The 72,089-nt window shown below is 38.7% G+C and overlaps 1 protein-coding gene and 1 non-coding gene across 2 annotated transcripts; both read left to right on the forward strand.

Annotated features, from left to right (window-relative positions):
• The first annotated feature begins 21,630 nt into the window (after positions 1-21,630).
• Positions 21,631-28,014, forward strand: LOC143585910 (chaperonin CPN60-like 2, mitochondrial). Its single transcript, XM_077067584.1, has 15 exons — positions 21,631-21,891; positions 21,972-22,131; positions 22,231-22,406; positions 23,510-23,605; positions 23,684-23,788; positions 24,650-24,736; positions 24,825-24,937; positions 25,029-25,098; positions 25,872-25,940; positions 26,116-26,289; positions 26,371-26,470; positions 26,563-26,666; positions 26,759-26,864; positions 27,172-27,250; positions 27,686-28,014. The coding sequence occupies exons 1-15, from the start codon at positions 21,631-21,633 to the stop codon at positions 27,795-27,797; spliced, it is 1,812 nt and encodes a 603-aa protein (XP_076923699.1). The 3' UTR covers positions 27,798-28,014.
• A 34,546-nt stretch (positions 28,015-62,560) lies between these two features.
• LOC143585913 (U6 spliceosomal RNA) lies at positions 62,561-62,665 on the forward strand. Its single transcript, XR_013144614.1, has one exon. It is a non-coding gene; the product is annotated as a U6 spliceosomal RNA (small nuclear RNA).
• Positions 62,666-72,089: the final 9,424 nt, after the last annotated feature.

Raw genomic sequence — 72,089 nt, forward strand, 5'->3', positions numbered from 1 at the left:
CACATAGTCCCCTGTAATTTTTCCATAACCAAAATCTTCTTTTACATGCCATTTTCACTAAAACCGAGCTAGAAAACCCTAGAACTCGTTTAACCGAAAAGCCTACTTAGACTTCTCCAACTGACCTAAAATTTTGTGTGTCACTTATACATGTTATAAAAAGCTTATCTGGAATTTTCCAGAATTTTTCATGATATTTAACTATTTTTCACCATTTTTGGCCAAAACCGAGCATTAAATTCACCAAATATTCATCCTTTGTCCAAAAATTACCAAAAATTTACAGAACTCATATTTTCATATATCTAACACCTCTGTAAAATTTCATGACCTAACTCTACAGTATCACAATCTGTCCCAAAACACAACAACATACGAAAACCGAACTACCTTGAGTTTCTAGCTTCAAATCGCAAGGATCTCGCTTTCTAGCCTTTGCTAACAACTAGATACAACACCTACAAGCACAATAACACCACACCAAGCAAGTTACACCCACAATCAAGCCATTTCTTTCATGGTTTCGGTTATGATCTAAAAACAAAGATTTAACCGTAAAAATTCGTTTTTGGTTCGTTTAACTCCTTTCTTGAACCAAGATCCCTTGTATAACCCGTATACATCACTTGATCATGCAAGAATCGGTTTTCATCTTTGAAACCTCATTTTCTTGCAAACAAACTCAAGAAACGAAGATGAAAACGAATATAACTCGATCATTACCTTGTTTTTCTTGCTAAAACTCTCGGTTTTTAGGTCATGAATTTGAGAGAAAGTGAAGTTTGTTCAATGTTTTGATGTAAAAAAAAATGATAAGTAAGGGGGTTGGAACCCCTTATCCGATCGGAAATAAATGGGGGGTGGGGTGGGACCCACCTCTCCATTTATAGCCACTAGTTTGGATATCAGAGATCTGGATAATGTTTTGGATAATCTGGTTCAGTTCGTTTTTCGGTTAAATGTTTAATTCGGCTTAAAACGAGGTTAAAACGGTAGTTTTTCGGCTAAAAAATGAAATTTATATAAAACCAATTTAAAAACTTCAAAAACTTAAACCTTGACATTTATTATCTTAGAACATCATATTATTAATAATTACGCATCTTTTTCGGCTTGATCGATCGTCTCTTGCTCGGTTTGGTATTAAAGGTTTCGTTTAACGTATCGACGTACCATTAAATCGAAATTCTTTTTCTGTGCTTTAATTTACTTATCCCGAAGCTTTAATACTTCGTAAACATCACTAAATATCATATATCTCGTCTATAATGTAATCCTCGATTCGTTCGGGCTTCAATAACCGTTAATCGGTTAATCGTACTTCCAATACGATTAATTGTATAATCGAGTATAATCCGTACTATGAATCATACATACTCGTATAAACACATTATAATTCATATATTCATTATTAAATAACACATAAATAGTATATACCGGTTAGGGTATACCTGATTCTGTCGGAATCGTTACAGTGTTACAATGGTGGAAGCTTTGATCATTGATTACAATAGTTTCTAAGTGCGTGTATAATGCTAGGATTGCAGTGAAAGAAGTGTAAGTCGTGTGTGACCTAGTTGATCAAGCTTCAATATATACAAAAGTTAAATTACAAGAAGTCCTATAATCTCACCACTACTCCACTAGAGCCGTTGCATGCATTTGACCATGTGCTAACTCTATTAGATTGGGAAATAGTGGGATGGACCAAGTCATCAGCCGTTACACCTGCCAATATATTGATATAAAAAGAGAGCAATCGTTAATTAATAACAAATACTGAGTATCCTTGATCCTGACATAATCTGGAACATGTGTACGATAAACTATGTCAAGATAACGTACCCACAGCATAAATATATGTGCCCTAACAGACCGTTGATGCTACCACTCTGAGTTCCTTCATCCCGGGTCTCCCCAGGATGATGTTGTACTTCGATGGGGCCCTGACCACGAATAATTGCAGATGAACCGTTCTGATCTGGTCCCCGTCCTTGAGGGTCAAAGGGAAGGTAAGAGAGCCGAGCGGTTCCACTACTTCTCCTAAGAATCCCATGAGGGGACATACATCTTTTTCCAACTTACTTCGTATTTCCTTTTGAATTCGGGCAAAAAAATTCTCATGCATCACTTCCACACCACTTCATCCATCGACATGGACTCAAGCGATGCGATGTCCAGCCACACTGGCTGAGATATTTAAAAGTATCTCTCGGGCATCCTCATCATCTAGACCAGGGAACGAAAAGGGTACCTTCATCCATTGCTGACTTGTGAGGCTTCGAGCTATTCTCCCCATATTTACCAACCTTCCATGGTTTTCATCTTCACTTTCCTTTTTCCGAATTATGTCAACATAGTCCTTGTCTTCATCTTCGTCTTTGACCTTAAAGCCTGGATCCTTGGAGGGTAAATGCAATTGACCAGATTTTAAGGCAACTTCCCACAGCTTCTACATGGACACAGTTTTCGGTGGTATATCCGGAGCTTTTGTGATAGTTGTAGTACCATTGGGGTTGGATTTGTAGGCTTGTTTAAAAGGGCTGGATGGCCTGGGAGTGTACTTTGTTTTGTCTGCCACCAGTACGTCTCCAGCTCCGGCGGATGGTCTCTCACTGTATTGGGGTCGATAACGTATCCCCTCAGGTCGCGGACCTAGAGATAACCTCGGCGGGAAGTATTGGATTAGAGAGAGGGTGAATAAGATGGAATGTGTGACGGGGCCGGTAGGGCATGAAGCGCCCTTTCTCGAACGAGGATTTTCCTTTCCTCAACATGGGTCCCCCAACGTTCTTACCTCCATTCCCCTGCCAAGGAACTATTTTCTTACTCTCCCATTCCCTTAGCTTGGACCCTGTGTATTTTCCTCTGACGAACGCTCTTACTCGGTCCATGAGTTGATTGAATGTAGTGGGAAAATCTGCTCCCAGCTTCTCAGTGAGTTGAGAAAACCTCACCACGTTTATAAACCCACCTATATTCATAACCTCCGGTACTCCTTTGATGTTCATGATTTTCGTTATATAGATGTCTATGAACTGGTCCACCTTTTCTTCATCCCGTCGTCGGATGTGTAAGATTTCGTTGGGGTTCTTTGATGTGTGCTAATTCACGAATCTATATCTATAAAACTCACAACTAAACTTTAAATTTAAAATGGATTATCCTAATAATACCACACACAACCGGCAAGTTACCAATCGTAAGTAGTATAGAACTAAGAAGTCTGGGTATCGAATGCAAGGACACGTGAAAACGCTTTTGAGTACTAAACCCTAGACAAGACCTTCATAAGAATAATATTTTAATTGAGTTTATTATTAAAATCTACTTGGCCTAATTTACTTTATACTAATCTTAATTAATTAAACTTAACTAACTGGAATAACTAACAAAACTTACCAAACTTAGAAAACTTAACAACCCTTAACTGATACGATGGAGAAAACGTCTACCTAGGTAAGAATCAAATTGACGTCTCAACAAGCAAATGGATTGAATGATCTCATGACACCGGTATCTAAAGATGACACAACTAAGGCTCGCTAAAGATAGCTAGATCACTTCTCAGACTCACTAACAAACCTTAACTACACTTAATTGATTAGAAAAGCAAACCGGAAAACGATTACTAAGGTGTTCTAATGTCGACTATCCTCTCGGACTCCAACACTCAACCCTAATGGATATGAATACTACACAAACAAGGAACAATTCAATTTAACAAAAACTAGATCAACTGGTCGGTCAAAACCCAAACCCCACAATAACCGAACTCGCTCTCACGTAATTCTAATCCTAGAATGCAAAGGCTATGAGACAACCCTAACTTCTTATCACTTATGGTCTCCAAGAAGGAGTATACCCGCTGAATTTTAACAATTAATTCACTTAACAAAGTCCTACGGTTGTACCGACCGCAAGCAACCCCTAAACACAAAGTCTAGAATCAAACATGCAAAAATCAATCAATAAAAAATCAACCAATCAAAGCATAAAGTTTATGAAGAATAATTAATAAAATCCCAGCAACTAAACACAACCTAATTCATATATAAATCAAACTTTACAATAGAAATTCAAATCTTTTGATCAAACAATCCATAATACTCATGAATTAAACTTGAACTATTATCATCAAACCTAGGTAGAACTAAAAAGATTAGCCAAGAATATTAAATGGACAACATCATATACTCATAAAAACATTCATATTACTTATCAAAATCATAAGTAAACTCAATCCACAATCAAGAATAATCAAACACAACTCAATCCTTAATTCAATTGCAAAAGAATTCAACTTTATTGTTAGGGCATAGAATTTATGCTAAGGAACCTCTATTCTTGAATAACTTATGGATCAATTATCCTTGTGATATGTTCCAAGTTTTAAAGGATCAGGGATCCTTGGTATTATCTGTTTACTAATAATTGTATTTGAGTGGTGTTGTGTTTGATATATACAACGACTGGACGACTTGGTCATCCTATTTTAGCGCTACTGGACGACTCCCGCACGTGGTCAAAGGGGAAGGAACGGCTAGTGGGAAGAGTGGTGTGAATGTAGGGAATATTGTTAGTTAGTTTTATTTATAATGAGGTTATGATCAACTAGGTTTTATCACTTGTTAGCTCACGTTCATAAACATCACTAAGAATTCTTTGAAAATAGTACACACACACTTAGCTTCACTATATTCGTTGATCATAAACTCCACCCTTGTAACCCGATTTTTACATTAATAAAGTGGTGATAGACGATTTGTCATCACCCGGGGTTTTTGTGCCGGCGATCCGAACCAGATCAAGGGCTTTTCCTCGTAACAAATCCTCGTGGTTGTGTTTGAAATAGTTTCATTATTGTTATCATCAAGTTAGCACTAGACCTCACAATTACGGATTTGGTTACATTATCCTTTGTTGATTTTTGACCAAAAACATTTGGCGCCCACCGTGGTGCAATTGGTGCTATAATCCATATTATACCTTATCAATATTCAACCTTTCATACCCATATCACCATCAATGGCCTCTCAACAATCTTCTGCTTCATCAACCATGCCTCATCAGATTCACTCCCACCGAGATCCTCACTACCGATGCCTCCTCCAATTGCGGGAGCACCAAGGGCTACTACTGCTGGAAACAAGACGCAACTACCAGTCTTCCAGAGCTCGAAAGCCACTGCTGCCACTTTGGTGGTTAATACTAACAATGATATTTCTGCTATGTTTTCATAGGTTAAAGCATACATGGAGCAGCAAAACAAGACTAACCAGAGGATCCTTCGGGAGATAGAAGACCTCAAGAGGACTAAGAGGCCAACGGAGGATCAGACTCCATTAATGCCTAGGATGCTGGATTTTACCACTCTGGGATCCTTGGCTCAACTTACTCAAGGATCATCTATCCTTCAACCGGGACCCATGGGTCAGCAGACTCAAGGATCCTCGATCTTCCAGCCAGGATCATTCATCCTTAATCCTGGGTCAATGGGCCAGCAGGTTCAAGGATCCTCAATCTTTCAGCAAGGATCATCTATCATAAATTTGGGGTCCATGGGTTAGCAGGTTCAAGGATCCTCGACCTTTCAGCAAGGATCATCCATCCTTAATCCAGGGTCGATGGGTTAGCAAGTACAAGATCCTCGATCCAGTGGGGATCATCAATCCTTCAACCAGGATCCTCTGGGTTGTATCACCAATGATCCTACAGCTCTTAGCCTCAAGGATCCTTCTTCCAGAATCAAGGATCCTTAGAAGTTCAGCATCAACAGTCCTCCGAGGTCCATGAAGGAGATATTATCCTCATGCAGACCATTGCTTCTGGTGGACCAACTCCCGTAGCAGACGCTTCCTACCTCAGCTATTCTTCTGGGATGCCAACATTCACGCAACAAATAGGTAACACCTATAACTCTATATCCTTATATGCTAATCTTGGTCCTATGCAGGGTGCAGGAATCAACCAAGGCTATGGCCAAGGAACTGCAAAAGCTTAAGGATATGATATCCAGCGTACCAGGGGTGGTCCAACCGATCCCTGAAATACCAGAAGGGAGCCACAAGTTGTCCAGATTTGCTCCACCTATTTGTGATGCTAAAATCCCAAAGAGGTTTCAAACCCCCAACGTGAAAGTGTATGATGGAACAACTGATCCTGAAGAGCATGTGGCTCAATACAGGGAGATGATGGAGATTAATCCAATTCCTGAAAAACTCAAGGAAGCTTGTCTATGCAGGGGTTTCAGATCCACACTAGCAGATCTGCACTTAAATGGCTGATAAGTCTTCCTTCTTACAATGTTACTTCATTTTCTCATTTAGTTAACTTGTTCAACAGTCAGTTTTCTTGTAGTAGGAAATTTGAAAAGTTAACTAGTGATTTATACCGAGTTGTTCAGCCCTATGATGAATCCCTTAGGGATTTCGTTACAAGGTTTGGCAGGGAAGCTGCCCTAGAAATCCTTAATCTTGATATGGCTACTTTTGTGGAAGCATTCAAGATGGGACTTCAAAGGGTCTCCCCCTTTTATGATGATCTTGTGATGACTCTGTGCAGGACCCTAGATGAAGTCAGAAATAGGCCGCTCAGATTCATACGGTTAGAGGATGACAAGAGGATCCAGGATAGGTTAGGGGTTCAAACAAAGCAAGAATCTCCCGACAAGAAACAAGGACCTCGTTCAAGAACAACAACTTGAAGCCCTACTCCAAATTCAACAATCAGAATGCCCGTGCTGTAGAAGAAAGAGATGATGACAATGAAGATTACCCGAGCATCTCAGAATACTTAGTGGATACTCATGGTTTAATTTGTGCCATGAAGGATCTAGGTGAGAAGGCAAGGTGGCCTCAGAGAAACGAGAAAACAACATCCTTGAAAGAAAAGTCCAAATGGTGCGTGTTCCATGAGGACTTCGGACAATAGACTGACGATTGTATTGGTTTAAGGAGAGAAATTGGGTACCTCTTAAGAAAGGGCCATTTCAAAGAGCACTTGGGAAGAAAGAAGTCCAACATCCAGGATCCTGAAGAGGTCCCACAAAAAGCAACTCCGCCCCCACCAGACGCACAAGTAATCAACTTCATCTCCGGTGGCTCAGATATATGCGGTACTTCATACTCTGCAGCAAAAAGACTCGCCAAAGAAACCAAATTGGAGAACGGGGAACGACCAGTCATATCCACTACGTTAACGAATGACAAAAGGATCTTCTTTGATGAAGAAAATAACACAAGCATCCAGGATCCTCACCATGACGGTTTGATTGTAACCTTGTTTATTGCTAACCAGTATGTACGTTGGGTCCTAGTCGACGGTGCAAGCTCAGTCAACATCATCCAGCATGACGTACTGCAGAAAATGAACATCCCAGACTCGGAAATCATCCCGAGAACGTCGGTGCTAGTGGGTTTCAGTGGTGAAACCAAGAAAACATTGGGGGACATCAAACTCCTAATATACATCGAAGGGTTAAACTCTTACCAAAAATTTTGTGTTATTGACAATCTTTCTTGTTGCAATGTTATTCTTGGCAGGCCGTGGATACATGGGATGAAGGCTGTAGCCTCTACGTACCATCAGTGTATCAAACTACTGACTCCATGGGGAATAGTAAGGATAGATGGTGATCAGGTGGAAGCCAAGAATTAGTACTCTTCATCCTTGAAGCCAACAGCTAAACAAACGATAGCATAGCAACCACAGCAATATCCTAGGGACGTGCTGGAAGCTCGGGAGCGAGACATAAAAGAAGTGTCTTTAGATCCTGAAGATCCAGACGTTAAAGTGTTCCTAGGATCCAATATCCCTAATGGGATCGAGGAGGATATAATATCCTTCCTAAAACGAAGAAAGTTTACGTTTGCCTTCAGACATTCGGACATGACAGGTATATCTAAAGAGGTAATTAATCATAAGTTGGGCCTTGATTTATCTGTTAAACCCGTCCATCAGAAGCGAAAGAAATTCACTCCCGAGAGGAACACGATCATACAAAAAGAAGTTGAAAAACTTCTTAGGGCCGTATGATCAGAGAGGTTAAGTATCCTCGATGGTTGGCTAATGTGGCTGTTGTTTCTAAAAAGAATGGAAAGTGGAGGGTGTGTGTCGATTTTACTGATTTAAACAAGGCATGCCCCAATGATCCTTTCCCATTACCACATATAGACTCCATGGTGGATGCAACGATAGGACATGAGATGCTTACCTTTATGGATGCTTCCTCTGGATTTTAACAAATTCAGATGGAACCATCTGATCAGGAGGATACAACATTCATGACCCTTACCGGCATATACTGTTATATTGCCATGCCATTTGGACTAAGAAATGCAGGTGCAATGTATCAACGCTTAGTCAACATGATGTTTAAAGACCAGCTAGGGAAAACCATGGAAGTCTATATAGACGACATGGTTATCAAGTCCAAGAAAGTTGAAGACCACCTTAAAGACTTGGAAGAAGCATTCAATATCCTTGACCAGTATAACATTAAACTGAACCCGTCAAAATGCCATTTGGTGTTAAGGCTGGAAAGTTTCTGGGTTATATGGTGACCAAAAGAGGGATAGAAGCGAGCCCCTAGCAGATAGAAGCCATCATCAACTTAAAGTCTCCTGCGAATGATAAAGATGTCCAGAGGCTGACAGGAAGAATAGTTGCTCTCAACAGATTCATTTCTAGATCCTCCGAGAAGTGCAAAGATTTCTACGACATCCTTAGGAAGAATAAAAAAGTTCGAGTGGACGGAGAGGCATGAGGCTGCACTTAAAGCCTTAAAGGATTACTTATCCTCAGCACCAGCTTTGATGAAGCCTGTGGATGGAGAATCCTTGTACTTGTACCTGGCTGTCTCAGGAAATGCAGTAAGTGTTGTCCTTGTGAAGGATCATGAAGGTGAACAACATCCTGTTTATTATGTAAGTAAAAGTCTTCTAGATGCCGAAGCCAGGTATTCTCATTTAGAAAAATTAATTCTTGCACTTATTATGGCTTCTACCAAATTAAGACATTACTTTGAGACACATACTATTATTTTGAAAACTAATTATCCTGTTAAGAATGTGCTCAGAAAACCAGAATTGTCAGGAAGGATGGCCAAATGGGTTGTGAAATTAAGTGCGTATGACATTCAATATGAGCCCAGAACAACCATCAAGTCACAAGCGATCGCAGAATTTGTGGCTGATTTCAGTAGTGACATGCAAAAGGAAGCTGACTTTGAGATTCAACAACTAGAAGAAACCAAGGATCCTTGGATCCTCTTCACTGATGGAGCTTCCAAAGTGAGAGGGACAGGATTAGGTATCCTACTGAAATCACCGCAGGGGGACATAATACCCCAGTCCATAGCCTGTGAGTTTCAAGCCATGAATAATGAAGCAGAGTACGAAGCTCTAATCGCAGGTTTGCAATTATCTAAACACATGAGGATCAGGTATCTTCAAGTGTATATAGATTTATTATTGATAACTAACCACTTTAATGGCTGATATGATGTTAAAGGAGAAAAACTAATCAAATATCTAGATGTTGTGAAGGAACTATCAAAGTTCTTCGATTCTTTAAGTATTGTGCAGGTACGAAGGGAAGAAAATGTTGGGGCAGATGCCTTGGCAAATTTAGCTTCATCCTTGAAAGTTCCAGAAGCTACGAAGATCCCTATCATCCATGTACTCTCACCAGCAATAGGAGAGCAAGAAGTTGGGGAGATAACAACTGACAAAGAAATTGTACTTTGGGATCCATTATCCTCAAATAATCAAGGATCCTGGATCCTCCCAATCAAGAAGTACATTCAAGAGGGAGAAATTCCAGCCACAGAGAATCCTAAGTCCTTCAAACTTAAGGTATCACAATACATTATATTACACGATATTTTGTATAAGAAATCTCTTGTAGGTCCATACTTGATGTGTATCGAAGACCCTGAAACCCAAGAAGTACTTAAAGACTTCCATGAAGGTGATTGTGGTAACCACACTGGAGGTAGAGCCCTATTTTCTAGAATTCTGATAACAGGTTACTACTGGACAACTATGAAGAGAGGCAATGGAATACTCAAAGAAGTGTGATGCTTTCCAAAGGCATGGAAACATCCAACATCAACCAACAGAACCTATGTATCCTATATCCTCATCATGGCCTTTCATGAAGTGGGGCATGGATATCGTGGGCAAGTTACCTAATGTGCCAGGAGGAAAAGTATTCATGCTTGCAATGGCTGATTAATTTTCAAAGTGGATAGTAGCATAAGCTTTTGTTCAAGTACGCGAAAAATAGGTGATATTTTTCATTAAAAGAAATATCATTACTGGATTTGGTATCCCTTCGGATATTATTTGTGACAATGGTTCCCAGTTTATCGGGAAAAGAACCACTAACTTTTGTGACAGCTGGGGCATCAAGATGATTACCTCTACTCCAGTGCACCCTCAAGCTAATGGCCAGGCAAAATCAAGTAACAAGATTGTCATCAACAACTTGAAGAAGAAATTAGGATCCAAGAAAGGCAAGTGGGCAGAGGAACTTTCTTATGTTCTTTGGGCTGATAAAACAACACCAAAGAATGCAACGCACCAGACTCCCTTCTCATTGGTGTTTGGATCAGAGGCTGTTATCCCTACAGAGATGGTGTTCCTACAGCCAGGACAAGCATTCGTGATCCTGAAGCTAATAATGGAATCCTTCTCAAAGACTTGGATACTATTGAAGAACTCAGAGACCTAGCCAAGATTAGAATGGCAGCATATCAACAAAGGGTAGCTGGGGCATATAACAAGAGTATAAGGATCAGAAGATTTCAAGAATGAGATTTGGTCTTGAAGAAAGCCTTCCAAAATACCACCAATCCGGCAGATGGAAAACTAGCACCTAAATGGGAAGGTCCCTATCTGATCGAGTCGGAGGTAGGAAATGGGGCATATCATTTGCTCACTATGGAAGGCAACAGGTTACCAAGAGCATGGAATGCTATCCATCTCAAGAAGTACTTTTTCTGATCAGGATCAAGTATCCTCAGAGGATCGAGTATCCTTAAAGGATCAAGGATCCTGAAACCGGTAATATCTATCTAGTCAATTATTCATTTCAGATTCTTGTTATTTAAGGATAATGTATTCTTAACGTTTATATTTTGCAAGTTTTTAAGTTACAATGCAGATTTCAATAAGAGGTTCAATGATCAAGAGGTTGGCCACCTCTCCATCACACTTAAGGTACACTACTGTTTCCTTTGGCTCAGCCCACGATTAAGGTGTGACCCCTGATGGTCATATCTTCCAAGGTTCAAAGGTTTTCACCTTTCTTATAAATTAGAGTTTTTACACTCTCGCCTGGAGCGCACGATATCCAACGTATAGTTCGGGGCAGCGGGACCAGTACACTTTTCGTGGCTGACAATTTCGTTGTCTTCGGCTATATGGAGGATCCTACGATTTATGGTAGACGTACCATACCACCGGTTTATAACATTTTCATGGTATCTCAAGAAAAAGGTTTCTAACATTTTCATGTTAGCTAAGGTTTTGGCGTTTTCACGTCACTTACGTTTGGGCAAATCCCCGTTAACATCCGTATCCTTGGGCCAGTCCCCAGTTTGGGCTTTCCCCAGTTTAACACCAGTTTATTTGGGCTTGTCCCCAGTTGTTTGGGCTTGTCCCTAGTTTGATGTGTTAATCCCAATTAATATCATAAGTTATTTGCAACAGATATCCTAAGTTCAACTGCGAGGATCACAAAAGGATCAACACTTAGGGATTCAAGATCTTTAATTAATTTTTACAAGGATCACGGAAGAACCAATACTTATGGTACTAGGTCTGATTAGATCTTATGGTATGATTTCTACTTGTCAATCTACATTTATTTGGTTAAGATTATTGTAAACTCTATTATTTAAGGATTTAAGATCCTTAGTTTGTTTCTTCAAGGATATTCTATCCTAAAACTTTTTACTCAAAGATATTTCTTAAAATTCTCAATAAAGCTAAAACTATATTAAACTTATTTTAAGAATAACAGATAATAACACGTAAATAGTCCAAAGATATTGTTTATTAAAAACTTACTTAAAAGTTACCAAAAGCTAACCTGGAATTCAACATTTAAACATGGACCATCCATCCCGGTTAAAGTAAGTTGCTACTAAAAGTTCAAAGAGTGCAGGAAAATAAAGACAGGGGCATCAAAGGTTTCATCCCCACAAACAGAGGATCCCTCCATCTTTGCTACCCCTGATTAGTGTCTTAAGGATCATGGATTCTTCATCCTAATTACTATTGTCTGTTATAAACCATTATCCATAAAAACATCATCAAAATAAAAAAATGGGCCCGGGCCTTGTCTTTGATATCCTTCATCGCCCGTTCAAGCAGCTTCTTCACCCTCCGCTGATGGCTTCCCTTCTTCAACCTCAACTGCTTCCTTCGTCCCGCTTGTCCCAGCTTCATCTCCATCAGTCATCACAACATCCTCTTCACCACCAAGAGCCACCAAAGCCACCTTCCATTTCTCCACATCCCAAGCAACCTTATCGAAAGCAGGATCACCAGCTTCTGTCGCCATCTTGATCCTAGCCTGCAACATCGATTTTGCATCCCACATCTTTGCTTCCTCAGTTTCCTACTTCACCTCTTCTTGATGCTGAGCTTCTGTGGTGGATAACAGATCCCCCAGTCGTTTTTTCTCTTTGGTGAGCTAGGCTATAGTCTTGTCTTTCACCACTGCCGCACCCCCCATTGCAGTAAGGATGTCGCTCATCTTGCTCACGATCTTATCATAATGATCCTTGGAAGCATTAATAGGCTATAACAGTCAATTGTGCAAAAGTTGGAAGGATACTTGATTGTCAAATTAGGGATACCAAGATAAAGGGTACTTACAGCAATGATCATGTCAAAGTGAGTCTCAGGCTCTGTAGATCGTTTCCTCTTGGAAGCTGCCGATTTAGCCCCGATAGTTGCAGTTCTTGGCTCGGAAGTGGTGGCTGCCTTTAAAGCTTCTTTCTTGATGATTTGAGGGTGATCAAACTGTCAATATCGTCTAGTGAAAACTTGCTGACGGATTTGTGAGATTTTTGAGCACCTGTATAACACGAGAAACAGAAAAGTTTTCTATTAATCTTAATTTTTTTATATATATAACTGTAAACCTTACTTGACATGTCGGAATCCTAAGAGATTTCACAAAAAGCCTCAACAAATTTGGCTTGAAATGTCCGGACTTCGGGATCCAAGGCAAGAAACTTGTTTGTTTTGTCTTTTATTATAGGTAAATCTGCCAGAGAAACAAAGTTATCCGTTGCAAAAAAAAAGAATAAATAGAAATAAATAAAAGCAGTTCAAAAAAGGATCGTTTATTCTAAACTACCTCTCTTCTAAGGATCTAGGATCCTACCCTTTCTAACCCACTTTAAAGGTAAATCGCCCCCACCAGGGATGGAGTTTCACTTGGCAAAAAAGAATTGATTCCTCCATAGGGAACCGTTCTGGGTTACTTTAGAAATTGGAATGGGCTGCCTGGGTTTGGACTTCAAGATGAACCAGTTTGAGCCATGAGTAGTTAAACTTTAAAGGTATGACAACTCTGAAATACCAAACTCGATGCTATCCTCCTCTATCAGTCTCTCAACGGTACGAAGAACCCTCCAAACCATCGGCATGGCTTGAATATAAGACATTCCGGTGGTCTCAAAGAAACTTTGGGTGAAAGAGGGGAATGGATATGTATAGCCGATGAGAAAAGGGCAAGCAAGGAAGCAGATCCAGGTTTTAGAGTAAGCATCGCACCGAATCAAAGAATCAAACGGCCAGAAAACGGTTTCCGGCGGGAACAGTGGACGGAGTTCATCGATCTATGGATCAGTAAACATGCAGATCTCCATGTATGGGTTGGTTATTAGGTTTTGTGACTGCATCTCTGATAACTCAGACTGGTCAGAATGGTCGGAACGCTTATGGTGGTCGGAAGAAGAAGATGAAGCGATAGACATGTTTCAGACAATAGATAAAGAAAAGAAAGAATAAAGGGAGAAGGATACCTGAATGGTCTGCCAAGATGTGTGGTTATAAAAGGACTGAAGAGATCACATATTTAGGCGGCTAGAGTTGATAATAAGGGTTATTGATAATTATGGTTACCTGACAATCGTCTAATTGCTCTATCTTTTACAGGGATTCAAATTCCAAAATGACAGTTGTATTGCATAAACACCCGCCATTTTAGGGGCAATTGTTAGGGCATAGAATTTATGCTGAGGATCCTCTATTCTTGAATAAATTATGGATCAATTATTCTTTTGATATGTTCTAAGTTATAAAGGATCAGGGATCCTTGGTATTATCTGTTTACTAATAATTGTATTTGAGTGGTGTTGTGATTGATAGATACAACGGCTGGACGACTTGGTCATCCTATTTTAGCGCTACTGGACGACTCCCGCACGTGGTCAAAGGAGAAGGAACGGCTAGTGGGAAGAGTGGCGTGAATGTAGGGAATATTGTTAGTTGTTATTTTTATTTATAACGAGGTTATGATCAACTAGGTTTTATCACTTGTTAGCTCACATTCATAAACATCACTGAGAATTCTCTGTAAACAGTACACACACACTTAGCTTCATTGTATTCGTTGATCATAAACTCCACCCTTGTAACCCGATTTTTACATTAATAAAGTGGTGATAAACGATTTGTCATCACCCGGGGTTTTTGTGCCGGCGATCCGAACCAGATCAAGGGCTTTTCCTCATAACAAATCCTCGTGTTTGTGTTTGCAATCGTTTCATTATTGTTATCATCAAGTTAGCACTAGACCTCACAATTATAGATTTGGTTACATTATCCTTAGTTGATTTTTGACCAAAACATTTATGATAAAAAAAACAAGACAATAATGAACCATAAATCAAACCAAAGTATATGTAGATGTAATATGATGTTCTTGAATGCTCTTTGATGCTTCAAACACTTAGAAAATACTTGTAATATTGTTGCCCAACTTCTTTTTCTGCTCCCTTGATGGCTGCGATCGGAACTTTGGATGAAGGCTAGGGTTTTATTTTTTTCTCCTTTTGATGTTGTTGCCGATAGAAACTAGTACGGGGGGCTTAGGTTTTTTTTTATTTTGCATGTTATAATATAATATAATCCATGGGCTTGACAAAACTGGATACGGGCCGGGCTTTTTAACTTAGTTTTCAAGAATAGTCCATAAAAGGCCTCCAAGTCTCTTGAAAAGCTCGGTTCTTTTCTCTATATACCCGCAACCTACAAAATACATATTTATGTAAGATCATGCCAAAACAAGCTAAAAACATTATTTGATAGATATAAAAGCGGGTAAAACAACGATAAATAACACGGAAAATTTGTGTGTTTTACAACACATCATTCTTCATAGCTTTGCGTTGTTGGCTGAAGTTACGTAAAAACTTTCCCCGTAACTCTTCATAGCTGTCGAGACTTCCGGGTTCTAAACTGTCAAACCAAACTCAAGCGCCCCCCGTCAAGGTCCGCGGGAACATGAGACACCAAGCGGGCATGGTCCACCTACTAACCAACCCCGTTCCCCGAAAAGTGTGTAAATGGTCTTTAGGGTCTTAAGTCCCGTCGTACTTGTCAACGGTGGTTGGATATCGAAGCTTGGGAGGCATTGGTGCCTCGGCGATACACTTGGTGAACTTGGAGACAATCCGAAGTGTCTGACGAATGGTACAGAGTTTCTAAAATACTCGAAGTAATTTTTTCTTTTCCCTTGGCTGCAGTCTGCAGATAAGAAGGTGGCTAACGATTCGAGCAGTAAATTCGATTCTTTATCTGGTGCATCTCCGGGCCTACTTTCTTTTGCCTGATCTGGGGTTTCAAAAGAATATCGTGCTTTGAATGCCATCAACTTATCTTTCTTTTCTTGTTCTTCTAAACATGCTTTTAAAGCATCACTGTGAGCTCAGACAAACTCTGGGGTCACCTCCATCGTTCTTCAACGTCATCTTGGGCATCTGCGTCGTTCTTCTATGCCCTGTCTTCCGTTTCATCTTCGATTAACACCGGACCTTCATTTCTTTGACCGTCTGTAAAAACATGGACGACATCTGCTTCTGTGTGTATAGTTATTGAGCCATCGTCACCTGGGCAGAACAAAACGACAATGACATTTCCTTCAAGCTACAATCATCCATTCTTTCAAGGTTTTGGTGAGACTTTCAATCAAGCAAGTCCCATGGATGGCGCCAATGTTGGAACCCTAGATGAATTCTCGAGTTATTAATTACTTGAAGAATGGTTAATCAATTTGATAAGTGATAGTATAAATGTTATTATTAATCTTAGTATGTTACAAGTGTTTATCCCTCCTCTCTTATAGGAGAGGAAGGGATTTTAATTACATGAAGTATAATATCCCAATCCTAAGTGAATAGATAATTTCCTCCGGTCCCTTTGCTTCCCCGTTGAATACTTATTTTCCTCCATGTATCCATTGTATCTTCTACTGAGTCCAGGAGACAACATTCCTTGAGCCTTCCGCTTGGACCAAGGAACAGTGCTTCTCCCATCTATGATGTGACTTGACCCTGGTTTTATTCTTTACTTCACTCTTTCTCCATTGGGCTTTGTGGGGTTTCCCATGGATCCTTCATACTCTTCTTATCTGGGCCGTTTTATGAGCCCATGTTTCATGTAGGCTCTTCATCAAATAAGTAGTTAGTTGTGACTTGATCTTTAATCTTTTGACGAAAGTTGAGGATAGAGCCTTAAAAATTCATACTTGTTGTGATGTTTGTTATATGGTACGTAATTCATTTTACTTAACAAACTCACTTTACAATATTTTGATTATGATGATTTGTGTTTTGTAATAAAAATGGCATAGGGTCATCCCTTGTCACACCACCTCAAAAAGCCTCAACACCACCGTACCCCTTCTTGAATTTGAGTGTTGTACCTTGATGCTTTTCTCCATAGACGAAGTTTAGAAAATAACAGTGTTTATATGGGATGAGTGAAAATATCACACCTCTTTTTATATGAGTCCTTTTTCACCTACGTAACACTAAGGCGTTGTTTGTATTTTCAGAGGTAAAATATCTGTAGTTTGCAGACCACATCTGAAGGCATTCGCAACAGAAGAGGTGGACCAAACATCTGCAGTCTGTCAGAAGAAGATTGTTTGTTTTTTAACGTCTGCAGGCTGCTAACAATTGCACTAAATAACAATTGTACTATTATGCAAACTAATCAATTTCTACAAACATTCAACAAATCAGTTTCTACAAAAAAACTTAATTTCATCATTTAGATCTCATCATCGTATATACATACATACATACATACATATACATATACATATATATATATAGGGAGAGGATCATGAGAGAACTCCATTTTATGGAGAGAACTAATAATGAAGTATTTTTAATTTAATTAAAAAAAATAAAATTTTTTTTCTTTCATCCTTATTATATGTTGTTATTCTTCACCACAAAAAAAATATAAAAATCAAAAAAAAAAATTAACGTTGTAATGCATATATGCAATACATCGACTTTTTTTATAATGTATATGTGCAATAGTGTGCATTTTGATATTTGAAATAGTGTTTAATATCATATACAGTAGAAACTCTATAAAATAATACACTTGGGACCACCAAAATTTATTAATTAAAAAAGTTATTAATTAATCGATAAATTAATAATTATTAATTTATATATTAATTAATATTTATTTAATTTATAGTAGAATACTTAGTTTACAAACACCTTTCAAGCTTCCACTTAATTATTGTATACAATGCATGTATATCAAATGAACGGCCGAATTTAAAAGAAACCTTCAATCTCATAACTTATTATGCTTCTTGTGTTCAATGTATCGCTTTATGGACATTAAAAATATTTTCTATATAAATACAATATCAAAATAGGTTAACACAAACACCAGAAGTTTTTACCATGCTAAGGAAAATTAGAGAGGAGATTCAAGGGGAAATTGATTTCAACAAAAAAAAAACAAAAGACAATTGATTCATTTTTCAAGAAACCTTCATAAATCATTCATGTAATATGCTATATATAAGGAATTATTAATTTATATTTTATATGGGGTCTAAAGAAATTATTAAAAATGTATTATCTTATAATTTTAGCGAATTATTAATTTAGCACCCTATCCCCGAGTCGGGACCGGCAAAAAATATTATCTTAGAGAGTTTATTAAATAATCGAGTATTAATTTATCGAGTTTCTACTGTATATAGTTGTTTGTATTGTATATTTGCAATAGTGTTATATTATATACAAAAATTAAAAAAAATCGATATAGTGCATATGTGCATTAATGTTGTATTACATATATGCAATAATGTGTTTTGCATACAATTATTAGTGTTGTATTTGCATATATTCAATAGTGTGTATTAGATAATGTATTTGTGTTGTATTATATGCAATAAAACACTATTTTATATATACAATACACATTAATGAACATATGCATTACATCGACGTTTTTTTAGGAACAATATCATCTTATTAGAAGGAGGAAAGAAAAAAATCACAAAAAAAATTTTAAAAATAGTTAAAAATATTTTTTTACTAGTTCTCTAGTTCTATCTTTAAAAGGAGTTCTCTCTAGATCTCACCCCTATATATATATATATATATATATATATATATATATATATATATATATATATATATATATATATATATATAGGATCAGGATCATTAGAGAACCTTTTTGAAATTGAGAACTATGAGAACCATTTTGGACCACAAAAAACCCAAAAATAAAAAAAATCATAAAAATAAAATTCAAAAAAGTAAAAAAACCAAAATTCTTATTTTATCATCTCGGTTTCATAAAAAAAAACTCGGTTTAGCTAAATTATATACACATATGTATAATATATACATATATGTACATTTACATGTTTTTTTTTGTACACATGTGTATAATTTAAGATAAATGATGCTGTACATATGTGTATATTACGTAACTAAAGATTAAATAAAATTATACATATGTGTATAATACAACGTTTTTTTTTGTTTTTTTTCTTATTTTTTTATTTTTTTAATGACACCGGAATGAAATATAAGAATTTTGGGTTTTTTTACTTTTTTAAAATTTTTATTATTTTTTGTTTTATGATTTTTTTTAAATATTTTTTTAAAGGTGTTTATAGTCGTCCAAAATGGTTCTCAAAGTTCTCAATTTGCAAAGGGTTCTCTTAGGATCCTTATATATATATATATAATCTAACATGTTAGGTTTAAAATTCATGTCTACACAAAAACAACTATTGACAACTTAACTATTATAAATCATTTCCAACATGAGTTGTTTGTGTTCCGTCCCAATGTACAAGCTTTACCTAGAGCATATAAAGCCAAATTTTAGTACTCGTCATGTATAACATCATATTAAAACATATTTTCAATTAACACAAAAGCCATGGAACAAAATATAACTCAACACACACTATTATATGCATCAACAAAATCCAACATGATCAATGTCCTACTAAGCAACCTGTTTTGGCCCGTTAGTGCAAACTCTTAACAAATCAAATAAAACCACAATTAACATTAATCAACAACCAAACCAAAACCTAAATTAACATTAATCAACAACAAAACCTAAACATAAACAAATCCTTGTGTGCATATTAGTTAAATATATGGGGGATAGACGGCTCCAAAAGTGTCGCCACGTCTGTTGCTCACTTGCTCCTCAGCGTCTTAGGCGTGACCACTACGGATGCGTTGATTACCTTATAAACATTATTAACTAGAAAATAAGCTATAAGCTACTTTAAATATAAGTATAAGCCAAAAAAATAAAAGCTAGGCCAAACACCGCCTAAATAAGTAAACATGTTGCATAAAATATTTGCTTTCTTTTTTAAACATTATCGAATTAGACAACCACACAACAAAGTCTCATGGCATTGATTGTCATCGAGTTTGGTTCAAAGTACCACTAATACAGTAGAGGTTTTAAAGGTAAACAATAGTATATGATATACACAAATATAAATATTATTATCCTGATTGATCTATTGTCATATATTCAAGAAATAATTACATAAAAGAAAATTGTTTTCCCAAAAACATTTCTGAAATTTCAACCATGAGATACATCTAATTTTATAATTTGTATGTCTGTTATTATTGTTTTTTTTTCTTTTTGGTAATTAAAGAAAGAAATCAGAAGTAGCTAACCATCACTGTGGCAAAAATATAATAAGCAAGTAATGTATTACCTTAGGATAATGTTGCTTACGACTGCGTGATCTTCACATTTATAGAAATCATTTGAACCTTGCTGTGGAGGATATACGGCGGCGGCGGAGGTGTGGCTGGAGAGTACGGTGGCCGGAGATGCGGTGGAGTGCGGCGGCGGAGGTGGGGAGAAGAGTGACGGGAACAGGGTGGGAGATATGGGGGCTATGGTTTGTGGAGATAAATGTACGATGTTATTGTGAATAGGTGAAAGAGTTTAGAAGATGTGAGAAGTGAGTGGTTCTTGTCTGCGCCAAGAAGAGGACGCACAGACAATTTTTAATGAATTATCTTCCGGAAAACAAACAGTTTACAAGCCTTCATGTTTGCCCGTGATCTGCGCGGCGCAGACAAAAGATGCCATGAAGCTAACACCCCTGACTTGGTAGAACGTTTCTCATTTTTTTTAAACTGCAAAACACATCGCGAGGGAAAAAAACATTAATAAAGCGGGTCTGGGCAACCCGGATCAGATATCCGAATTAACCAGTAAATATTATTATTTTGAAAGCTTTTTTGCATAAACCCTAATTTCTAAAACCCCAAGCAGCTCAGTCGCATTTGACAGTGAGTATTTTTATCATCATCATCATCATCATCATCTTCAAATTCATTCTTCTGTTTTCGAGTCTCATCAGCAGCCATGTATCGAGTGGCCGCAGCAGTGTCTTCCTCGATCAGGTAATCCACAAGTAACATTCACTTCATAATTTGTATCTTATTTCGAAAATCAAATAAATCTGATTAATTAATTGCTGCTTGTAGGTCCTCGACATCAGGGAAGTTGGTAAGAAACCCCTTCATTTCGTTATGCTCGAATTCATTCAACTGTACACGAACATAATGAATTTGCCAATAATTGATAACCTTTTGTTAATCATTTTTCTACTTCTTACTAGGGCTGTAACCGAACAAGGTCTTGTTTATGTTCATCTTCTTCCATTAAGCTTTTATTATCCAACAACTAACCAAATGAAGTTTCTTGTTCGTGAATGTTTCGCCAACATAAACAATGTTTTCTTTGATTTGGCTAACCGAGAATGGTCAATGTCAACCGTTTGGTCTGTTTGCCAAGTTTGCATTGGTGTTTTTTTTAACATTCATATTCATATGTTAATTTTACATATCAATTAATCACACACACACACACACACACATATATATGTATGTATATAATAACTAAATAAGCATAAATAAACAAACAAACATTAACTCACATAAACAGACGTTCACGAACGCAATTGAACGAAAATGACCTCTGTTCGTGTTTGATCATTTAGTTAATCAAACGAGATTCTTTGTTCATGTTCGTTCAATTATTAAACGAACGGACATAAATGAGCTTCCTGTCAAACAGTTCGTCTACAGCCCTAGCATTTACTGCCAATTTGTTATCCTTTCTTTCAAATAACAACATATTCATTGGTTTCTTATTAAAAATCTCCATTATCTGTAAATACTGGAAGGCATCCGGTACAGTTATTTGGAGCAGAAACTATGTTGCAAAAGATATCCAGTTTGGAACTAGGGCTCGGGCTGCCATGCTGCTTGGTGTGAACCAGCTAGCTGAAGCTGTAAAAGTCACGATGGGACCCAAGGTAATTTTCTTCATGTTTTTGAATTAAGATTTAAGAGTTCTTTTGTTCATTTCATTGTTATTTGTATACCACAATCTCAGGGGCGTAATGTTATTATCGAGCAAAGTTTTGGAAGTCCAAAAGTCACAAAAGATGGCGTAACTGTAGCAAAAAGCATCAACTTTGAAGAGAAGTTGAAAAATGTTGGTGCTAATTTGGTGAAGCAGGTTGCCAGTGCAACTAATTCTACTGCTGGAGATGGTATATGTTCTACACATTATTGTGCTATTTATAATGTTGTGTTAACACTATGTTATGTGTTAAGATCTCATTTGATGATATATGATGATGTTATCACAGGTACAACGTGTGCTACTGTTTTGACACAAGCAATATTCAATGAAGGTTGCAAATCTGTAGCTGCAGGTGTAAATGTCATGGATTTACGAAGTGGTATCAATATGGCAGTTAATGCTGTTATAACTGAATTGAAAAGTCAAGCATTGATGATTAGTACACCAGAAGAAATTACACAGGTTTGTATTTTTCTACTACTGCTTTGTGTTTTAGGTGGTGCTGGATTTGTGTTTTGGGACTTATTTACTGAATGTTATGACTGGAAGTTACAGTAATTGGTTTTTAGTGTTTGAATAAACAGATTTGCTTCTGTTTATCTGAGCATCTATGATAATCATTTTATGCTGAAATAAAATTGATTTTTCTTATAATAAAAAGATTACATTATATTTACCTCTTCTTAACTATTTACTAATTTCACATGATGTTTCGCCTATTTCATAAAAATGTACCTTTTTTGGTCATTTAATCTAATGATTCTTTAATAATCAATGTTTTCCATATGCCCAAACAACTGTTTTATCTGATTATTTATGGGTCAATTAATCAATTTTTTATACCCAACAAAACAAAACTACTTATCAAATTTAATGTGTTCCTTAAATAATTAAACTTTTCCAAAGACTCAAACAATAGATGAGATATTTAGGTTTATACCAGCTGCAAGAAAACTGATTTTCTATTTAATAAAAGAATTACACATTTCTTTTGATCTTATTTCGATGTTCATTTTACTCACGTTTCACAAGATCCATCTCCCATTTCACAAGCATGTCGTTCTTTGTCGTCTTATAATATTATATATATTTAGGCTTCTAAGTAACTGAGTTTTCCGAACACTAAAAAAATAACTGACCAGATGCTCAGTTTTGGATAATCAGTTTTATTGGCTACAACAGAAGTGATTGTCTAATAATATCATAATTTTACATATTCAAATCTTTTCACCTAATTTGGTGGACATTTTACTTTAGTTTCGCAACTCTTCTCATATTTCATAAAAATACCTTTTTTGCCATTTTATTTGTTAGTTTATTAACTAATCTTAATTTGTTTAATATTTAAGCAACTAATCAGATAATCAATTTTGCATAATAAGTTTTATACCAGCTGCAACAGAAGTAGTAGTGTAATAATAAAATAATATTAAATACTTAGCCCTTTGAACCTAATTTGATGGAGACTTATTCACAAAAATGTCTTCTTTAGTCATTTTATTTGTTAATTAATCTACCAATTTGTCTTGTATTTAAGTTGTTAACTGGATATGTATTTGAATCAGGTAGCCACTATCTCTGCCAATGGAGAACGAGAAATTGGCGAGCTGCTGGCAAGAGCTATGGAGAAAGTTGGTAAAGAAGGCGTTATAACCGTTGCTGTAAGAATTTATTTATCCTTTACCATTCACCAGTTAATTATTTAAGAAAAAAAACTAATTAATCTAATAATCCTGCAGGATGGTAATACTTTGGATAATGAGCTAGAAGTTGTTGAGGGGATGAAGCTAGGCCGGGGTTACATCTCTCCTTATTTTGTCACCGACACAAAGACACAAAAATGTGTACGTGTTTTAAGTTATACGTTATAACTACTTTATTTTAAAACTTTCTTATATTATATAAAAAGTTGAAAATACTAAACATATCATATATACTCATTTCAAAGTAAAGAACATACAATCAGTTTCTTATATTAGTGTTATACGTTGAGATGAATCAGATGATTCACAGTAATAATGCTTTGTTTTATTTACAACGGAGTATGGAATATGTGAATATGACTACTTTACAAAATGTGTACGTGTTTTAAGTTATACGTTATAACTACTTTATTTTAAAACTTTCTTATATTATATAAAAAGTTGAAAACACTAAACATATCATATATTCATATATACTCATTTCAAAGTAAAGAACATACAATCAGTTTCTTATATTAGTGCTATACGTTGAGATGAATCAGATGATTCACAGTAATAATGCTTTGTTTTATTTACAACGGAGTATGGAATATGTGAATATGACTACTTTACAAAAATGTGTACGTGTTTTAAGTTATACGTTATAACTACTTTATTTTAAAACTTACTTATATTATATAAAAAGTTGAAAACACTAAACATATCATATATACTCATTTCAAAGTAAAGAACATACAATCAGTTTCTTATATTAGTGTTATACGTTGAGATGAATCAGATGATTCACAGTAATAATGCTTTGTTTTATTTACAACGGAGTATGGAATATGTGAATATGATATTTTGTATTTTGAAAGGATAAATATCATATTCTGAAATTTAGAAGGATATATATGAAGTTCTGATCTTCTAGAAGGATACATGTATGGAATTTAACTCCATTTTAAAACATTTTGTTATAGTTTCTCATATAATGTGAACTTGTGTTTTGCATTTAGGCAGGAATTGGAGCATCCATTGATCTTTATTCATGACAAAAAAATTTCAGACATTAATGCACTTGTCAAAATCTTGGAGATTGCTGTTGAGGTAACTTAGATAGAAATACTTTTTTCTCGTGAATTATCAGTATACCTTTTTTTTCACATTTTTATCATCAATTGAATTATTGAAACAGAAACGTAGACCCTTGCTGATTGTGGCTGAAGATATTGAAAGTGAACTGCTGGCAATGCTGATCATTAACAAGCGTCAAGCTGGACTTAAGGTTTCAAAGCCATTTTTTGATTGGTTATTTAATGCCACTTTTACCCTTATCATGTTTTTTAAAATATAAATTCAAGAGAAAATATATATGATATCAACTTGTAGGTATGTGCAGTAAAGCTCCCGGTTTTGGAGATAACAGGAGAGCCAATTTAGAGGATGTGGCAGTGCTTACAGGAGGGGAGGTGAGATAAGCACCATTTTTTTATCACAATTAGGGGTGGGAATTGGGCTGGTCGGGCAACAGGTCAAAACCGATTGGGTCAACTTAAGTCTCCTTTTGTCTGTTTTTAACTCTATAAGTAATAATTTTTTGAATATAATCACAAAAACTGTATTGTTACAATATTACTATACTACAAAACTTTTAATAAAATGATTTATAATGTTTTATGAGATTGAATACATTCTCGATTACTTTCAAGCCACTGGATCTTTTTTTATCTTAGTTAAATCTTTTAACTTAACCTATCTGATATGTTTAAAATAAAGCATAGCCTGATTTGCCCCCTATACATGTATAAACGGTTTGAAATTGCTTAGAACTGGTTAATTTTGTTGATGTATCAATTTTGACCACAAGACTATATAGTGTTAGCTGCTTAGAATGGCAAGATACTGATTGTTTTTCTAACATGTTACTGTAATTGGTAAAACACGTATAGTATTTTATTATTTTAAGCACTTGGCCCTATTATATTAATAATCTAAATGTTTTTCATTTGATAAAGTGATTTAAGAGGTTTTAGGAAACTGAATACAGTTTGGATGACTTTTAAACCGTTGGACCTTTTTCTTTTCTAGTTATTTGTTTAGCTTAACCTTTTTAATTTGTTAATATCAAAAGATAATCCAAATCAATCCATTTGTTTGTAAATGGGTCAAAATTGCTACCTCTAAAATTCTAATGTACCTGCATAACTTTGTATGTTCATGCACTTATGAGGGTATCATGCAGGTTATAAGCGAGGAACGTGGATTAACCCTAAATGATGTTCGACTTGAGAAACTTGGTACTGCGAAAAAGGTTTGCTCTTTTTTTCTTCTATGCTTGTTATAAGTAAACGTTATATGTTTTGTTAATTAGTGGTTGAAACATGTAAGTACATATTAAAGTATTAAACTAATAACTTAGATTATAAAAATCAAAACTTAACAATTATCTTGAAACAAATTACCTATTTAGAGTTTACGTGTACCAGGTTACTGTATCTCTTGATGATACTATAATTCTACATGGCGGTGGAGATAAGAAGCAAATTGAAGAAAGATGTGAAGAATTGCGGTCAACCATTGAGAATAGTACAGCCATGTTTGACAAAGAGAAAGCTCAAGAGAGGTTGTCAAAGTTGTCAGGTGGCGTTGCAGTCTTCAAGGTATATTTCTTGAATATAGTATTTTCTTTTATTTAACTTGCCTACTCTTACAACTTTTTTTTATCAATTTAATTATTGCAGGTTGGAGGAGCTAGTGAGGCCGAAGTTGGAGAAAGAAAGGATAGGGTAACAGATGCTTTAAATGCCACAAGAGCAGCAGTGGAAGAGGGAATAGTTCCAGGTATGCGAATTCATGTTTGTTTTTTAATCTCATTTTTTTCCTTTTCTTGAAATGTTTAGAAGACCTTTTTAATTATATAACTTTATTTGTAGGTGGTGGAGTTGCTCTTCTATATGCTACTAGGGTTCTTAAAAGCCTTCAAACTGCAAACGAGGATCAGAAGAGTGGAGTTGAAATAGTCGAAAACGCCCTTAAGGTTATCTCTCTGGATTTTATTTGGTCCAATAATTATCATTAAAAAAGTAAAACCTTTTTTTCCTTTTTTATAATCATCTATCTTCTTTATAGGCGCCTACGTTTACAATAATTTCAAATGCCGGTGGTGATGGTGCCACGGTTATTGGCAAACTATTGGAACAAGATGATCTTCATTATGGATTTGATGCAGCCCAAGGTTAGTAAAAACTAAACTAAATTGGGTTCATTAATAAGGAGGTGTTTGGATTTACATTTTGCAACGAATAATATAAGTCATAATATTGTCTGATTTTAACAGCATCAAACGGTAGAAGCGTATACAAAAACTATCTTCTACCTCATGTAAATATAACACCTGATTTTCTGATTCTTATTATTTAATATCACATTCCAAATGTGTATCTAAACACCCCAAAAGTCTTTCTTTCTTTTGTACTTACAGAAACTGAAATATTTGTTGGAGAATACTTTTAACTTGTAAAGGTGGTTTTTGTGTTTAATAGGCAAATATGTTAACATGGTGAAGGCTGGAATTATAGATCCTCTAAAAGTTGTGAGAACAGCCTTAGTAGATGCTGCCAGGTAAATTATTACAAATATGCCCTCTGGTTCTTGAAAGTCCAATTACAATAGTTTCATTTATATCAAGTATAAAGCTTAAATTGCTCTCTATGTCCATCTTTACTGTTACAACGGGAAAACAGGTATCACTTGTTGGTGATGGGTCAACATGGGTTCGGGTATCACTAGCCGAGTTGACCCACCATCACTTGTCCCTTATGCTCAACCTTTGTGTTGTAGATTCGTGGGCCTGATTTCCAACACGCATCAATAGTAAAATTAGGAGGTTGTAGATGCTTTAAAATGATTTTGGTGGCTACCGTGGCTTTTAAAGTATTTGACCGATTTTCTATGTAGCTATTTTTTATTGACACTTGTTTAATGGTCAAATGTTGCAATTATGTTACTTGCACACTTTATCCTTCATGTGTTGACAAATGTTGTGCATGCTTGCAGTGTCTCGTTATTGTTGACCACCACAGAGTCAACCATTGTGGACCGTCAAGGAGAGAAAAACCCACTTGCAAATAGGATGCCAAACATGGATGATATGGGAATGGGATATTGATTTTAACTCACAAAATCGACTGCCAGTTTTGTATGTGTTAAAAGACAACTTTCATTTTTAGTATACAATTATACGTTTTATTAAGTTTCTTTTAGAAAATGTAAAAGATGAAAGTTTATTAAGGCCGAGTGAAGGTCAACCATTAATGATGCAAGGTTGAGCTCGGCTTGAGGAAGGATCTTAACTTAATTAAAGACTCGAAATAGTATGCATAACCATGTTTGATTTGAAAAGTTGATATAGTTCAACATAGACGTGCAAAAAGGTGGTTCACCTTGAAAACCCGAACCGGTTCGGAACCGGTTTTTTTCACACCGGGTAGAAAATGACACCAGTTCCAGTCAGGAACCGGTTCGGTTGCCCAGGAATGCAAACTTTTAGGAACCGGGTAGGGTTGGAACCGGGACCGGTTATTACGTAAAAACCGGGTCCACCGGTTTTTTTTGAAATTCAAACATTATAGCCGTTAGAAACCGGTTCCAACGGCTATATAGCCGTTTTTGACCGTTGGAACCGGTTTTATTACTATATTTAGCTAATTTTCATTCTATAAATATCAATGTATGAGTGTATACTTGTTAAACCACTTCCAAAACTATAAAACACACTTCAAAACACAATTAAGCTTAAACCGACAACAAATGGCAACTAATGACGACGTTGTTATGGTGATCGAAACAACAAGATGCCCCGATGTTTGGGTTCATTACGATTTGTGTCTGATGACCGACTCACATGAGATAGCACGTTGCAAATATTGCTCGAAGTTTCTTAAAGCATGGTCCAACTCGACATTACGAAAACATACGAATAAGTATTGTCGAGAGAAAAAAAGTTTGGATGCTAAAAAAGCGGAAGTGGGAGAATCGTCCGGCTCTACAACCCAAAAATAAGTATTCCCGAATTAAAACGACGGACTTTGTTTTTTAAGTTTTAGTTGTTATGTTTAGTATCGTTTATGTTTTAATAATGTTTGTAATAGTTTTTATTTAAATAAATAAAATGTTCGTCGTTATTAAAAAAGTAACAAAAAATTAATCATGAGTAACAAAAGTAATTATAATTAAACAAATCAAAACTAAATATTAGTTGAACAAGTTACAAATAATTTTACTAAAACAAATAAAAAACACAAATTACAACTCTTCTTCGTCTTCATTCTCGTCTTCACCCTCGTCTTCGTTATCGGAAGAAACCCCGTCATCCGCCTCCTCATCATGAATATGACGCTCTATTGGTATTTCGTCTTCAAAGTTCGCCTTGTGTTGTACACGATCCACCGCATCCAAATGATCTTTAGGCAAATGCAAACCTCTAGAGACTCGGGAGTTAATTTTGTTCTTCGCATAGATAACACCCTCCCACTAAGAGAAAAAACCGATTCGGAAGCAACCGTTGAGGCTTGTACGGCAAGCAAATCACGAGCCATGGCAGATAGAATGGGAAATTCGTTTTGTTTACCTTTCCACCAAGCCAACAAATCAATATTGCGAATTTCGTCGACTGTTGCGCCCTCAACATAGTTTGCTCCACTATATCGACCAAGTTCGCTAGTTGGTGTGTTTCCTCTTTGCCTCTTAGATGCCGATTCACGAATCCCATTCATCAAGTTTATAGGTGGGTCATTGCACGGCCTACTAGTTGTTTTTTTCACAAAAGACAATCTCGTGCTTGGACCATAGATTTGAAAATAATGATCATAAAGGTCTTGAAGGTTTTTGTTGAACTTTTCCTTCGCTTCCGTCGACAACTTCGGGTCGATCTCGTGCATACCTAAGTTGTCGAATATTTCCTCAATCGTTGTCTCAACCCCATTAACATTCCAATAGGGGTTTAATGCGGCGGCACAAGTAAAGACCGGCGGTATGTTTTCAAAATATTTTATGAACTTTTCCTTCATCACCGCAACAATATTCTTGAAGAGTTTGTTCTTCTCCGCAAAGATTTTAAAAACACAAGACATATAGTACAATTCTTGCAAAACCCAACAACTAGTAGGGTAATAGACTCCCGATAATTTTGTTGTTGACTTTTTGAACACGTCAAGATACTCCAACAAATAACCGACTTGGACCCAAACACTTTCCGGAAACATATCGGCCTCGCGTTCTTCAACAAGATTGTTATGAAAAGCTTGTAAAGTTTGACGTTGGGCAAAAGCACACTTTAGCATATGACAAGTTGAGTTCCAACGGGTTGGAACGTCCCAATTCGGCCCCAAATACTTTCTTTCAACCTACTTGCAATAGTTCTTATATTCAAGATGTCTTCTTTTACCACTTTTGAAGACATCTTGTAACATAAGTCTAAAGAATTTTAAATCGTCACAAATGTTTTCATTGTCAAGACCTTTTTGAACAACCAAGTTGATGATATGTGCAACACATCGAACATGAAAAAAATCCCCGAAACAAGGTGATGAATATTTAATGATAAATTTTTCGGCCGCCTTAGTATTGTTTGAAGCGTTGTCAAACGAAATAGAAAATATTTTATTTCTCAAGTTGTAAGTCGTTATAACTTCATCAAGTAATTCAAACAATTTTTCGGCGGTATATGGGAACGGGAAGTTTTCAAAAGCGATGGTGCGTTTCATCAATTGCCATGTCACCGGATCAACCCAATGAGCGGTGACACATATGTATGATTCGGGCAACCCGTGTGGTGCCGACCAAACATCGGTAGTTAAACTAACCATGGCTTCTAAAGAATCAAAAGACTCGATTAACTCTTTTTTAGCACACTCACACAACCTGATACAATAACGTCTTAAGGTAGTACGACTTACATGTGTGTATCGCGGTTGTAGAGTTTCTCGAATCAACGACGTCAAATCCTGGTCATCAAAGTGGTTAAACGGCAAACCTCGTTGAATAACGAACTTTGCCATTCTATCTTGAACTTGAGTCGTGTTGTAACGAAATAGTGTACCATCTTTACCCAAGTCAATTTGATCGGTCGCGCCAATCCCTTTCAACGCCTTGCAATATGGCTTCTCGATGTGCTTTCTCAAAGTAGAGTTGGAATCGTGCTTTAATAGTGAACCACATAGTTTGCAACGAGCCTTTTGATAACCTTCGTCATCCACAATCAAATCCCAATTCTTCCATATGTCTTCGTTGCGGTTATTGTTGACTACCGTAACAACCCTTGGGTCCTCCGTAGCAGGAACGGGGGCAACAAAAACACTCTTCTTAGCCTTCTTGTTAGTTTTTTTGATGGGTGCCATAATAATATTTAGTTGGATGGTCGGGTAACGGAACGGGTTTTCTAAAGGAGTAGTATTTTAGTTTGTTTTTGAGTTTGGTGGTGAAACAAGTAATGGAAAACAACTTATATATAGTTTTTGGGCTACAAGAACCGGTTCCAACGGCTATATTACCGTTGGAACCGGTTCCAACGGCTATTATTTGTTTCAAAAACCTGTTCCAGCGGTTATATTACCGTTGGAACCGGTTACAACGGCTATTTTGTGTCTCAAAAACCGGTTCCACCGGCTATATTACCGTTGGAACCGGTTCCAACGGCTAGTTTGACCTGTGTTTGACTTTTCAAAAAAAACCTGCCGGAACCGATTTTTTCAGGTAGGAACAGAACCGGTTACAATTAGGAACCGGGTTGGAACCGATGGGGACATTCAAATAGGAGAACCGGGTACGATTTTCGGGTACAAAAATACCCAAACCGGGTATTGGGCCAACTGGGTAGGAACTGGAACCGGTTCTGGTTCGGTTCCACCAGTTAGGTTCCGGAACCGGTTTTTTTGTGCACGACTAGTTCAACATATTATGAGTCCAAGTTGAGTTTTAGTTTAGTTAGCTCGAAAAAAGTTCAATTGGTTGCATTTTTATTACTTTCATTCATGTGTGGTTGAAAGAAATTTCTATTCTGATTTTGTAATGATGATTCACGTAATTATACTGCATGTATATAGTAGCACTTTTCCAAGAGTGAATAAAATACGTAAATAATAAGAATTGAATGGCCGGTTTAGTTTACACAACTAGTTTCAAGTTTCAAATGAAGTCAAAACATTAAACTAGACGTGTATAAAAAAACCGATTTCGGACCTGAACTGTGTACTCGATCCGGAACCGATTTCAGTTCGTACCCGGTGTACCTAATACCCGGTTTGGGTATTTATATACCCGAAATCCGTACCCGTTTCCATATTTTATACCCTCAAATCGGTTCGTACCCGACCCGAAACCGGTTTCAATTTGTACCCGGTTCCGGTTCCTACCCGGAAAAACCGGTTCTGTCGAGTTTTTTTTAAAATAGTCAACTGCAGGTCAAACTAGCCATTGGAACCGGTTCCAACGGTAATATAGCCCTTGAAACTGCTTTGTAAGTGATATTATAACCGTTGGAACCGGTTTTTCTTGCCCAAATCCTTTACATAAATCGTTTTTTCACCCTTTGTTTCACCACCAAGCTAAAAAACAATCTAATATACTTCTCGTTTACAAACCTGACCATCCGACTGAAAAATATTATGGCACCCACCAAAAATACCAACGACAAGGCTAACAAGGACGTTTTTATTGAACCGGTTCGTGTGGTAGATGACCCACTAGTTCTTGCGGTCGTCCACCATAACCGCAACAAAGAAGTTTGGAAGAATTGGGATTTGGTTGTGAGTGTCGAAGGTGATCAAAAAGCTCGATGCAAACTTTGTGGAACTTTCTTAAAGCACGATTCAAACTCGACTTTGAGAAAGCATATCGAGAGGCCATTGTGCAAGGCCTTGAAAGGCGTTCGCTCAACCGACCAAGTGGAATTGGGTAAAGATGGTACACTATTTCGTAAAAACATGAACCAAGTTCAAGATAGAATAGCAAAGTTCGTTATTCAACGAGGTTTGCCGTTTAACCACTTTGACGACCCGGAGTTGACTTCGGTGATTCGAGAAACTCTACAACCGCGATACATACATGTAAGTCGTACTACCGTAAGACGTCATTGTATCAAGTTGTGGGAGTGTGCAAAAAAAAGAGTTAATCGAGTTTTTTCATACTTTAGAATCAATGGTGAGTTTAACTAGTGATGTATGGTCGGCACCACATGGGTTACCCGAATTATACATTTGTGTCACCGCGCATTGGGTTGATCCGGTGACATGACAATTGATGAAACGCACCGTCGCCTTTGAAAACTTCCCGTACCACATACGACCGAAAAATTGTTTGAATTGGTTGATGAAGTTATAACGACTTACAACTTGAAACATAAAATATTTTTGATTTCCTTTTACAGCGCATCAAACAATACAAAGCCGGTCTTTACTTGTGCCGCCGCTTTAAACCCCTATTGGAATGTTCATGGGGCTGAGACGTTGATCGAGGAAATATGCGACAACATGGGTATGCACGAGACCGACCCGAATTTCTCGATGGAAGCGAAGGAAAATTTTAACAAACACCTTCAAGACCTTTATGACCATTATTTTAAAATTTATGGTCCAAGCACGAGTTCGTCTTTGTGAGGCAAGCAACAACTAGTAAGCCGTGCAAGGACAAACTTATAAACTTGATGAATGCGGTTCGTGAATCGGCCTCTAAGAGGCAAAGAGGAAACACACCAACTAGTGAACTTGGTCGATATAGTGGAGCAAACTATGTTGAGGGCGCATCGGTCGATGAAATTCGCAATATTGATTTGTTGGCTTGGTGGAAAGGAAAACAAAACGAATTTCCTATTTTATCCGCCATGGCTCGTGACTTGCTTAGCGTACAAGCCTCAATGGTTGCTTCCGAATCAGTTTTTTCACTTAGGGGGAGGGTACTATCAATGCGAAGAACAAAACTAACTCCCGAGTCTTTAGAGGTTTGCATTTGCCTAAAGGATCATTTGGATGCGGTGGATCGGTACAACACAAGGCAAACTTTGAAGACAAAATACCAATAGAGCGACCTATTCATGAAGAGGAGGTGGAGGAAGGGCTTTCTTCTGGGAATTCGTGTGGTGAAGAAGAAGAGGATGAAGACTAAAAAACTTGTAATTTTTATTTGTTTTAGTAAAATCATTTGTAACACGATCAAATTTCAAGTAATATTTAGTTTTGTTTTGTTTATTAACTACTATTGTTTTGTTTATTACTAGTAAAGTTTTATTTCTTATTATAATAACGACGAACACTTTATTATATAAACAACAAAAAATTACAAATATTATTAAAACATGACGATACTTAAACTAAAAAACAGCTTAAACTAAAGAACAACGTCCATCGTTTTAATCAGGCGTTCTACAACGATTAAGTGGTAGGTGCTTGAGTTGTAGAGCCGGACGACTCTCCCGCTTCTGCTTTCTTGGCATCCAATCTTTTTTTCTCACTAAAATACTTATTGGTATGCTTGCGTAAGCTCGAGTTCGACCCCGCTTTCAGAAACTTAAAGCAGTACTTGCACCGGGCCATCTCTTGTGAGTCGGTCATGACACACAAATCATAATGAACCCAAACATCGGGCCATCGTATTGTTTCGATCACCATAACAACGTTGTCGTTAGTTGCCATTTGTTGAGCTTAATTGTGATTTAGATTGTGTTTTAGAGTTTTGAAAGTGGCTTAACAAGTACACACAATACCTTGCTATTTATAGAATATTGGTAACCTATTTATAGTTAAAAAACCGGTTCCAACGGTAAAAAACGGCTATATAGCCGTTGGAACCGGTTTCTAACGGCTAGTTAGTTTAAAATTCAAAAAAACCGGTGGAACGGTTTTTACGTAAAACCCGGTCCCGGTTCCTACCGGAACCGGTTTCACTAAGTTCTCATTTTGGTCCATCAGTGTAACATCATGAAAATTTAGGGCTAAAAATGTCAAGTTTCCAAAGTCAAGGGACCAATTCTGTTAAATTCCAAACTTCAGGGTCTAAATTGTAAATTTTGTTTTCCTGACCCATCGCGATACGCGATGGATCAGAAGAGACACCCATCGCGTACCGCGATGGGGTGTCTGATACGTTGTGACACGTGTGCCACGTGTCACTACGTGGCAACACGTCCGCCACGTGTGGCCACGTGACGCAACGCCTGCCACGTGGCGACACGTGGCAGGTCTAGTGGTGACTGGCCAAGCCTATGTCGCGATACGCGACAGGCTAAGCCAACTCCCGTCGCGGTCTAAATTTTGGCTATAAATAGAAGGCCACGAGTTCTCGTAACCCACACCTCAAATCACACACATTACTGTCTCTCTAAACATCTCTCTATACCTCGAAATACGTGCCCTCTATCCATCTCGATAAACGTGCCCGATTCCTCTATAAACGTGCCATACCTCGATACTCGTGCAACTAACCCGACAACGTGTATATCAAGAAGATGATACCGTTCCGACGATCATCTCGAAGTGCATGCTGTGGAGTGTTGGTGTTCGATTCGTGTGTCTAAGCAAAGGGCTGATCAAGCTTGTGTTGATAAAGAAAAAGGCGTCGAAGTGCTGCCCGAGTGTGTAGGGTTTGTTAAGTCAAGAGAAGGTAGGCATAATGCCCGAATAAAATAATAATAAAATATTATAAAGGCTTAATACCTTAAGTCGAGGTTATACTCGATGCCTCGATAAACAAAGAAATATATAACGAAGAAAATAAAGGTAAAGAAAAGTGAAATATATATTTGAGTATATATATATGTGTATGATTATTCTTTGTTATAAAATATATTATTTAAGTATAATGAGTATACTTAAATAATAAAGAAAAGAATACGTTTCTTAAAGTAGAAGAAACGTAGGGTTTTTATAAATAAACTAAAGGTTTATAATAATACTTTTTAACTAAAGGTTTTAAAGTAAAAGAAAATTTGAACTAAAGGTTCATCGAGATAAACGAGACTAAAGGTCTTAAGCCGGATTGTATATCCGACTAATAAAGGTTATACTCATACTATAGGTGCGAGATAGCAAGGAAAGACTCACGGACGGTGTTGGAAACCGATCCCAATCAAAAGGTGAATACGCCCCACTTTTATAAACTTTTTTTCAAACAATCAAACGTGTTATGTGTAAAACTTTACATGAGGCTACGTGTATCTAAAAACATTGTAAATAAGAGTATAAGCCTAGCCCTCAGGCTGTGGTATACGTTTGTCTGGATCCTTACATATGTGGAATGAGGTGGGCACATCGCACCACGCTTGGTCACGACCTCCAGCCACGATGGGCCGGACCTAAGTTACGTCCGAGTGAGACTGATCATGTGTATATTTATGGTACCTAAGTTATGTCAAAACGCTGCGGTGTTTTGCTGAGGTGACCTAGAGTAGAGACTCGAGTTTATGATGATGTTGTTTTAACTTGATTATTCCTAAGCCAAGATGGGTCGAGACTTACGTGGTCTCGAGGGGTGATTAAGAAAAAGAAAATATTTTAAGCGTCATCATATTCACCAGCATTCGTTCCTGACGTATTTTCTAACATTTTGCAGGTAACCAAGAATAGAGCTTGAAGGACGAAGGGCTCAAGAATCCGATGGCTCGGATATTTTTGTTTAAACATTAAATATAATGCTTTTGTAAAACTTATAATCAAGTAAAACTAAACGAGACTTGCGTCTCGTCTTTTGTAATGTAAATATTTATAATTTCGATCCTTATGTTTTTATAAGACTTTCGCTAATAACCCGCTACTCTGATTTATATACAAATGTGGTACTAACTATTGATCACACTCCTAGGCCTAAGATGTGGGTGTGACAGGTTGGTATCAGAGCCATCGATCTTAGTGAATTGGGTATCATAAAACAATACCCAAACTTCGATCCAAGCATAGGAAATATTTACTTGTTTATTTAAATAGGGATAAGATTGGCTGGTAACCCTTTCTTTCCCTCTCCTCAATCTAAACCGCCTAATCTAGATGTCTTATGAGAAATTAATGGAGTATTATGATAATGAAGTAAGAAGAGCAAGAAATTATTATAAATTCCCAAAGGACATCATGAGTAAGGATTATTTCGAATCATTCTTCAATTCCAACAAGGGACATGACCAACATCCCAATATTGAACCAAGCCCATTTACCATCTGGATAACACTCCACATGAAGTATACCAAGCATCAAGACGCTCGAGTTATCACCCGAAAAGTTTACCAATGTACCAACCATCAGAAGTCCCGACATATTATCCTTCCGAGATCCCGACTTATCAACCAACTGAAATCCCACCGTATTACCCATCCGGAGGATCAACACACTTACCACCGAATCCTCATCCTTCGTATGATTTCCTCTTCAATATACCGATCAAAGAGGAACCAAAATCTCCCTCATCCGACTGGATGCAATGCCACTCCGATCAACGAAGATGGCATACCGGCACTTCAACTATGGATTCTGCCAATTCCCGCATTAACAAGGAAGGGCCATCTCACAAGCCCAAGATGAGAGTGACAATGCCATATGAGAAGATCCATATGCCTGCAATGATAGAGGATGAACCAGAAGAAGAACCAGAAGAGGAAACAGACCCCGAGGAGGAATATCCTGACAATCCAAATGAAGTAACCACATCAATTGAAGAACAACACTGAACTCCAAGCTATGGTTTTGTCGATCCCTATATGCAATTTCTCCATGAACTCAAGGGAAAGGCGTCATCAAGTTTTCCACCATATCAAGGTGAAGTTCCATCCATTGAAGAATAGGCCAATGAAATTCGTGAACAAAATGAAGCAGCCGATGCATTCTTCAATTATCCCTCCGATGTGACAACGTCTCCGTATCCAAACCCGAAGAAACATTATGACATAGTGATGATGGGTTATCGCGACCCACCTCCAAGGTATGGATACCCGAATGAGATACCGCAATCACAAGAGGAGCATTTGGACCGAGCCTTGCACGAAACTGATGACCTTAGGAAGAAAATTGCTTTGGATGAGAAGAAAAAGAAGAAGATAGGAGACAAGCTTCTTCGAAAATGTAACAAGTTGACGAAGGTTGTAAAGAAATTCATGAAAGATTAAGAGAATGGTGTTGATGGCATGTTTTACAAAGAGATGAAGTTTGTGTAATAAGATAGTTTGTGTGTTATATGTATTATATGATGTAATAAATATAGGAGCTTATATATCACAGGCACGATATATAAGAACGTTGTAATGATATATATATCATTTTATGATATATATATGTATGTGAAATAACTAAAATTGTGTATTAAGAAAAGAAATATGTTAAATTTCATATAAAAAGAAAAAGATTGAAAAAGAATAAAAGATAAGAATGTCTAGACAAAGTGATAACCGAGAGGTTTCCCGAAAAGAAGCCGAGAAACGAGAAGAAAAAGGGAAAGGTCCTGAAAAAGAACAAGAGGAACCAATCCCCGATAAATATATGAATCAAATCCAACAAATGATCAATAAGGCTGTTAGGGAAGAATTTGAATTTAGATCCCAATCTAGACAAACAAAACATTCACAATCTGAAAATCCTTCCCGAAACCCCGTTCTAGACCATCTCATATGGAAGAAAGCGTGCATGAATCAAACGCTGATGGTGGGGTTCGTCAAGAATTCATGAAACTCAAAATAAGTGGATGTTCGTTTAAGGATTTTAAATATTATGGACCAAAAGAAATTCATGGTGACAAGGGAGCCATCACAACCGTGAGGTGGCTTGAAGAGATGGAGACGATAGTGATTACAATTAAGTGTTCTGATGAGGAGAAGATTCAGTATTCTGCCCTGATGTTCAAAGGCGAAGCGCTAGAGTGGTGGAACACGTGAATCTTGAGTAGAGGAAGGGAGGTGATGTATAGTTTGACTTGGAAGGAGTTCAAGAGTTGTTAATGTCGAAATTCTGTCCAATGCAAGAAATCGACCAAATTCAAACAAAATTCTTGACTCACAAGGTTATTGGAACGAACCTTCGTGAGTATAACACGAAATTCCACGAATACTGTCGTTTGGTTCCCCAACTGGTTACTCCTGAATCCAGCAAAGTCACACGTTATATATGGGGACTACCACGAGAGATTCGTGACATGGTGAGGTCACACTTGCCACAAACCGCTGACTCCGTGGTGGAGTTGGCTGGGTACTTGATGGGCGGAATGATCCGCAACAAGGAGGAGGATAAGAAGGTCGTAACAACACACGACTCAAGGAAATGAGGAGATATGTCACACACCAACTTACAGCCTAGGCGTGTGACCAACAGTTGGTACCGGTTTTGTAAATGTATCAGAGTTTAGCGGAAGTCTTTTAAAAGTATTAATATTTTGAAATATTAATTTACTTATAAAGCTTTATTTATAATAAAATATTAATATTTTTTTTGAGACATTTTATTAATAAATCTTTATTTTTTAATAATATTTAATTTATTTGAAAAGCTTTTCGGATAATAAATATCCGAGCGTTTTATTTATAAACCTCGTTTGATTTTACAAATCATAATGTTTATAATCTTTTAAATAATTAAAATAATGAGCCATCTCTACCTTGCGAACATCCACTTTATGAATGGCTCCAATTCTTGATGCTTTAATCACCTGAAATGTTAGAAAATACGTCAGGGATGTGCTGGTGAATATGCTGACGCTAAAATAGTTTCTTTTACTTTATTACCCCTCGAGGCTACGCCTGCCTCGGCCCATCGTGGCTTAGAAATAACAAAGTTAAAACAACACATTTATAAATTCAAGTCTCTACTCTAGGTCACCTCAGCAAACACCACAGCGTTCGACTTAGTTAAGTACCCGTAAAAATATACACAATGATTGTACTTCCCGCGAGAAAGCGTCCTACGAACAGGGTGGTGTGATGTGCCCATCGCGTAGTACCACCAATTTAAGGATCCAGAGATACGTATACCACAGCCTGAGGGCTAGGTTTATACTTTCATTTATAATGGTTTTAGGAACACGTAGTTCCTTGTAAACAATTTTCACATAACATGTTTGACTCGTTTGAAAACAAGTTTATAAAAGTTTGGGGGCCTATTCACCTTTTGATTTGGATCGGCTTCAAACACCGTCCGAGGGTCTTTCCCGTTACTACCTCGCACCTATAGTACGAGTATAGCCTTTTCTTTTGGATCAGCTTCAATACACTGTCCGAGGGTCTTTCCCTATTCTTTGTTATCTCGCACCTATAGTACGAGTATAACTTTTTGTTAGTCGGATATACAATTTGGCTTAAGACCTCTAGTCTCTTTTGTAAAATCTTTACCTCGAGTTTAATTTCTTTATGAACCTTTAGTTCAAAACATCTTTTCTTTATTTTTAAACCTTTAGTTTAAAATATTATTTCTTTCCTTCCTTTTTTAAGTTAAAACTCTTTCTTTTTAACTTATTTCTTTCACAAGATAAACATCTAGTTTAACTTGTTTTCTTTCTCTTAAATTCTACGTTTCTTCTTTATTAAGAAACGTATCATTTTATTTTCTTATTACTTAAGAATAATAACTTAAATAATATCATTCACCATAATATGTTTGAACCTCTAGTCCAAATCATATATCTCTTATTCTCATATTCGGACCTTTAGTCCGTCTACGTTTCCAAAACGTATATATATATATATATATATATATATATATATATACCTCAACTAGTTTATATTCATAATACAAACAATGTATATATATATATATATTCATTACTTATTTAAATTATCTTTAAATAATACTTTTATCTTTATTTATTAATAAAGATTCTTTTCATTTATTACTTTATTCTTTTTCTTTTTTATTATAATTTAAAATCTATTTAAATAATACTCATTCCTTATTTATAATAAAGATTTTATACTTTTATCTTTCTTTTAATAAAATTTCTTTGCTTTATTTTCGAGGTATTGATTATACCCTTAACTAGGGTCTAAGCCTTTATTATTTTATAAATATTTTATTCGGGCATTATGCCTACCTTGTTTAGCTTATTAATTTCTAAACTCACGGACAGCACTTCGACGTTGGCGTGTATATCGAGAATCTTGATCAGCACCTCCTTGGCACGCAAATCGAGGCACACCGGTCTTCAAGTCTCGTCATCTCGGGTCGGTACGTACTTCGAGGCGGAACGTCGGGTCGTCTCGAATGGAACGTCGGGTTGTCTCGGGTCGGCACGTACATCGAGTGGAACGTCGGGCCGTACCGGGTCGGCACATACTTCGAGATATTGTGGTCGGTACTTTGGCGTATCGTCGGTTTTTGACACGAATTACGAGGTATAATGTCGGGTTTTTGGCACGGAAAACGAGGAGGTTGGTACAAGTTTATCGAGGTGATTTTAGAGAGAGAGTGTGTGTATTCTAGAGAGAAAGAGATATGTGTGAGAAATGGTGTGTGAAATGAGAGGCTTGAAGCCTCTATTTATAGGCAATTTCCGGTTCATCATCGCGATTCGCGATGGTATAAAGAATAGCCGTCGCATACCACGACTAGCTATGGTGAGTCACCATGTAGGTTTGTCACTTGGCGCCACGTGGCAGATGCGGTGCCACGTGGTGACACGTGGCGAGGTTTATGCCACATTGTGGCACGTGGCAGGACACGTGTCATGGCTTTATGCCACGTGGTGACACGTGGCGGCTGGTGTGCCATGTGTTGACACGTGGCATGACACGTGTCTGGTTGTCAGATATTGCCATCGCGATACGCGATGGCGTTGCGCCCAAGTACGTCGCGTATCGCGATCGGCCGTGAATTCAGAAATTTTCATTTTTGATCCTTGGACTTTTTGAACTTTGATATTTTTGACCCGATATTTTCGTGATGTTACATCCTCCCCATCTTGAAATAAATCTCGTCCTCGAGATTGCTTCTTTTTAGAACAAGTGGGGGGTATTTCTTTTTCACTTCGGGTTCGAGTTTCCAAGTATACTCGGGGCCTCTTCGTGAGTCTCACTTTACTTTCACAATCTTTAGAGTTCGTCTTTTTACTTTCTTTGTTCTCGAATCTTTGATTTTGAATTGGTTGTTCTAGATATTAAATTTTATTTATTTTTATATCTTTTAAAAGGTATCGATAAAGATTTATTGGCTCGATATTTACGCAGATTAGAGACGTGGAATACATCGTGTATCCCTTTCGTTTTCTTTGGGTAGTCACAGACGGTATGCAACAGTCCCGATTTGCTTGATTATTTCAAATGGTTCTACAAACGTAGACTAAGTTTTCTTTTCTTATCGAAGCGAATGACGTCGTTTTTAGACGAAAACTTTATATTAACACCTTGTTGCATATATTATCTTATAATGGACATATAACTCTTTTGGCAATCTCACGCCATCTTAAGTCGTTCATAGTTTTGTTACACTTTATTCATCATTTCATGGACTATTTCAGTTCCAGACATTTGGTTATCTTTCGTTTAGACCAATACACTAGCGCTTGGCTTTTATGTTCATATAACGTCTCATAAGGTGCGGCTCGAATGTTTATATGGTAATTATTATTCGAGAATTCTATTAGGAAAATTAATTATCCAACTTCCACTTAAATCTTTTATACTTACGCGGTGTATAACCTCGTACGTTTGGATTATTCTTTTCACTTTGCCCATATATTATAGATTATGCTAAAGTTCAATCGAGTTCTTAACGTTAGTTGGAAAGTATCTTTTAAATGGGATGTAATTAAATTGTCTTGATTGGAGATTATAAATAGGGGCACATTGTGTAGAGCCACGATGTTGTTTACATAATTTCATGCTAAACTATTCATCGAGTACGGATCGTTTATTGAGAAAAATTTAGGCAAACTTTGTTAGTTTATCATCAATAATCCATATTGTATCGTATTAGTATGAATTCTTGGGAAGTTTTGTAATACAGTTCATGGTTATCTTTACTCATTTCTACATGGGGAGTTTGGGTTGCTTAAAGTAATCCAAAGGTTTCTAGTGCTTGGTTTTCACTTGTAAATGAATTTGATCTTTCATTACATACGAAGTGATATCTTGTTCATGTTCTTCTATTAATACTTTGATCTAAGGTTTGTGGTATGTTTTATTACTTTTGAGTGCATCTTGTACTTATGAGCTTTGTTCATTATCATCTCGTAGCTTTCCATTACCGGTATCAAATTTTGGTTTTTGAGTATTAAGTATTTTGTCATCATTCTTAGCTTTAACAAATCGATTGTATCATAACATTTCTCAACATAGATTTGATTTTTGTTGATTACTTACTCTTGAGGTTTTCTTAGTTTTGATTTATTACAACTATTTAGAGTTTTGAATCTCTAAAACTCAAATGCTCTAATTTTCCAGTTTTCTCATTCTTCGGTTTATGGTTAATAAAAATCTTCAGGCTCAATGGTTTTATTATTAGCATCTATTTGAATCTACTATCTTAAGTAGATGTTCTAATGCTATACCATCTTGTTTTACATTCATTATGCAATCTTCTTGTAAATAAATTTCCGTGATCTGATAAAGAGCAGATAACCTCCTTTTATAGTTATCTTGTTTGACTTTTTACTAATACTTCCGAATGTTGTAGTATAACTCTATTGTTAATTCTATGCCTTTGGATGATATAGTAAGTTTATAATTTAGAATGTCGTAAGTAATTGTAAATCGCTAAACACAGTGGCCAATTGTGTTTAATTATTTACCTTACCTTCAGTATTCTAAATATTAACTAGATATTTCTCGGATTCAGTCTATCGAATCTCTTTTGCATAAATCTTCGTGACATTCTATCCTTTGTAACTTACTTATTCTTTGATAGCTTTCAAGATTTTCATACTTGTTTTACGTAATCCCTTGACCCTTGCTTCATGAATTTGACGGATTCTTTCCGTTTATTTTCCTTGAACTTTTAAAGTTCGGATAATTGATTTTCTTTGAATAGACATGCTTTGTTTAATTTATCATTCATTTTAGTTTATGTTTCTATAGATGATAGTTTCTTGTATTTTGAAAATTTTACTATCTCTTTTCTTTTGCATATAAGCATTCATGTGTGTAGACACGATCTATATGCTAATATTTTCTTTATATATATTAGGAAGTTAATTATCCATTCATTGTTATAAATCTCTTGTTTATAACGAATTTGTAAACGGGTTACATGAGTTAATTTAGACTAATAGTTATTTACAATAATTAACCTTCCTTTGACCTACCCTTGTCTTTGTTTGATTGTATTGATATCTCTTTAAGCGTTCGTTGTGAGCGTTTCAACGTTCCTCTCTTTATCGTTGCTCTTACTTGTTTTATTTTTCCGAATATTCATTCTTGAAATTTTATTACTTTTGGCTATCATCATAGTTTCGGAGGTTGTTTACGGTACATGAAATTTTCTACCCTTTTTGTCTCTTTTGATAGCTCAGATATGTATTTCATCATTTAGTCAAACTCTAAATCATCTAATCGCAGAGTTAATTGACAATATTTATCATTGTATTTCTTGAGATTGTTTATTAACGACCTTATGATCCCATAGCAGGATTTGATCTTGTTTGATTTTAATTAAGTGGGCAAAAATTCTGTAAAATAAGATCTTTAAATTCTTAAGTTGTGTGACACCCGGTAAATTCCCAATCCCTTAAACTAAGTAATCACCTAATAATTAGGTGATTGTAAATATTATGCGCGCCATGTTAGTCAGCGCGTGCATTTGTTATGTGCGCCCTGCGCGAGCGCGCCATGTTAGTCAGCGCGTGCATTTGTTATGTGCGCCCTGCGCGAGCGCGCCATGTTAGTCAGCGCGTGCATTTGTTATGTGCGCCCTGCGCAAGCGCACCATGTTAAGAACCAGCGTGAGCATATGTTATATGCGCCATGCGTGAACGTTTTGGCCTTATGTTTTTCATGAAACTTTATGTTGTCTAAATGGGTTGACCATCCCGCATAATGCTAAGGCGGGTGCACCCTAAATCGTTTATGCGCGTGCGGGAGGGGAACTAACCTACCCGCATGGCGGGAACGTTGAGAACTAGTTTGTCTGAAGCTCCAAGATGGAATTGACTTCAACATAACTGATCACTATGTTGAAATACCAAGACCACTTGGAGGATTTACAAATGAAACTCAATGTCCCTGACTGCGAGAAGGTTACGTACCTACCCGCAGCAAAGAAACATTCTACACGCAGAAAGCTATGCGCACAAAGTGATGCGCACAGAACACTTAGTCTATTCTCCAGACATAAGGAGATTACTCCCGCCCAAAAGGAAACAGTAGCGTGTTTCAGAGATTTTCCACTTTTTTTACTGTACACTGACAAAAGTTACTGAAAAAGCACGCTGTAACATGAAAAGTCAACTGTCAGCCACCCTATTCTCACCAACCCCAGACCTGCATGTCCTGTCCAAATCAAATCAATATCTTTTATCCACTCCTCCACTTTTAAGTAAACAATAAACAATAATAATTTCCATACTTTATCATCATTACACCTAGATATGAAAAGATTTCAATCCCCTAAAGCAAGGGATTGTGTTCCTTTGAGTATGCCTATAAATTTGTAACCTAAATTATCACCCAAACCACACTTCAAAGAACTACAAACTTGCACTAATCCTCTCCCAAGCATCCGTTGTTTCCAGCTCCGATCCTGTTACTAGGTAAGCCGAGAATATAACCTTGAGACCTACTATCCAACCCTTATATTCTCCTATTTCTTGATCTTAATATATATACTTCTTGTTATTTAATCGTATTCTAGACCTTCGATTCCAAGGCCAACACCAAGAAAACCCGAATCTCGATTAATCCCTTAACAAGAACCACAGGTGAGTCTCACAGCCCCTATTCTCGCTGTTTTCACTGTTTTTAAATTGTTTTCGGGGCGAGGGACACGTACTTAAATAATGTTTTATCATGGTATACTTACAAGCTATGCAAGCGATTATGTGTTTAAATTATGTTTCATGATGAGCAATGTAAACGGTTATCTATGATTTACGATGTATGTGCGCCAGAACTCGAGTAAGTGATCACTTTACCATTGGAACTCTAAGGGTAGGGACTGCTGGTTTGATCCACCCACTCGTAGGGGTCGCACCTCTTTGCATGGACGAGTGCCTAGTATGGTCATGGGGCAGTACTATGGGTTTGAGCCCGCTCGTAGGGGTCGCGCCTCTTTGCATGGACGAGCGCCTTGTTTTCCGGCACAACGTCCGCGCGTAACCCGCGGGACGGAATTATTATTTTAGCTCGTAGTGGCAGCGCCACTTTGCATGGACGAGCACATGTTCCTGAAACGTCCGCGCGTAACCCGCGGGACGGTATTACTTATTTTAGCTCGTAGTGGCAGCGCCACTTTGCATAGACGAGCACAGTTCCCAGAAATGTTCGCGCGTAACCCGCGGAACGATTTTATCAGAATATGTTGATATAACTATGTTTTACCAAGCTTGTGCTTTAATGATGCTACCAGAATTATGTTTCAGAATGATTATGATGCAATACGATTGATCAAGTTACTAAAACTTGTGAACTCACTCAGTTTATACTGATTCAAATGTTTTTACGTGTCTTTCAGGAGATAATTAGGTAGCGCATGGAGTCACACTTAGAGCACCTCACGCTGAACATCTAAAACCAGCTTTTTGGAAGATTTTAGTTCTATCCCTTCGATGCGCGTGGTTGTTCCCACCGCGCAAGGGGATATGGCTTGGAAATCTTCAACAGTTTTATACTTGGATGTTTTTATGTAATTTTTAAACAATGTAATGTATTGTATTAAACATTTCACGCGCAATGAAAATCTTTGAATGTTTGCAATGGCCCGTGCTTAATTATCAATCCCCACTCGCGCGCGCCCGGCTGTTTCCGCCGCTCAGGGCCGGGTGTGACAGATTGGTATCAGAGCACTGGTTATAGCGAACTAGGAAAAGAAGTTTTAACCTAGACTATAACCGTTGGGGAATCGCATGAAATACTTTTCAAAGAAAATATTTTCAAAAGAAACTATACACACACTTAGGAACACGGGTCACACAGTGTCTAGTAAATAATGATAACATTATGTGCTCAGAGTACATGCGCTAAGTTTGATATATTTCCATTCTCTTTTAAAGCGAGAATGCCTCCAACTAAAGCCAAAGGAATTACCATGACACCCGAGGAACTCGCGGAAATAATCGCGCAGGCGATTGCGACACATGAGGCCAGCAAGGCCGAATCAAGTCAGGGTCGTCAGAATGAGACCCCAGAACCCGAATCAGGAGCCTTGGACAAAGGATGCTCCTATAAGACATTCATGGCCTGTAAGCCTTGGCCATTCAAGGGAACCGAAGGGGCCATTGGGCTCTACAACTGGATTGACAAGATGGAGACAGTTCTCTCCATTAGCGGATGTAGTGAGAACCAGAAGGTCCTTTACGCGACCTGCATGTTCCAAGAGGCAGCTTCGTCTTGGTGGAAGCTTCAAACGAAAACATTGGGGCGAGAAGTTGCTCTCCACAAGACCTGGGAGGAACTGAAGGAGATGATGATGAGAAAGTTCTGCTCTCGCGCAGAAATTCAGAACCTACAACAGGAATTCTGGAACCACACCATGGTAGGAACGAATATCGACGCCTACAACAACCGGTTCAACGAACTTTGCCAATTGGTGCCAGATATGGCAAACACGGAGGAAAAGAAGATCGAGAGGTATATTTTTGGGTTACCTCCTGTTGTTAGGGTTCCGCTCAACGCCGCAGCGCCTCCAACCTTTGATGAGGCGGTAGCGCGGGCCATCACCCTTACAAGGGATACGGCCCGTGCGGGTTTGTTAACTACGCGCGGAACCGAGCAGCGAACCTCTGATCCCAAGAGGAAATGGAACTCTCACCACCGAGGGTCCGACTCCAAGCAGCCACCGTTCAAGAAGCAGGAAAGCGCAAGGGTTTACGCGATTCAGGCCGCGGAGCCACCACGAAAAGGATACAGCGGGCCTCGCCCATGGTGCAGCAAATGCAAGTATCACCACGAGGGTGAATGCACAAGAATCGAATGTGCCAAATGTGGCAGACCAGGGCACAAGACGATGAATTGCCGTGTCAGAGAAGCTGGAGCAAGCGACAACTGCTACGCATGCGGGAAGCCAGGGCATTTTAGTCGGGATTGCCCGCAAAAGGGGAACCAAGCTCGCGGGAGAGCTTTTGTGATCGGCGCAGGCGAAGCTAAAGAAGAGCCGAATGTGGTAACCGGTACGTTTTTGCTTAACGGACATTTTGCATCTGTCTTATTTGATACTGGCGCTGACCTAAGTTTTATATCCGCCGAGTTTAAAGACTCCCTAGGCCTAGCAACCAGTAGGCTAGACACACCCTACACTATAGAACTAGCCAATGGTAGGCAGTTATGCGCGAACGAAAGAACTGAACAATGTGTTATAGTCATGGGAGGTCACGGGTTCAATATTAACTTGTTGCCAATAGACTTGGGAAGTTTTGACATTGTGGTAGGTATGGATTGGTTAGTCGAGAACCGCGCGGAAGTTATTTGCCATGAGAAGCGGGTTCGGATCCCACTGTTGAACGGAGAAACCTTGGTAATTCAAGGGGAAAGAAGGGGAGTTGCGACGAAACTGATTTCGTGCCTAAAGGCGCGAAAGTGCCTAAGGAAAGGGTGCTACGCCTTCCTGGCGCATGTCGTAGAGAAGAAAGGAGATGAGCGAAGAATTGAAGACTTACCAGTAGTGCGCGAATTTCCAGAAGTTTTTCCTGAAGATTTGCCCGGATTACCGCCGCCGCGACAAGTCGAGTTTCGTATTGATTTAGTCCCAGGAGCTGCGCCAGTAGCTCGAGCGCCTTATCGATTAGCTCCATCTGAGATGCAAGAGCCATCCAATCAGTTACAGGAACTATTGGATAAGGGTTTCATACGCCCAAGCTTTTCACCTTGGGGAGCTCCAGTACTGTTTGTTAAGAAGAAGGATGGTTCGTTCAGAATGTGTATTGACTACAGGGAGCTGAACAAGCTGACAGTCAAGAATCGGTACCCCTTACCGAGGATTGACGACTTATTTGACCAGTTGCAGGGATCCAGTTATTATTCGAAGATAGATCTACGGTCAGGATACCACCAACTTAGGGTCCATGAGGAAGATGTGCCGAAAACAGCCTTCCGAACTAGATACGGCCATTATGAGTTCTTAGTAATGCCTTTCGGGCTAACTAATGCGCCGGCTGTGTTCATGGATCTGATGAACCGCGTGTGCAAACCATACTTGGACAAGTTTGTGATTGTGTTTATAGATGATATTCTGATTTACTCACGGACCAAGGCCGAGCATGAGCAACACCTGAGATTGATTTTGGAATTGTTGAGGAAAGAAAAGTTGTATGCGAAGTTTTCCAAGTGCGAGTTTTGGCTTAGAGAAGTTCACTTTCTCGGTCACGTTGTAAACGAGAAAGGAATTCACGTTGATCCTTCCAAAGTCAAGGCCATCGAAAACTGGGAAGCGCCAAAAACCCCAACTGAGGTGAGGCAATTCCTAGGACTAGCTGGCTACTATCGACGCTTCATTGAGAACTTCTCCAAAATAGCTCTACCTCTGACCGCGCTAACTCAGAAAGACAAGAAGTTTGTTTGGGGCGAAAATCAGGAAACAGCATTTCAAATGTTGAAACAGAAGTTATGTAGTGCGCCAATTTTGTCTTTGCCCGAGGGGATGGATGACATTGTTGTTTACTGCGACGCTTCACATCAGGGACTTGGATGTGTCCTTATGCAACGAGACAAAGTCATAGCGTATGCCTCACGCCAACTCAAGACCAATGAAAAGAACTACACAACGCATGATTTAGAACTTGGAGCGGTTGTCTTCGCGCTAAAGATTTGGCGCCATTACCTCTATGGTACAAAGTGTATAATCTTTACGGATCACAAGAGCCTTCAACATATATTTGATCAAAAGGATTTAAACATGAGGCAACGAAGATGGGTGGAGTTGTTGAACGATTATGATTGTGAAATTAAGTACCACCCTGGAAAAGCGAATGTGGTAGCAGAAGCGCTAAGTAGGAAGGAGCGAATAAAAAAACGCTACGAGTCAAGGCTCTAAGGTTGACCATTCACGCAGATCTCTCTACCCGCATCCGAGACGCTCAGCAAGAAGCCTTGAAACCAGAGTTTGTCAAAAACGAATGCCTTGGGGGTATGGTTAAGAATTTGGAACTTAAAGAGAACGGCAATCTATATTTCGCTAACCGCATATGGGTCCCTCTCAAGGGAGGATTGCGCGAGCAGGTATTGAACGAAGCTCACAAGACGCGGTATTCCGTACATCCTGGCGCAGACAAGATGTACCAAGATGTTAAAACGCTATATTGGTGGCCCAATCTTAAAGGCGCCATCGCGACGTATGTCAGTAAGTGCCTGACGTGTTCGAAGGTAAAGGCTGAATACCAGAAACCATCAGGGTTGCTTCAGTAGCCAGAAATTCCCATGTGGAAGTGGGAACAAATCTCTATGGACTTCATCACCAAACTGCCAAGGACACCTGGGGGTTATGACACGATCTGGGTTATTGTAGATCGGCTAACTAAGTCAGCGCACTTCCTGCCGATCAAGGAAACCGATAAGATGGAAAAGTTAGCCCGATTGTATATTCGAGAAGTAGTTTCAAAACATGGAGTCCCAGTGTCCATCATTTCTGATAGAGATAGTCGGTTCACATCAAGGTTTTGGAGATCGTTACAAGGAGCTCTAGGTACTCGCCTTGATATGAGTACAGCTTATCATCCTCAAACGGATGGGCAAAGCGAACGAACAATCCAGACATTGGAAGATATGCTACGCGCGTGCGCAATCGATTTCGAAGGTAGCTGGGATACTCACCTCCCATTGGTTGAATTTTCTTACAACAATAGCTATCACACAAGCATCAAGGCTGCGCCGTTCGAAGCTTTGTTTGGGCGCAAGTGTAGATCCCCACTGTGCTGGGCTGAAGTGGGTGACAAGCAAATGACTGGTCCAGAATTGATCCAAGAAACAACAGACAAGATTTTTCAGATAAGGGATCGCCTTAAGACAGCGCGCGACAGACAGAAGAGCTACGCAGATGTGCGAAGGAAACCATTGGAGTTTCAAGTAGGGGATAGAGTACTTTTGAAAGTCTCTCCATGGAAAGGAGTCCCCCGTTTCGGCAAGCGAGGAAAGTTGAATCCACGCTACATTGGACCATTTGAGATCCTGGAAAGGATCGGTCCGGTTGCTTATAAACTCCGTTTACCCGCCGAACTCAGTGGAGTTCATGATACGTTTCATGTGTCCAGCCTCAAAAAGTGCTTATCTGACGAAACGTTGATTTTGCCGTTGGAAGAAATTCACATCGACAAACAGCTGCACTTCGTAGAAGAACCCATAGCAATAACCGATTGGAAAGAACAAAAGTTGCGCAGAAGCAGAATCAAGTTAGTAAAGGTTCAATGGAACTCGAGGCGTGGGCCTGAATTCACTTGGGAAAGAGAAGACCAGATGCGCATGAAATACCCACACCTCTTTCAGAGCATGGCTTCTGCCAGCAACGTCTCCTAAATTTCGGGACGAAATTCGTTTAACGAGGGGAGAATGTGACACCCGGTAAATTCCCAATCCCTTAAACTAAGTAATCACCTAATAATTAGGTGATTGTAAATATTATGCGCGCCATGTTAGTCAGCGCGTGCATTTGTTATGTGCGCCCTGCGCGAGCGCGCCATGTTAGTCAGCGCGTGCATTTGTTATGTGCGCCCTGCGCGAGCGCGCCATGTTAGTCAGCGCGTGCATTTGTTATGTGCGCCCTGCGCAAGCGCACCATGTTAAGAACCAGCGTGAGCATATGTTATATGCGCCATGCGTGAACGTTTTGGCCTTATGTTTTTCATGAAACTTTATGTTGTCTAAATGGGTTGACCATCCCGCATAATGCTAAGGCGGGTGCACCCTAAATCGTTTATGCGCGTGCGGGAGGGGAACTAACCTACCCGCATGGCGGGAACGTTGAGAACTAGTTTGTCTGAAGCTCCAAGATGGAATTGACTTCAACATAACTGATCACTATGTTGAAATACCAAGACCACTTGGAGGATTTACAAATGAAACTCAATGTCCCTGACTGCGAGAAGGTTACGTACCTACCCGCAGCAAAGAAACATTCTACACGCAGAAAGCTATGCGCACAAAGTGATGCTCACAGAACACTTAGTCTATTCTCCAGACATAAGGAGATTACTCCCGCCCAAAAGGAAACAGTAGCGTGTTTCAGAGATTTTCCACTTTTTTTACTGTACACTGACAAAAGTTACTGAAAAAGCACGCTGTAACATGAAAAGTCAACTGTCAGCCACCCTATTCTCACCAACCCCAGACCTGCATGTCCTGTCCAAATCAAATCAAGATCTTTTATCCACTCCTCCACTTTTAAGTAAACAATAAACAATAATAATTTCCATACTTTATCATCATTACACCTAGATATGAAAAGATTTCAATCCCCTAAAGCAAGGGATTGTGTTCCTTTGAGTATGCCTATAAATTTGTAACCTAAATTATCACCCAAACCACACTTCAAAGAACTACAAACTTGCACTAATCCTCTCCCAAGCATCCGTTGTTTCCAGCTCCGATCCTGTTACTAGGTAAGCCGAGAATATAACCTTGAGACCTACTATCCAACCCTTATATTCTCCTATTTCTTGATCTTAATATATATACTTCTTGTTATTTAATCGTATTCTAGACCTTCGATTCCAAGGCCAACACCAAGAAAACCCGAATCTCGATTAATCCCTTAACAAGAACCACAGGTGAGTCTCACAGCCCCTATTCTCGCTGTTTTCACTGTTTTTAAATTGTTTTCGGGGCGAGGGACACGTACTTAAATAATGTTTTATCATGGTATACTTACAAGCTATGCAAGCGATTATGTGTTTAAATTATGTTTCATGATGAGCAATGTAAACGGTTATCTATGATTTACGATGTATGTGCGCCAGAACTCGAGTAAGTGATCACTTTACCATTGGAACTCTAAGGGTAGGGACTGCTGGTTTGATCCACCCACTCGTAGGGGTCGCACCTCTTTGCATGGACGAGTGCCTAGTATGGTCATGGGGCAGTACTATGGGTTTGAGCCCGCTCGTAGGGGTCGCGCCTCTTTGCATGGACGAGCGCCTTGTTTTCCGGCACAACGTCCGCGCGTAACCCGCGGGACGGAATTATTATTTTAGCTCGTAGTGGCAGCGCCACTTTGCATGGACGAGCACATGTTCCTGAAACGTCCGCGCGTAACCCGCGGGACGGTATTACTTATTTTAGCTCGTAGTGGCAGCGCCACTTTGCATAGACGAGCACAGTTCCCAGAAATGTTCGCGCGTAACCCGCGGAACGATTTTATCAGAATATGTTGATATAACTATGTTTTACCAAGCTTGTGCTTTAATGATGCTACCAGAATTATGTTTCAGAATGATTATGATGCAATACGATTGATCAAGTTACTAAAACTTGTGAACTCACTCAGTTTATACTGATTCAAATGTTTTTACGTGTCTTTCAGGAGATAATTAGGTAGCGCATGGAGTCACACTTAGAGCACCTCACGCTGAACATCTAAAACCAGCTTTTTGGAAGATTTTAGTTCTATCCCTTCGATGCGCGTGGTTGTTCCCACCGCGCAAGGGGATATGGCTTGGAAATCTTCAACAGTTTTATACTTGGATGTTTTTATGTAATTTTTAAACAATGTAATGTATTGTATTAAACATTTCACGCGCAATGAAAATCTTTGAATGTTTGCAATGGCCCGTGCTTAATTATCAATCCCCACTCGCGCGCGCCCGGCTGTTTCCGCCGCTCAGGGCCGGGTGTGACAAGTTGTACATCACTTTATTTCCTTTAACTTGAATTAATATATTCTACTATTCAAGAGCTTTATCTTTGAATATCTTCGAAGAACACCGAATGGCTTGTTCATAGGTAGTATTATTCAAGATTGATTCTTGCTCCTTAAGCCAATTCAAGGTGGTTATGATATTTTCATTTCTACGGAATTTCTTAAGCTCAAAGGTTTTAAAATTATTTTCCGGTTGAAGTTTAGGTTTCTTGTTACTCTTATTCCTTAATTCGTTCTCATGACTAAATTGGTTACACCTTTCTTTTGAAGAATTAGGCTCTCGCTTTGAGTCTTTTTTCTTGATTCAGATTTCCTAGGGTTATTGAGCATTTTTATTATTGGAGCTTACAATTTCATTAATCATTTCACGGACCTCGTCTTCTAAATTGGTCATTCATGTTTCTCTCACTTCTAACTTCTTCGGAGGAGTTTCTTTCTTTTGACGCACTACAAAAATTTATAGATAGGTTTAATACATTAAGGGAATCAAAGCCTATCTTGTATTATGCAAGATTTTCTATTACGAATTGGTCCTTAGAAAATCCTATTGCTACCAATTTGGATGGATCAATCCTTTTACTTATTCATCATGAACATGAGTCTTCATACCTTTATTTACATTCCTTTGACTTTTTTGGAAAAGTTTCTTTTTATATTTTCTCTTTTTTTATAATAATTTATAGATATATCAAAACATATCTTGTACTACGCAAGATTTTCTATTATGAAATAGTTTATTTTCTACCAATTGGACGAATGTATCGTCTTATTTCATATTTATAATCCATCTTTACTCATTCATCACGTATGAGGATTTTTATATACTCATTGATTTATTTTACTTGATTATGTTTCAAGTATTTCTCTTTTGTTTTTGCTTGCTATTCTTCAAACATCTTTCCTTTGTTTTTGCTTGCTTTAACCCTTTGTTACTATTCATATAGTAAATTTTGGGGTTAAGCTCAATTCATATTTTCTCCTTCCTTTTCTGTTGGAATTTGCCTTGTTTCTCTTAGTCGAATCATAGTCGACTTATTTCCACATTTAAAAATTAGATGTAATAGTGTTTCTTTTCCTATCCGTACTTATTATATCTTATCCCTAACTCTTTATATATATATATATATATATATATATATATATATATATATATCTTTTAAATTGTAATATTGTTAATTTAAGTATTTAAACTTTTTAATGCTTTATAAAATCCTGTAATAAAATATTTATCTATCATTTGATCAAAGGCTAGGTATAACTGAATACCTAATTCGTTAAGATCGATGGCTCTGATACCAACCTGTCACATCCAGACTTACGGCCTATGCGTGTGATCAACAGTTGGTACCGGTTTTGTAAATGTATCAGAGTTTAGCGGAAGTCTTTTAAAAGTATTAATATTTTGAAATATTAATTTACTTATAAAGCTTTATTTATAATAAAATATTAATATTTCTTTTGAAAAATTTTATTAGTAAATCTTTATTATGTAATAATACTTAATTTATTTGAAAAGCTTTTCGAGTAATAAATATCCGAGCGTATTATTTATAAACCTCGTTTGATTTTACAAATCATATTGTTTATAATCTTTTAAATAATTAAAACAATGAACCATCTCTACCTTGGGAACATCCACTTTATGAATGGCTCCAATTCTTGATACTTTAATCACCTGAAATGTTAGAAAATACGTCAGCAATGTGCTGGTGAATATGCTGACGCTAAAATAGTTTCTTTTACTTTATTACCCCTCGAGGCTACGCCTGCCTCGGCCCATCGTGGCTTAGAAATAACAAAGTTAAAACAACACATTTATAAATTCAAGTCTCTACTCTAGGCCACCTCAGCAAACACCACAGCGTTCGACTTAGTTAAGTACCCATAAAAATATACACAATGATCGTACTTCCCGCGAGAAAGCGTCCTACGAACAGGGTGGTGTGATGTGCCCATCGCGTAATACCACCAATTTAAGGATCCAGACATACGTATACCACAGCCTGAGGGCTAGGTTTATACTTTCATTTATAATGGTTTTAGGAACACGTAGTTCCTTGTAAAAAATTTTCACATAACATGTTTGACTCGTTTGAAAACAAGTTTATAAAAGTTTGGGGGCCTATTCACCTTTTGATTTGGATCGGCTTCAAACACCGTCCGAGGGCCTTTCCCGTTACTACCTCGCACCTATAGTACGATTATAGCCTTTTCTTTTTGATCAGCTTCAATACACTGTCCGAGGGTCTTTCCCGTTACTACCTCGCACCTATAGTACGAGTATAGCCTTTTCTTTTGGATCAGCTTCAATACACTGTCCGAGGGTCTTTCCCTCATCTTTGTTATCTCGCACCTATAGTACGAGTATAACTTTTTGTTAGTCGGATATACAATCCGGCTTAAGACCTCATGTCTCTTTTGTAAAATCTTTACCTCAATTTTAATTTCTTTATGAACCTTTAGTTCAAAACATCTTTTCTTTATTTTTAAACCTTTAGTTTAAAATATTATTTCTTTCCTTCCTTTTTTAAGTTAAAACACTTTCTTTTTAACTTATTTCTTTCACAAGATAAACCTCTAGTTTAACTTGTTTTCTTTCTCTTAAATTCTACGTTTCTTCTTTATTAAGAAACGTATCATTTTATTTTCTTATTACTTAAGAATAATAACTTAAATAATATCATTCTCCATAATATGTTTGAACCTATAGTCCAAATCATATATCTCTTATTCTCATATTCGGACCTTTAGTCTGTCTACGTTTCCAAAACGTATAGTTATATATATATATATATATATATATATATATACACCTCAACTAGTTTATATTCATAATACAAACAATGTGTATATATATATTTATTCATTACTTATTTAAATTATCTTTAAATAATACTTTTATCTTTATTTATTAATAAAGATTCTTTTCATTTATTACTTTATTCTTTTTCTTTTTTATTATTATTTAAAATCTATTTAAATAATACTCATTCTTTATTTATAATAAAGATTTTATACTTTTATCTTTCTTTTAATATAATTTCTTTGCTTTATTTTCGAGGTATTGATTATACCCTTGACTAGGGTCTAAGCCTTTATTATTTTATAAATATTTTATTCGGGCATTATGCCTACCTTGTTTGGCTTATTAATTTCTAAACTCACGGACAACACTTCGACGTTGGCATGTATATCGAGAATCTTGATCAGCACCTCCTTGGCACGCAAATCGAGGCACACCGGTCTTCAACTCTCGTCATCTCGGGTAGGTACGTACTTCGAGGCGGAACGTCGGGTCGTCTCGAATGGAACGTCGGGTTGTCTCGGGTCAGCACGTACTTCGAGGTGAAACGTCGGGCCGTACCGGGTCGGCAAGTACTCCGAGATATTGTGGTCGGTACTTTGGCGTATCGTCGGTTTTTTACACGAATTACGAGGTATAATGTCGGATTTTTGGCACGGAAAATGAGGAGGTCGGTACACGTTTATCGAGGTGATTTTAGAGAGAGAGTGTGTGTATTCTAGAGGGAGATATGCGTGAGAAATGGTGTGTGTGAAATGAGAGGCTTGAAACCTCTATCTATCGGCAATTTCCGGTTCATCATCACGATTCGCGATGGTCTAAAGAATAGCCGTCGCGTACCACGACTAGCTATGGTGAGTCACCATGTAGGTTTGCCACGTGGCACCACATGGCGGATGCGGTGCCACGTGGTGACACGTGGCGAGCTTTATGCCACATTGTGACACGAGGCAGGACACGTGTCACAGTGTCATGGCTTTATGCCACAGTGTGACACGTGGCAGGACACGTGGCGGCTGGTGTGCCACGTGTTGACACGTGGCATGACACGTGTCTGGTTGTCAGACTTCGCCATCGCGATACGCGATGGCGTTGCGCCCAAGTACGTCGCGTATCGCGATCGGCCGCGAATTTAGAAATTTTCATTTTTGATCCTTGGACTTTTTGAACTTTGATATTTTTGACCCGATATTTTCGTGATGTTACAAGATACCCGCTTCAAGGGTAAGGGAGTTGACCAACGAAGGTCCAGCTTCAACCCCAGCATTCCACAATGCAAAACTTGCTAGAAGTATCATAGGGGTAAATGCAATTTCAATCCACAAGTCTGTGAATCATGCAATAGACCCAGCCACTCTATGGCTGATTGTTGGAAGAAGAAAATGACCTGCTACAATTGTAAAGAAATGGGACATCTTAACTTTGAGTGCCCCAAGAACAAGCCCGCGACTGGTGATGCGGGTGGTAGCGGTCAAAAGAACGAGCCCAAGAAGGGCAATGCTAGAGTCTTCGTCCTTGATACGAAGAAAGCAGCCGACACACCGGAATCCATTACCGGTACGTTCCTTGTTAACAATACTTATGCTAGAGTCTTGTTTGATTCAGGTGCCAACTTAAGTTTTATAGATTATAAATTTTGTAGTCTATTAAACGAGCCTTTAATCAAACTAAATAAAACTCTAAGCGTCGAGACCGCTAGTGGCGAAACTATTAAAATCTCCGATGCTTTAGAAAACGGAAAATTTTATTAGCCGGTTATGTTTTGCCTATTCAATTGCTACCTATAACTCTTGCTGGTTTTGATGTTGTATTGGGTATGGATTGGTTATCCGACAACCATGCTCGTATCCTCTGCAATAGCAAAACCGTTGAACTTCAAGCCCCGGATAAACGAACTATTCAAATTGAAGGGGATAAAGATGTTGGCCAAGTTAGCCTAACCTCCATGATAAGAGCTAAAAAATGTTTAAATCAATAATGCTTAGCATTCATGGCCTATGTCACCAAAGAATCAAAGCCCAAAGAAATCAAAGGCGTTCCTATTATTTCCGACTATGCCGATGTATTTTCCGATGAACGTCCTGGCATTCCTCCCCATCGTGAAGTAGAGTTTAGGATCGATCTTATTCCTGGTACTGCTCCGATCGCCAAAGCTCCGTATCGCCTCGCATCAACTGAAATGAAGGAGTTAAAGAAACAACTCGACGAGCTTCTCGAGAAAGGTTTCATCCGACCAAGTTCATCACCATGGGGAGCGCCAATACTTTTCGTCAAAAAGAAGGATGGATCCATGCGTATGTGTATCGACAATCAAGCCCTCAACAAGGTTACAATCAAGAACCGTTATCCACTCCCTCGAATCGACGATCTTTTCGACCAACTTCAAGGTGCTAGCTTCTTTTCTAAAATCGATCTTCATTCCGGCTATCACCAGCTCAAAGTTCAATCCGAAGATATCCCGAAAGCCGCCTTTCGAACAAGGTATGCCATTATGAGTTCACCGTTATGCCATTCGAACTTACTAATGCGCCAGCCGCGTTCATGGATATGATGAATCGAATCTGTAAGCCTTACTTGGATAAATTTGTTATCGTCTTCATCGATGACATACTTATTTACTCTAAGTTTAAGGATGATCATGAAGTCCACCTTCGAACATTACTTGAAATTCTTAGAACCGAGAAATTGTACGCCAAGTTCTCGAAATGCGAATTTTGGTTACCCGAAGTGCAATTTCTTTGGTCACATTATCAACGTCAACGGTATTCAAATAGACCCCACTAAGATTAAAGCTATCTCTAGGTGGGAGATCCCAAAGTCGCCAATCGAGATTCGAAGTTTCTTGGGGTTGGCCGGCTATTACCGTAGGTTCATCAAAAACTTTTCCCGAATTGCTGTTCCTCTAACTTCTTTGACTCGTAAAAATATCAAGTATGAATAGGAAACGAAACAACAAGAGGCGTTCGATATACTCAAAAAAAAGCTTACCCAAGCACCTATACTGGCCTAGCCAGAAGGTACTAAAGATTTTGTTGTCTTTAGTGATGCGTCTCATTCCTGTTTGGGATGTGTACTCATGCAACGAAAGAAAGTAATCGCCTACGCCTCTCGTCAACTCAATATGCACGAAAAGAATTACACAACTCACGATCTAGATTTAGGCGCCATAATCTTTGCACTTAAGATATGGAGGCACTATCTCTATGGAGTAAGATTTATCGTGTATACTGATCATAAAAGCTTAAAGCACATCTTCGATCAAAAAGAGCTTAATATGCACCAACGACGCTGGATGGAAACTCTTAACGATTACGACTGTGAGATCGTTTATCATGAAGGCAAAGCCAACGTTGTGGCTGACGCCTTGAGTCGTAAAGAGCACGAAAAGCCAAAAAGAGTCCGAGCGTTAAGGCTAGAACTTCAAATTGATCTTATTGACCAAATCAAATCAGCCCAAATTCAAGCGATCAATGAAAACCAAATCTCCGACGAAAAACGTAACGGCACCATTGACTCGTTAGTCAAAGGTGACGATGGTATCCTTAGAATGGGAAACCGGATTTGGGTACCAATTGTTGGGAATTTGCGTGAAAAGATTATGAAGGAAGCTCATAAGTCCAAGTACATGATTCTCCCCGGTAGTGACAAAATGTATCAAAACCTCAAGCCAAACTACTGGTGGAATGGGATGAAAAAGGACATCGCTTCGCACGTTGCGAAATGTCTAACTTGTGTAAAGGTTAAGGCTGAACACCAAAAGCCTTCGGGACTGGTTCAGCAACCCGAACTTCCCGAATGAAAGTGGGAGTTAATAACCATGGATTTTATAACCAAAATCCCGAAGACGACTCGACAACATAATGCTATATGGGTAATTGTGGACCGCTTAACAAAGTCCACACACTTTATACCTATTAATGAGTCGTATTCAATGGATAGATTAGCACGTATTTATGCAAACAACATCGTTGCTTTGCATGGAGTACCGCTATCAAGATATGGAGACATTATCTGTATGGTACTAAGTGTACCATTTACACAGATCATAAGAGTTTAAAGTATTTCTTTGAGCAGAAGGAGCTGAATATGAGATAGAGAAGGTGGTTAGAGCTGATAAAGGACTACGACTGTGACATAAAATACTACCCCGGTAAAGCTAATGTAGTCGCCGATGCGTTAAGCCTAAGAATGCGGAAGTTCTTGCAACAGTGAAGTCATACCAGCTGATTATGAATTCAAGCTTTTTCGAAGAAATCATCAAAGTGCAGTCAGAAGTGTTGGTAGATGAAGGGTTAGTCAAAAAGGAAAGAATTTATGGCCAACAAGATAAGTTTATGGAAAACACTCATGGTGTTAAGACTAGGTTTGATCGTATGTGGATTCCACGCCATAGAGATCTCAGAGGTCAAATCTTAGATGAAGCTCATAAGTCAAGATACTCGATTCATCCAGGAACTACGAAGATGTACCAAGATTTGAAAAGAGATTACTGGTGGCCAGGCATGAAGAATGATGTAGTAGATTATGTCAGTAAGTGCCTAACCTGCTTGCAAGTCAAGGCAGAGCACCAGAAACCTTATAGAAATATGCAGCCTCTAGAGATACCAGAATGGAAATGGGAACACATCACCATGGATTTCATAACTAAGCTACCTCGTACGGCTAAGCATCATGATACCATCTAGGTGATAGTGGACCGTTTGACCAAAAGTGCTCACTTTCTGCCCACACGAGAGGCCATCTCGTCAGAAACGTTAGCAAATTTGTTCATAAAAGAGGTTGTGGCCAAGCATGGAGTGCCGTTATCGATCGTGTCTGATAGAGATACTTGATTCACTTCGAGGTTTTGGAAGAAGTTCCATGAAGCTATAGGAACCAGATTGAACATTAGTACGGCGTATCATCCTCAAACCGATGGACAGTCTGAAAGGACGATCCAAACCCTTGAGGATATGCTACGTGCTTGTGTTTTAGACTTTGGAGGAAGTTGGGATGATCATCTGCATCTAGCAGAGTTCTCCTATAACAACAGCTACCATTCGAGTATTGGTATGCCACCGTTTGAGATGTTTTACGGTAGACGATGTAGGACCCCGGTTTGTTGGGGAGAGATTGGCCAGAAAGAGACGGGAAGCCTAGAAGTTGGGCAAGAAACCTCTTCGAAGTTCGATCAGATCAAGGCAAGAATGAAAGCTGCTCAAGACAGACAGAAGTCGTATGCTGATAAGCGGCGACGGCTGATTGAGTTTAACGTTGGTGACAATGTGATGCTCAAGGTCTCGCCTTGGAAAGGGATTATCCGTTTTAGGAAAAGAGGAAAGTTGAGTCCAAGGTACATTGGACCGTTTAAGATTTTAGATCGTGTGGGTGAAGTGGCTTATAAGCTAGACTTGCCAGAAGAGTTAGAAGGAATTCATTCAACCTTCCATGTTTCTCACCTAAGGAAATGCCTAGCTGATGACACGTCTCATGTGCCATTAATGGACATTGAGGTTGATGAACAGTTGAACGATATTGAACAACTGATCGAGATAGTTGACCGCAAGGAGAAGCAACTTTGTCACAAGGTTATACCTTTAGTGAAAGTGATATGGAAGCATCGCAAGGGTTCAGATGCTACTAGGGAAGCTGAGGATGAGATGCGCAAGTTTTACCCGAATTTGTTTATGTAATAGTTAGGTTTCGGGGATGAAACCTCTTTAAGGAGGGAAGACTTGTAACATCCTACTTTCGGTTATATTAATAAAATAAACTTTGTCTATTTTATAGTGGGTCGTTATCGGTTTAGATAAATAGAATATGAGTTGGGCTAGTGTTGGGTAAATGGATATGGGTTATGGACTTGGGGTATGAAAGAAGAAGGAAAGACCATGGGCTTAAGCCCATGACCCCTAAATATATATACCATCAATCATCACTTAATCCACATTCACACATATTCCATACACCACCCAAAAACACACACTTAAGATTTCTCTCTAGTTCTTCCCTATCCCTAGCCGAAATCAAGAAGGAAACCGAGCACCGACCCGAGGTAATGATAGTTTAATATTGTATGAGCTTAACTCGTTAGATATAGTTGCGAAATGACAAGCCGACACCGTTAAACCGTTTAAATCACGAGATCCGAGTGGAAGTCGGGTATAAACCGAACCTATGATGAGCTTAGGGATCACCCTAGCTCAGATCTGGATCGAACGACATCCGATAAAATTGGAACGATACAGAGAAGATTAGCATGGCCCCTGCGCAAGGATGACACGCACAAATCGAGAAATGGTATCAGATCCAGGGCCGGACCGGTGGTGCCAGCGAGGACGCTGGACCCTAAGGGGGGTGGATTGTGACATCCCACATCGGTTGGGAAGGAGAACTAAGCCTTCTTTATAAAGAGGTGGATACCTTCCCCATCATAACGCGTTTTGGGTGCTTAATGGTAGTGGATGAGAGGAGAACTCCACAGTTAAGCGTGCTCGGGTGGGAGAAGTATGAGGATGGGTGACCACCTGGGCAACCAAAAGCAAATCCGTGAGGCGATGGTGGTACGTCCCGGCCAAAGCGGACAATATTATGATGCGGTGGTAGCTGGGCTGTGGGCGAAAAACGGTGAAAAACGAGTTAAAACTCGTTTTTCCGGTGAGTTCGCGTTTTTCTGGCGGCTTTCCGGCAATGACGGCGCCGTAAAAGTAATAAGAGGTTAAGGGTATGTCAGGGAATGTTCTGACATTCCCTGACCTAACACTAGTTAGCTAGGGGGGATTGACGAATCAAAGGTGATTCCTTAAGACGATTCGCTGAAGAAAGCATAACGAACTAGCTGTAGTTCGTATCTAATTTGTTAAGGGAAAGGGGTAACGAATTACCCTTGATTCGCTATCACCAGTTCGTAGAGAAGATGACGAATTAGATGGCCCAATTCGTTACTTAGGCTAGTTCGCTTGGGACTGATTCGTTAAGGTCCAGTTCGCTATATGGACCAGTTCGTGAAAGGGTCCAATTCATCATAAGGACCAGTTCGCTATAATGCTTGATTCGTTACAAAGCCAGATTCGTTATGATAGTTAGTTCGCTATGAACTCCCATTCGTTAAGGACTGAATAACGAACTAGAACTTTGAAAGAATGACATAACAGTCCCTAGACTTAGAAAGAGAATGAATTAATTACAATTAAGCCCTTGAACTTTTGAGTTAGCGAATTAAATAATAATTTAAAATCCTAATGGAAAATGTGTTACGACAGTTAATGGAAATAAAATATTTCCAAGCTCAAGAAAGGAATTACCATTAACGGTGAACGTAACCGACTTCAGGTGAGTTTCTAGCCTCATTCCTTATTATGTTTTCGGGGCTGTGTGCATACTCGATGTGATTAGTTAATACACTTATCCTAAGTGATAAGTGTATGCCATATACGTATTATGTGAAATGTATGAATGGTTTCTTGCCAGTACATGAACGATCTTCGGAATTGCATATACTGCCAGGAAATGATTGATGTTATATGTTTGTTATAAGATTACGAATGAATGATGTATGTATGTGAGAAACTTACGATTATGTATATAGAAAGTATGTTAAGGAGGTATGGAAGAAAGGGTACCGGACCCTAATAATATCCGAGGATGGAGGGTACCGGACCCTAATAATATCCGAGGATGGAGGGTACCGGACCCTAATAATATCCGAGGATGGAGGGCACCGGACCCCAATAATATCCGAGGATGGAGGGTACCGGACCCTAATAATATCCGAGGTATGTAGGGCGAATCCTCTTTATAACGTAAGGTTAGATATGTATGTGTATGAAAGATTGATAGACAGGTTAAGTATGTAATGCGTACCTACGGGCACGTGTATGTGTATGTAAAGTAAGTTATATGATTAACTTGAACTCACTCAGCGTAGCTGACTTTTAGTATGCACGCAGGCAAATAGGTTGAGGCAGCTAGCATGATTGAAGATACATGGCATGGAATCGAAGAGACTGGCATCTCGAAAAAATGTTGTGATGTTTTAAAGACCTTGTTTTGTTTTAAATGACCATGAATGTTTTACAGGATAAGATTTGAAGGTTATGTATTATATTATGGTTGAAGTTTTAATATTCCGTGAATGTTTTAATTAACTCTGATATTTAGAACAGCGTTTATAAGTAAATCAAACACCAAATGTAGGGCTACCGGTAACGGTGCCTTACAAATTGGTATCAGAACAAAGTTCGAGAGATTTAAGCATCCTATATGCTTAGACTCGAACAGAGAACGGGATTAAAGTAAGAAAAGAAAGAAGATGTCAGTTCAAGATAGCCATGTGTCACTCAAGCAAGCTCAGTAACGGTAAAGTGTATGATTAAATATGTATGTAAATGTTAGCTTAATTGCTAAAGAAAGAATATTTGAATGTTAGGGATAGGATTAATTGATTGTTCGATTGGTTAACTGTTAAGAGTAGAACCAGCACAAATAGACTCATGAAGGGAAGTGTATAGGACACGGAGAGTAACGTGATCAGCTAATCACAACTGTCCACTGTTATTACCTGTTAGCATTACTATCCTTGTAATAAATGGTTCCTTGAGTGATGACGTTTGTGATTTCCTTTCCAGAATACGATGGCTGGATCTAGGGCAGTTGTTGGGGCAGGAGGCCGCACCGGACGTCGTGGCAGGCCTCGTCGCGTCCAACGACCTTCGGTAGAAACAGCTTCCAACACCGAAGAAGAAGGAAGTGCAGCTGGAGGAAACCTTAACAACAATGAAGAGGTTCAGGTAGATCCCTTAATTCAAGCAGCTATTGTCCAAGCGGTAGCCGCGGCTGTGAAAAACATGAATCCCGAGAGATATGCTGGAAGCCGTGAAAGAACAGCTGAAGGAGCGGGAGGAGGTGGTAGGGAAGACGATGAAGGAGAAAGAGAGGCCTCGAATGAGGTTAAGTTTGTGAGGGTTGATGATAGAATGAGGGGCCGAGGTGGGTGCAACCATAAGTCCTTTAAGGGTTGTGACCCGCCGAAGTTGACTGGTTAGGGAGACGCAATCGCTACCCTTCAATGGATAACTGCCATGGATAAAATTATCCGCATTAGCGAGTGTCGTCCCGATCCAGCTGTCGGTTATGCCACCCAATCATTTGAAGAGGAGGCGATGTATTGGTGGGAAAGTGTGGAGCAGAGGAAGACTCGGGACGAGATTAAGGCCATGAATTGGGAGGATCTGAAGGAGTTAGTTATGAAGAAGTTATGTGCTGACGCCGAAGTTGAGAGGGCGGAGATGAAGTTTCTGAACTTGAAAGCTGGGACGATGACACTTCGTGAGTATACTACCGAGTTCAACCGAATGTGTAGGTTGGTACCGGATATGGTCAACACCGAGTCTAAGAGAATCAAGTGTTATGTGAGGGGACTGCCACAAAAGGTTCGCATGCTGGTCAGGGCGAATAAACCTGCTACTTTTGACTCTGCTGTCGAACTCGCAGAGATGGTTTATGAGGATCTGGCTACGGACGATGTTGTGGTGGGGGAATAGAAGAAAGACAAGAAGTGGGTCGCTCCTGTTAAACGACCGGGTAGCCAGTTGTGGAACTCTAAGGACAAGAAGCAGAAGGTGTGGGAGAGAAAGACGTGCAAGACGTGTGGGAAGGTGCACGGTGGAGAGTGCAAGTGGGGCACTGGCTCGGATGTGTGTCACAAACGTGGAAAGGCTCATGGCGGAGAGTGTAGGCTTGGGACAAATGACTGTTATAAGTGTGGGAAGGTGGGGCACTATGCTAATGAATGTGATGCAAAACCCGCATGCTTCAAGTGTGGTAAGACGGGTCATATGGCAATGGAGTGTACTAATGGTGGAGCTGGAGGTAGTGGAAAGAAGGATACCGATCAAGCTAGGCCAAGGACTAGAGCCTACATGCTGACCCAAGAGCAGGCTAAACAGATTCCGGATGTTGTACTGGTACGTTTTTAGTAAACGGTATTTCTGCTTCAGTATTGTTTGATTCGGGTGCGAATAAAAGTTTCGTAGCTACACCGTTTAGTAAATTAGCTAAAATGAAATGTTGCCGAGTGTCTAAAACCTTTATAGTAGAAACTGCTAGTGATACTTCGGTAAAAATAATGAGAATGGTTAAAAATTATAAGATAGAGTTAGAGGGACATGAGTTCCCTGTTACCTTGTATGTTATGACCTTAGGAGGATTCGACGTAGTTTTGGGAATGGATTGGTTGTCTGAGTACGAAGCTCAGATAGTGTGTAAGAATAGGATAATAAGGTTAAAAGCCTTGGATGGTAGTGCGGTGACGGTCTATGGTGATAAGGAGAGTTCTGGGCTTAATGTCATTTCGATGATGAAAGCCGAGGGATTGTTAAGGCGAGGGTGCGGTGCCTACCTGGTGTATTTTGTCAACGCTACAGTCGAGACGAAAGAGATGAAAGATGTTCCTATCGTGTGCGACTACCCAGAAGTATTCCCTGAGGATCTTCCGGGGTTGCCACAGGAGCGAGAGATAGAATTTCAGATAGATTTAGTACCATGAGCCCAACTTATCGCGAAAGCGCCTTACCGTCTAGGACCGTCCGAGATGAAAGAATTGATGTCCCAATTGCAAGAACTTCTCGACAAGGGTTTTATTAGACCAAGTGTTTCCCCGTGGTGCGCACCAGTGTTGTTCGTGAAGAAGAAAGATGGAAGTATGAGAATGTGCGTAGACTATCGCGAGTTGAATAAGCTTACGGTAAAGAATAGATATCCTTTGCCAAAGATTGATGATCTGTTTGACCAACTACAAGGTTCAAGTTGGTTCTCACGAATAGATCTCAGATCGGGGACGAAACCTCTTTAAAGAGGGAAGACTTGTAACATCCTACTTTCGGTTATATTAATAAAATAAATTTCGTCTATTTTATAGTGGGTCGTTATCGGTTTAGATAAATAGAATATGAGTTGGGCTAGTGTTGGGTAAATGGATATGGGTTATGGACTTGGGGTATGAAAGAAGAAGGAAAGACCATGGGCTTAAGCCCATGACCCCTAAATATAGATACCATCAATCATCACTTAATCCACACTCACACATATTCCATACACCACCCAAAAACACACACTTAAGATTTCTCTCTAGTTCTTCCTTATCCCTAGCCGAAATCAAGAAGGAAACCGAGCACCGACCCGAGGTAATGATAGTTTAATATTGTATGAGCTTAACCCGTTAGATATAGTTGCGAAACGACAAGCCGACACCGTTAAACCGTTTAAATCACGAGATTCGGGTGGAATCGGGTATAAACCGAACCTTTGATGAGCTTAGGGATCACCCTAGCTCAGATCTGGATCGAACGGGGCGAAAAACGGTGAAAAACGAGTTAAAACTCGTTTTTCCTGTGAGTTCGCGTTTTTCCGGTGGCTTTCAGACAATGACGGCGCCGTAAAAGTAATAAGAGGTTAAGGATATGTCAGGGAATGTTCTGACATTCCCTGACCTAACCCTAGTTCGCTAGGGGGGATTGACGAATCAAAGGTGATTCGTTAAGACGATTCGCTGAGGAAATCATAACGAACTAGCTGTAGTTCATATCTAATTTGTTAAGGGAAAGGGGTAACGAATTACCCTTGATTCGCTATAACCAGTTCGTAGAGAAGATGACGACTTAGATGGACCAATTCGTTACTTGGGCTGGTTCGCTTGGGACTGATTCGTTAAGGTCCAGTTCGCTATATGGACCAGTTCGTGAAAGGGACCAATTCATCATAAGGACTAGTTCGCTATAATGCTTGATTCATTACAAAGCCAGATTCGTTATGATAGTTAATTCGCTATGAACTCCCATTCGATAAGGACTGAATAACGAATTAGAACTTTGAAAGAATGACAGAACAGTCCCTGGACTTAGAAAGAGAATGAATTAATTACAATTAAGCCCTTGAACTTTTGAGTTAGCAAATTAAATAATAATTTAAAATCCTAATGGAAAATGTGTTACGACAGTTAATGGAATAAAATTTTTCCAAGCTGACCTGGCAGCTCGACCCCAGCCAGGGGCTCTGCCCCTTAGACCCTGCTAGGGGCTGCCGCCCCTAGACCCCGCTGCCAAGGGCGCTGCCCTCGGACCCCCGTTCGTTGTGGGTTATAAAAAAAGATAGAAATACGATATGAGATAGAATAGTTAATTGATACATGTAAATATTATACAGTTAGCCGTGCACAGCTCAAGAAAGGAATTACCATTAACGGTGAACGTAACCGACTTCAGGTGAGTTTCTAGCCCCATTCCTTGTTATGTTTCCGGGGCTGTGTGCATACTCGATGTGATTAGTTAATACACTTATCCTAAGTGATAAGTGTATGCCATATACGTATTATGTGAAATGTATGAATGGTTTCTTGCCAGTACATGAACGATCTTCGGAATTGCATGTACTGCCAGGAAATGGCTGATGTTATATGTTTGTTGTAAGATGACGAATGAATGATGTATGTATGTGCGAAACTTACGATTATGTATAAATAAAGTATGTTAAGGAGGTATGGAAGAAAGGGTACCGGACCCTAATAATATCCGAGGATGGAGGGTACCGGACCCTAATAATATCCGAGGATGGAGGGTACCGGACCCTAATAATATACGAGGATGGAGGGTACCGGACCCTAATAATATCCGAGGATGGAGGGCACCGGACCCCAATAATATCCGAGGATGGAGGGTACTGGACCCTAATAATATCCGAGGTATGTAGGCTGAATGCTCTTTATAACGTAAGGTTAGATATGTATGTGTATGAAAGATTGATGGACATGTTAAGTATGTAATGCGTACCTACGGGCGCGTGTATATGTATGTAAAGTAAGTTATGTAATTAACTAGAACTCACTCAGCGTAGCTGATTTTTAGTATGCACGCAGGCAATTAGGTTGAGGCAGCTAGCATGATTGAAGACACATGGAATGGAATCGAAGAGACTGGCATCTCGAAGAAATGTTGTGATGTTTTAAAGACCTTGTTTTGTTTTAAATTACCATGAATGTTTTATAGGACAAGATTTGAATGTTATGTATTATATTATGGTTGAAGTTTTAATATTCCGCGAATGTTTTAATTAACTCTGATATTTAAAACTGCGTTTATGAGTAAATCCAACACCAAATGTAGGGCTACCGGTAACAGAGCCTTACAAAACCACCGACAAAGTTCTTCAAATCCGAGAACGACTTAAGACGGCACGTGATCGCCAAAAGAGTAACGCCGATGTCCGTCGTAAGCCGTTAGAATTCAATGTTGGTGACAAAATCCTTTTGAAAGTCTCACCTTGGAAGGCGTCATTCGTTTCAGCAAGAAAGGAAAGCTAAGTCCTCGATTCGTTGGGCCCTTTGAGGTACTCGAACGAATTAGCACTGTTGCATATCGTTTGCGACTGCCCGAGGAAATGCAATGGATACACGATGTATTCCATGTTTCAAATCTGCGTAAGTGTCTAGCCGACGAATCTCTTTCGATGCCATTAAAAGATGTAGAAATTTACGAGAACTTAAAATTCATTGAAAGACCAATTCAAATTGAAGATTCAAAAACTAAGAAATTAAAAAGACGAACACTGAAAATCGTGAAAGTAAAATGGGATTCCCAAAGAGGACCTAAGTACACATGGGAACTCGAGTCTGAAATGAGAAAGAAATACCCCCACTTATTCTCGTAAAAGCAAATCTCGAGGATGAGATTTATTTCAAGGTGGGGAGGATGTAACATCATGAAAATTTAGGGCTAAAAATGTCAAGTTTCCAAAGTCAAGGGACCAATTCTGCCAAATTCCAAACTTCAGGGTCTAAATTGTAAATTCTGTTTTCCAGATTCATCGCGATACGCGATGGATCAGAAGGGACACCCATCGCGTACCGCGATGGGGTGTCTGACACGTTGTGACACGTGTGCCATGTGGCACACGGTGGCACCGTCTGCCGCCAAGTGGCAACACGTCCACCACGTGTCGCCACGTGGCGCAACGCCTGCCACATGGCGACACGTGGCAGGTCTAGTGGTGACTGGCCAAGCCAATGTCGCGATACGTAAGCCAAGTCTCGCCCCGTACCGCGACGGGATCCAAATTTTGGCTATAGATAGAAGGCCACAAGTTCTCACAACCCACACCTCAAATCACACACATTACTCTCTCTCTCTAAACATCTCTCTATACCTCGAAATACGTGCCCTCGATCCATCTCGATAAACGTGCCCGATTCCTCTATTAACGTGCCATACCTCGATACTCGTGCAACTAACCCGACAACGTGTATATCAAGAAGGTGATACCGTTCCGACGATCATCTCGAAGTGCGTGCCGTGGAGTGTTGGTGTTCGATTCGTGTGTCTAAGCAAAGGGTTGATCAAGCATGTGTTGATAAAGAAAAAGGCGTCGAAGTGCTGCCCGAGTGTGTAGGGTTTATTAAGTCAAGAGAAGGTAGGCATAATGCCCGAATAAAATAATAATAAAATATTATAAAGGCTTAATACCTTAAGTCGAGGTTATACTCGATGCCTCGATAAACAAAGAAATATATAACGAAGAAAATAAAGGAAAAGAAAAGTGAAATATATATTTGAGTATATATGTATGATTATTCTTTGTTATAAAATATATTATTTAAGTATAATGAGTATACTTAAATAATAAAGAAAATAATACATTTCTTAAAGAAGAAGAAACGTAGGGTTTTTATAAATAAATTAAAGGTTTATAACAATACTTTTCAACTAAAGGATTTAAAGTAAAAGAAAATTTGAACTAAAGGTTCAGCGAGATAAACGAGACTAAAGGTCTTAAGCCGGATTGTATATCCGACTAATAAAGGTTATACTCGTACTATAGGTGCGAGATAGCAAGGAAAGACTCACGGATGGTGTTGGAAACCGATCCCAATCAAAAGGTGAATACGCCCCACTTTTATAAACTTGTTTTCAAACAATCAAACGTGTTATGTGTAAAACTTTACATGAGGCCACGTGTCTCTAAAATCATTGTAAATAAGAGTATAAGCCTAGCTCTCAGGCTGTGGTATACGTTTGTCTGGATCCTTACATATGTGGAATGCGGTGGGCACATCGCACCACGCTTGGTCACGACCTCTAGCCACGATGGGCCGGACCTAAGTTACGTCCGAGTGAGACTGATCATGTGTATATTTATGGTACCTAAGTTATGTCGAAACGCTGCGGTGTTTTGCTAAGGTGACCTAGAGTAGAGACTCGAGTTTATGATGTTGTTTTAACTTGATTATTCCTAAGCCAAGATGGGCCGAGACTTACGTGGTCTCGATGGGTGATTAAGTAAAAGAAAATATTTTAAGCGTCAGCATATTCACCAGCATTCGTTGCTGACGTATTTTCTAACATTTTGCAGGTAACCAAGAATAGAACTTGAAGGACGAAGGGCTCAAGAATCCGATGGCTCGGATATTTTTGTTTAAACATTAAATATAATGCTTTTGTAAAACTTATAAACAAGTAAAACTAAACGAGACTTTCGTCTTGTCTTTTGTAATGTAAATATTTATAATTTCGATCCTTATGTTTTTTTAAGACTTCCGCTAATAACTCGCTACTTTGATTTATATACAAATGTGGTACCAACTATTGATCACACTCCTAGGCCTAAGATGTGGGTGTGACAATCGGGTCGGGTACGGAACCGACCCGGTTCCTGACTGGAACCGGTCACACTTTGTACCCGGTATGAA

The sequence above is a fragment of the Bidens hawaiensis genome, unplaced genomic scaffold (assembly GCF_021521415.1).
Source record: "Bidens hawaiensis isolate Kalapana, Puna unplaced genomic scaffold, B.hawaiensis_p1.1 tig00034226_1, whole genome shotgun sequence".
Taxonomy (NCBI): domain Eukaryota; kingdom Viridiplantae; phylum Streptophyta; class Magnoliopsida; order Asterales; family Asteraceae; genus Bidens; species Bidens hawaiensis.

Bases quoted from the DNA above. Each gene is read 5' to 3' on its own strand.
- LOC143585910 (XM_077067584.1), top strand. From the start codon at position 21,631: ATGAGCTTCCTGTCAAACAGTTCGTCTACAGCCCTAGCATTTACTGCC. The intron at 21,892-21,971 runs GTAATTTTCTTC...CCACAATCTCAG, and splicing joins AAGTCACGATGGGACCCAAG to GGGCGTAATGTTATTATCGA. The intron at 25,099-25,871 runs GTGAGATAAGCA...GGTATCATGCAG, and splicing joins CAGTGCTTACAGGAGGGGAG to GTTATAAGCGAGGAACGTGG.